Raw genomic sequence first — 60672 nt, 5'->3', positions numbered from 1 at the left:
CACCGGCAGGTAGAAGGTATCAGCCCAAACCAGGATGCTGAGAGGCGGAACGGGGAAGCAAAGCAGCAAGGAAGAGGCACGGACGGTGTTGCCACATACCCCGTCTGCCCCTGGCTCATGGCAGAGGCACAATTCCTGCCTCCGGTCAGGGGGAAAGGGTGGTAACACCCTGCACAGACCATGTAGGCAGGCTGAAGAGGGATCGATTTGGCACGGGTTGCGGGTGGTCACCCAGACAGAGGGTTTATAGATGGCTTGTTTTTGCCACTGCTCATACCAGATGGCCAGTCCAGGCTTTTAGGTCCTACCAACACCTGAGTTGCGTTTTGCAGAACCCCAACGCTTTCTGCTTTGGGACTTCTGCATGGGGGTTATTTCCTTATCAGCAGTTCACTCCAGAATTGCATCCTTTCTCCACCCAGTTTTTATGGAGAATCCAGACAGTGTGGTTGCCAAACCATGATATTCCAGTGTTTTCTGCATCATCTTTTTCAGACCTGATTTCTGGCAATTTCTCTCATAAAGAACGCAATTTCAGTGCCAGACTATGCTATTGAGGTTTCTTAGAGCTACCAACTGACTTTAACGAGACGTTTCCTTCTAGACACTTTCTTTTAAAGTGGCTAATTAGTTTCTTCCTGTTCAGTTGAGGCTGCCCATAATTCGTCAATTCTTGCACGGATAGGAGGTGGAGGAAGGCTTTAATTACTGCTTTCCTCTTTGCAGCCGGAGCAATTGTTCTCTTTTTCAGTTTATTTTTTCTTTAGTGCAATTTTGCAACTGCAATCCTTTAAAAAAAAAAGGGGGGGGCAATTTAAAGTAGTGTTGCTGGGAGAACGAGAACCTTTGCTGAATGGGTGTTACTTCTGAGTAGTGACCACAGAAATGGGCATTGCCAGATTTTAATGTGAAAACAGTGATGTATTAAGTGTTCCTTGTTTCTAGGTTCTGCAGAAAAACAGAGCTCTGGAGTGCTTAACTGGCCCTAGTTGCAAAGCCATCTAGCAGTGCAGAATGTGCACCAGCACCACAAGGGACTCTTGAAATGGGATCCGCCCATGCACAAGCTATGCACCTTGAGGGAGTGGAGGTGCACAGGCCTTTCAGCATGGGAAATGAAATTTGTGCTTTTCTAGAACCTTGCTTCAATGGAACCCTTGGCCCCAAGGTATTTCTGGCTTAGTTATGCAATGTAGAAAACCATCATGCAAAAAGCTCTGTGCTTGCATTAAAATGAAGCTCAAATGTGCCAGAGATGACCGCCACCCCCCACCCCACCCCCCAATCTCCAGGATGGAAAAGCCTTCTTTCTTGATGCAGCTGCCCCCAGCTCCAAACTCTTCTCTAAAGCCAGCGGGCAAATCCTGTATTGCATTCTGATCAATAAAAGCCAGGCCCCTTCACTAGAGAGCCTCAAAGTGGATCTCATCACAAATGTGCAAGAATAAGAGGGTGAGTGAGTGTGTATGTGTGTGAGAGATGACTTTTTAAATGCCTGGCCTGAAATGATTCATGGCAATAGAACTGAGTTGAGCGACATTTCTTTCTCTTCATGAATGGTAGTGACAGTTCATCACCCATCAACACACACACACACACAAACACACGTATTATTTGTGAGTTCTTCCTTACTCTCTGTTGTCTGGTTTGGTTCTAGACGAGAAACACTTGACACCCAATGGTTAGAGAGTGCTGGGCTAGATGGACCCTTGGTTTGATCCAGCAGGGCTCTTTTTCTGTTTTCTATTCTCCACTACTTCTGTTTGCTGCCACCACCACGTTACTCTTCAGGTCACGGAGTGGGAAGGGTGGCAGGAAGCGTGGCCACTTAGGGCACCAAACTGTGCTGGTATGCTGATGTAGGGAGAAAAACGCACCAATAAGCCTGGATGCTAAAAAGAGAAATCAACTCTGGTGCTTGATAAATGTATTAAAAACTATTTTATTCTTAAAATCCAAAAATGCTCTGCTCAACGTTTCGGACGTATCGTCCTTCGTCAGGAGCTATAATAAAATATACAGTTCTTTTAGAAAATAACAAAACAGGAACAACACCCATGCATTACTGAAACATTTCATGTAGAAACCTCAGCTACTCCTATCTACAGAAATTGTAGTTGCCACAAGTCATGGAGACTAAAGGTTTTTCTAGGGACACTTTTGTCCTTATCCCTCCCCAGGATTACATAATATAGTTTGCTGACCCTAGTCCACAAATTTTTCACTTTGAAAATCTAAGCTTTTCTGACTTAACTCATCACCTCCCTGTTAATGGCTTATTTCTGATTATATGCAATCACTATCTTCCCCTACTGATACCTTGCCATAGATATTTGACTTTCCCCTGGCAATGCCTCACGTAGAATATAAACTATTACAGTGATTGCATCACTGTACACCCCAGTAACATGTACATAAAAATACAAATAGACAAATACAAATACGAAACCAAAACATGTTCTCTCTAATCTGGAAATAGTTGCTGTGCTAGCAGAAGCTACTGTGGCCATAGCTAGACCTAAGGTTTATCCCAGGATTGTCCTGGGGTCAAACCTGTTCATCTAAGCGCCACACAGGGCATCCAGCACTCAGGCAGGGACGAACCCGGGATGATCCTGGGATAAACCTTAGGTCTAGCTACAGCCTGTGTCTCACTGGTTTTCTCACCTGCAGTTACGGAGTTGTAATTTTTGGCGTTCCATTATTCTCATATTTTTTTTTATTTTATATTTTGTTATTTCTCTATATTTTATTATAGCTCCTGATGAAGGATGATACGTCCGAAATGTTGAGCAGAGCATTTTTGGATTTTAAGAATAAAATAGATTTTGATACGTTTATCAAGCACCAGAGTTGATTTTTCTTTTTAGCATCCACACCAATCTGTGCTACCAATGCTTGAGAAAAGCCTCGTGCCCCCGGCACCACCACGCTGGGCTATGAAAAAAAATACCCTTACTATACCTGCACTTCACCCTCTTTCCCCCCACCCCCATGCTGATGACGTAGGACTGGTGGGTTTGTGGGTGGATTTGTGGGAGAAAGGGCAGAAAACGCGCTACGCTATGGGAGTTAGAAAACCGGGTCTGGCTTTGCAGGGTGTGCCCCGCTCAAGTCTCCAACTCCTTGCTTGGGTGTCAGGTCTGGAGCGGAAATGCTGGCTCCTCCCGTGGCCAGGTGTCTTGAAGTCCCCAGGAGAGAGACCGAAGCCCCTCGGAAAACACATCCTTCCACAGAGCCATGCTCTGGAGAGAGCTAGTGGAGAGAGCAAGCCTCGGTTTTGCACCCTAGCTAGCGCCATGCACAGCTTGCCACGTTTCCCAGCCGGTAAGAACAAGTTCATATCCAAGGAATGCAAAGGGCCAGCCTCAGGGGGTGGGGAGAGGAAGCAGCGCCCCGATGTCAGGCAGAACGTGGCCGCCAAGGACGGCTCGGCCAGGTTTCCAAATCCTGCTGAAGTCTCAGGGTGTGGCTTGGTGGACGTCTTCTGAGCGAAGCACTTTGTAGACCACCCAGTAGAAGATGTTGAACACCAGGAAGGTGAAGGGGAAGACTGCCCGAGAGATGGTGTCGATCCGCTTGGCCCTGTCCAGGTAGCGCCTCCGGAGGATCTCTCCTTCTCTTAGGAGCGAGGCCGGAGGGGGCGGGCTGTAGATTCGGGGGCTCTCTATGGCTCCCCCGTCCTTCATGTGCTGCAAACAGTGGCCCAAGCCGTAGCCTCGGAAGTAGAAGCGGCTCTCGCGGATAACCTCCTCTTCCTGGAGCAAGAGCAAACAGAGCGCAGGCACATGGGCCAGAGATTAAAGACGCCAAAACCTGCATGATGGACAGCACTGGCATCTCTGCTGTGGGGAGAGGGACAGTTTGCTGCTTGACCTACCCTCCCAGGTGCATTGTCTCCCCCATGCAAAGGCCCGGGGTGTGAGTGTGTGCTGGATGTAGGCATGACATCCTCCTTTCTGCACACAGCCCTATGTGGAAACCTGGGGCAGCAGGCAAAGAAAGGCAGGAAGACCAATGTGTCAGGAGGAGAAGGTAAGGGGAAGGGGTGTGGCTCATGGTCACAGGTAGCCTTGCAGGGGTCCACTCCAACTGGAAGCCCACAAGGCTGTGAAGGGGTGGTGTGGGACTCATCCAGAGTCAGACCCTGAAAGAAAAGAGTGTTGAGGAGGCCAAGGCAGTGCTGGGCTCAGAATCTCACACCTGTGCTGCTTTCCAGTTTCCCTGACGAAGAGCTCCGTCCCTGACCTTTGAAACACCTGCACATCCCTACACCAACCAGTGCGTGGGCCCATGCAAGCTGCTGTTTTGCCTCCTGGAGGGAATCCGCACGTCGTACCGAGATCGCTTCTAAGTGACCCCAGTGTGGCGATCGTGTAACTTGCCTTTGGAAGAGCCGACGAAGAGATGTCTTTACCGCCGCCGCCGCCGCCACCCACAGACCTCCTCGCCAACCGGCGAGGAGAGCTCGGCTGAAGAAGGCGGGGTGGAGAGCGGAAGAAGCTCTCCACCCCGCCTTCTTCCCCTGAGCTCTCCATCCCAGCCGGCGAGGAGGGAGTTGGGTGGCGGCAGCAGCGGGAAGGACATCTCTTCGTCGGCTCTTCCAAAGGCAAGTTGCATGATCGTTTTCACGCCGCACTGGGGTCGCTTAGAAGCGATCTCAGTACGACGTGCAGATTCCCCCCTGCTTATTAGCTCTATTTCAATAAAACCAAGTTTCCCCTCCCCTCTCTCTCCCCCTCGTTTGGCTTTTGAGGGTGATGAGGCCATCACCATCAAGACCCTGCCCAGCCACAGGGGCCTGTGTGTCCGTGGACTACCCTGCGTGGTGGCTCTCTCGCAGGCAACAGGGGAAGGAGGTGTGCAGGACGGGGGAGTGTGAGGTTTGGGTCAGGGGGGGTTCACATGATGAGTGGAGGGGCAGGGTGGGAATGGACGGATCCACAGGGAAGGGGAGTGAGGAAGAGGTGGGTTTTCTTTTTACCCTGGAGTCGGTGCTGCCGAATTGAGAGAGGGTCTCGTACGTGGACTCGGACTCGCTGCTGGGCAGGTCCTCCAGCTGCTGCAGGGACTCCAGGCTGGGCGTCCGGCTGGTCAGACCCTTTTAAATCCAGCAGTGAGTGCAAATCAAACAGAAACAGGACAGTGGGTGACCCTCGAGGCTTGGCCGTACTCTTCGCACATGCACAGAACACCCTGGGGGGTTCTATCACTCAACAAGAGGCCTGCCCAGGCAGTGCTGAGCCACTGGGGGCCCAAAGAGGCCCCCCCCCAGGCCTGGGGGGAACAAATAGAGGTGTATGTGTAGCCCCCCCCGGTGGGGGGCTCGGCAGCTCAATGACCCACCCCACAACCCGCCTCAAGGAAGGGATCCTGGTGATGTCAGGTAAGTGGCGTGTTGACTGCGGTGGCTGCTTCACACATCCCGCTGTGCCCCTGATGCTCCTGTATCATGTGTGAATCAGCTGTTCAGCAACAGGGTACAGATGCTGGCACAGCAGGGAGGATGAGGGAGAAGGTGAAAGGGCAAGGCTGTGGGGTTTCTGCTGGGATTTCACCATCGTCAGGGCATGCACGGATGTCTTGGCACCAGTGGAGGCTGGTGGCTCCGATGTCGGCAGGGTTCTGAATCCGCTCCAGAGTTCAGCCACCTTGGAGAGCCCCTTTAGAGATCTGACTGGTTCTGGCTGAAACACTGACACTGGAGCCAACGGCCTCCGTTCCTTGGCACCAGGCATAGAGCTCAACGGCCTGACAATCTTGGCCTTCCAAGCTGCTAGCCCTTAAGGCTGCATATGTAGAACTGGAAGTGTTTACTTTCCTCAATGCTTGGTGACATCATAAAAGGCCAAGGAGTGGGGTAGGAGGAGGAGAATGGGGCCAAGTGAGATAGTTCGGTGCCCTGAGCAATGCCCGGCCCTTCCTCACAACCCCAAGAAACAAATGGCACAAAGCGAAATAAATAAACGTGCAAAACTTAAAGCGATTGCACAGTTTGCTTTCTGGCCATGGAATTTGGTTCTGAAAACATAGACTCTGCAGAGGTGGTGTTTACAGTGGGAGGGCATGGGGCAGGGGGAGGAGAGGAAGGAGCAGCTGTGTGGGGCCCAGGGGAAAGGGGGCAGGAGGGTTCCCACAGTTATGAGAAGTAGATGCAGGGGTGGGGGTGGGGGCGGAGGAAGGAAATACCACAATCTCCCTGACACCCTGCAGAGCCATGACCACAGCTCCATAATCATGCCCAGGAAAACCCCACCCCATTCCAGATACCGGTGGGGGCGCTGTCCTTGCTGTTGTAAGAGAAGGCCATTCCACAAATACTGAGAGCTATTCTTTTTCATGACCACCCATTTGCTGGGCTGAGCCTCAGTTACTCCTCTGGCTATCCCCAGAGCAGCAGCGCCTCCTTATCAGTGCCTGGAACATTGTTTTGCTGAAGAGCTCAAGATCAACTCCCTGGACTGGACAGAGGATGGACAGAAACTGCCAGTTGTAGAAAGGGGGTGAGGGAAGCTGCCTGTCTATGAGACTTTCTAGAACAGGATCTTTTCCCTCTCTGCCCAGTGACCTTCACCTGCATCCCTCTCACCTCACCTCATCTCTCCTGCCCTCTCCCTGGTGTGTGTGCAAAACCAGCAGACTTTGTGCCAATAGTTTGGAATGCCCCAGGATCTGATAAAACACAAGAAGAGCCCTGAAACTGGTTCAGACCAAGGTCTGTCTAGTCTAGCATTCTTTTCATACTGTGGCCAACCAGCTGCCTGTAGGAAGCCCATGAGTAGGACATGAGTGTCATACACTCCCCCTATCCCATGCTACCCAGCAACTGATGTTCATAGAGCCATCAGGACTCATAGCCACTGATAGCCTTCTTGTCCTCCATGAATTTATCTAATTCTCCTTTAAAGCTATCCAGATTGGTCCTTACATTTTGTGGAAGTGAATTCCATAGTTTAACTCTGTGCCTTTTATGCTTTTAGCTCCAGTTCCTGCATTGCTCACTAGAGGGCAGCCCAGCAATCCTGGTGGACCACTAGAGACAGTGACGCGGAGAATAGCATCTAAGTGAAATTACACCCTGGAGCCAGAGGGCAGCCAAAATCTCTCCCTAGATGTGGCTCACCAATCATCCCCTCCTGACACCCCTCATGTGGAAGAGCTGGCTGGTCAGCACCTCTTCACCGCTCAAGAGGGCTTAGCCACACCTGCCATTGGGAAGGATGTCCACCTTCTCAGTCTTTCACACTGGGTCTCTCTCTTTGCTGGGGGCAGGACAGCAGATGCAGTGCACATGAAGTCTGGCACTGAGGCTCTTCCCAGCTTGGGGAGCTTCAAGACAGAGGAGAGCTGAACATAGCCCTTCCATCTTGACCCTCCAGCTGAGCCCCCTCAAGGGCTGTGTGACCCTCTGCTCCTGGCTGACTGAGCTGCCTAGATGGGTTTGGGATTGCTGGTGCATCCCCACAAGTCCTCACAACCGAGGGCCAAGCTGGGAAACTCATCTGACGGACTCGGAAAGAGAGATTGATTCAGATATACGAGTTTACCTTTGCTACAGAGACTGGTGACAGATTTTAACCTTTAGGGAAACAGAATGGCGTCACAAAAGACGGAAGGCATTTTTCAAACCTTTGTAGGGGCCCCATTATTTTTGAAATATGCAATTAGAGTTGATCTTCCTTGTCTGAACTCCAGCCTGCAAAGAGGTCACTGTTCCCCACGTCCTGGGCAATGGGCAAGACAGAGTGCTAGGCAAGCAAACCCAATGTGGGCAAGTTCTTTGCATTAGAAAGAGGTTGTATCAACCAGCCCTGAATCCTTGCATGGAGGTAATTCAAGGCAAGGGGGAGGGTCAACTACTGCCATAGGAGGGACACCTTTAAACTGCCCCACAGACCCATTTCAAGCCAGTTATGGTAGGGTGACTGTATGAAAAGGAGGACAGGGCTCCTGTATCTTAACAGTTGCATCGAAAAGGGAATTTCAGCAGGTGTCATTTGTATATATGGAGAACTTGGTGAAATTCCCTCTTTATTACAGCAGTTAAAGCTGCAGGAGCTATACTAGAGTGACCATTTTAAAAGAGGGCAGGGTACCTGTAGCTTTAACTGTTGCAATGAAGAGGAAATTTCACCAGGTTCCCCATATATACAAGTGACACCTGCTGAAATTCCCTTTTCAATACAACTGTTAAAGATACAGGAGCCCTGTCCTCCTTTTCATAGGGTCACCCTAAGTTATGGCCATTCCGTCTATGCAGAGGAGAACAGCTGGGATCATGGCCAGGGCATCATCCCCTTCCCATCAGAAGCCCAGAGGAAGAGGAGGAGGAGGAGGAGGAGGTGGAGGTGGGAATTCATCTATGCACTCACCATCCGTTGCCGCCGCTGCCTTCGGCGCAAGCGCATGAACTCCTTGTGCTGGCGCGATACGAAGTTGACGGCGGCGTACTCCAGCAAGGCAGCAAAGACGAAGAGCAGGCAGACGGCCATCCAAATGTCAATGGCCTTGACGTAGGAGACCTGAGGGGTGTGGGGGAGAAGGAAGGAAGGAAGGTGCCATTCAAAAGCCATGGATGTCAGCCCGGGGGGGGGGACTTCCCCTCCCCAGCTTCACCATTGCTTCTTGCCGTGCCTTCCTCAGGTCAAGGCCCCATCCACCCCTCTCAGCAATTCCCAAGCCCAAACATTTCCCTCTTAGGGCAGATTCCTACAAGCCAACTCAAAGTTGTTGTTGTTTTGCATTATTCCCTAAGTGCTTAAGGGAGTGGCAGTGAGCCAATCAATACACTCCCCAGAACTTGATTGACATGGCACCCGCGCTGATGTTTCACTGGCACCATCCTGGATTTCTTTCCCCATGTGTGTGGACGCTGCTGCACGCAGGGTGAGTGGGGCACAAACGCCCTTCTTTTGGCTTAAAGGGAAAGGGGGCGCATTGGCTCCGGGCGCTATGTCCCTTCTATGAAAAGCAGAGCAGGGTCTCCCAGCTAGGGCCATTTTGAGAGAGATAGTAGGACAGGCCTGTGCAATCAGGGAGCAGGGGGTGCGGGATAGGGTGACCATATGAAAAAGAGGACAGGGCTCCTGTATCTTTAACAGTTGCGTAGAAAAGGGAATTACAGCAGGTGTCATTTGTATATATGGAGAACTTGGTGAAATTCCCTCTTTATTACAGCAGTTAAAGCTGCAGGAGCTATACTAGAGTGACCATTTTAAAAGAGGGCAGGGTACCTGTAGCTTTAACTGTTGCAATGAAGAGGAAATTTCACCAGGTTCCCCATATATACAAATGACACCTGCAGAAATTCCCTTTTCAATACAACTGTTAGATACAGGAGCCCTGTCCTCCTTTTCATATGGTCACCCTAGTGTAGGATCTAGTAGGCCATGTGGCATAGGGTGACCATATGAAAAGGAGGACAGGGCTCCTGTATCTTTAACAGTTGCATAGAAAAGGGAATTTCAGCAGGTGTCATTTGTATATATGGGAACCTGGGGAAATTTCCTCTTCATCACCACAGTTAAAGTGCAGGAGCTATACTAGAGTGACCACATTTAAAAGAGGGCAGGACTCCTGCAGCTTCAACTGTTGCAATGAAGAGGGCATTTCACCAGGTTCCCCATATATACAAATGACACCTGCTGAAATTCCCTTTTCAATACAACTGTTAAAGATACAGGAGCCCTGTCCTCCTTTTCATAGGGTCGCCCTAGTGTAGGATCTAGTAGGAAACAGCTCCAGCAAGAGAGTTCTGGCCATAGGACATGAAGCACCAGTCTCCATGCTCTGGCTGCCTCCTCATCTGTGGTGGCTGAGGCCAGCTGTGGCGATCCAAGTTCCATAAGGCAAGGCAGCCTTCAGGGGTGCATCGTGAGGGCCTGCCTTTAGGCCCCCTGCCCCACTTCTGCTGCATTTGGTTCCTGCTCAATCAACCCACAACACCATCTGCAGAAGGTGTATTTAAAGCAGCAGCGTTTTTCTTTGACTCTATAAATAGCCCCTCTGAGCAGATGGCTGCCAGTGCTGCTGGCAAGAACGGGGCAGGACAGGTGAAGAAGGATCTTCCCTAGCGCTGGGAGGCAAATGATGGAACTCCCCTTTGGAAGTTCAGCATCTGCAGATGCTCACTTCAGAGCCCATGTAGCTGTAATGCTGGGAAATCCATGTGCGGGGAGGGGGTGGTGTTACTGGCAAATGCAGCCTCAGGAATAGGGGTAGGGTTGTGGCAGAGTCCATCAGGGCCTGCAGTGCTAGGGATTTGAACACTTTCCCCCAACCTGTTTACTAGTCAAAAACACACACACACTGCTGCTGCTATCTGCCCAGCAGGGCAAAAGACAGAGGTATCATATGGGTTAAGAGCATAAGAACATAAGAAGAGCCCTGCTGGATCAGACCAAGGGTCCATCTAGTCCAGCACTCTGTTCACACAGTGGCCAACCAGTCATTGGCCAGGGATGAACAAGCAGGACATGGTGCAACAGCACCCTCCCATCCATGTTCCCCAGCAACTGGGGCACACAGGCTTACTGCCTCAAATACTGGAGATAGCACACAACCATCAGGGCTAGTAGCCTTTGATAGCCTTTGCCTCCAGGAATTTATCCAACCCCCTTTTAAAGCCATCCAGACTGGTAGCCATCACTACATCCTGTGGTAGTGAGTTCCATAATTTAACTATGTGCTGTGTGAAGAAGGACCTCCTTTTATTTGTCCTGAATCTCCCACTAACCAGTTTCATGGGATGACCCTGGGTTCTAGTATTTTGAGAGAGGGAGAAAAATGTCTTCCTATCTATATTCTCCACACCATGCATCATTTTGTACACCTCTGTCATGTCTCCCCCCAGCCGCCTCTTCTCCAAGCTAAACAATCCCAGCTGATGTAACCTTCCCTCCTAAGGGAGATGCTCCACCCCCTTGATCATTTTAGTTGCTCTTTTCTGCACTTTTTCCAGCTCTGTAATATCCTTTGCCACATGGGGGCAAATAGCAGCTTGGGTATGGGCGTATGGCACAGGGAAAAGGTTTGTGTGGCAGTCCCAGTCAGCATCCCACACCACCACCACCACAGCTACAGTCATGCTTTTTAAAGAATGCCAGAGAATCCAGCCCTGTCATAGAACCATAGAATAGCAGAGTTGGAAGCGGCCTCCAAGGCCATCAAGTCCAACCCCCTGCTCAATGCAGGAATCCACCCTAAAGCATCCCTGACAGATGGTTGTCCAGCTGCCTCTTGAATGCCTCTAGTGTGGGAGAGCCCACAACCTCCCTAGGGAACTGATTCCAACGTCGCACTGCTCTAACAGTCAGGAAGTTTTTCCTGATGTCCAGCCAGAATCTGGCTTCCTGTAACTTGAGCCTGTTATTCCATGTCCTGCACTCTGGGAGGATCGAGAAGAGATCCTGGCCCTCCTCTATGTGACAATCTTTTAAGTATTTGAAAGACAGCAAAAGACAGAGGTATCATATGGGTTAAGAGCATAAGAACATAAGAAGAGCCCTGCTGGATCAGACCAAGGGTCCATCTAGTCCAGCACTCTGTTCACACAGTGGCCAACCAGTCATTGGCCAGGGATGAACAAGCAGGACATGGTGCAACAGCACCCTCCCATCCATGTTCCCCAGCAACTGGGGCACACAGGCTTACTGCCTCAAATACTGGAGATAGCACACAACCATCAGGGCTAGTAGCCTTTGATAGCCTTTGCCTCCAGGAATTTATCCAACCCCCTTTTAAAGCCATCCAGACTGGTAGCCATCACTACATCCTGTGGTAGTGAGTTCCATAATTTAACTATGTGCTGTGTGAAGAAGGACCTCCTTTTATTTGTCCTGAATCTCCCACTAACCAGTTTCATGGGATGACCCTGGGTTCTAGTATTTTGAGAGAGGGAGAAAAATGTCTTCCTATCTATATTCTCCACACCATGCATCATTTTGTACACCTCTGTCATGTCTCCCCCCAGCCGCCTCTTCTCCAAGCTAAACAATCCCAGCTGATGTAACCTTCCCTCCTAAGGGAGATGCTCCACCCCCTTGATCATTTTAGTTGCTCTTTTCTGCACTTTTTCCAGCTCTGTAATATCCTTTGCCACATGGGGGCAAATAGCAGCTTGGGTATGGGCGTATGGCACAGGGAAAAGGTTTGTGTGGCAGTCCCAGTCAGCATCCCACACCACCACCACCACAGCTACAGTCATGCTTTTTAAAGAATGCCAGAGAATCCAGCCCTGTCATAGAACCATAGAATAGCAGAGTTGGAAGCGGCCTCCAAGGCCATCAAGTCCAACCCCCTGCTCAATGCAGGAATCCACCCTAAAGCATCCCTGACAGATGGTTGTCCAGCTGCCTCTTGAATGCCTCTAGTGTGGGAGAGCCCACAACCTCCCTAGGGAACTGATTCCAACGTCGCACTGCTCTAACAGTCAGGAAGTTTTTCCTGATGTCCAGCCAGAATCTGGCTTCCTGTAACTTGAGCCTGTTATTCCATGTCCTGCACTCTGGGAGGATCGAGAAGAGATCCTGGCCCTCCTCTATGTGACAATCTTTTAAGTATTTGAAGAGTGCTATTATGTCTCCTCTCAATCTTCTCTTCTCCAGGCTAAACATGCCCAGTTCTTTCAGTCTCTCTTGATAGGACTTGGTTTCCAGACCCCTGATCATCCTGGTTGCCCTCTTCTGAACATGCTCCAGCTTGTCTGCGTCCTTCTTGAATTGTGGAGCCCAGAACTGGACGCAATACTCTAGATGAGGCCTAACCAGGGCCGAATAGAGAGGAACCAGTACCTGATGTGATTTGGAAGCTATATTTCTATTAATGCTGCCCAAAATAGCATTTGCCTTTCTTGCAGCCATATCGCACTGTTGGCTGATATTCAGCTTGTGATCTACAACAGTTCCAAGATCCTTCTCGTTTGTACTATTGCTGAGCCAAGTATTCCTCATCTTGTAACTGTGCATTTGGTTTCTATTTCCTGTCATCTTGCCTAGTTGTGCTTTTCAGATGTACGTTTTAAGTTCAAGTACTGGAGTCCATTATTTGAATCAATATCTAAAGTCTGCCATATATAGTTGAATGTTTGAACTAGGGGGAATTAGAACTCCTCTTGCATCCCTTCACTTTGTTAATTCTTATAGGGTTAGTTGATTTCAATCAACTGTATTGTGATCAGCTTTCTGAAATTAAATTGTTATGACTCGGATATTTTAAAAAACTAATTGTTAAAACGTATAATAAATAAGTTATAATATATGTGTATTATGGTACATGTGAGAATGTTGGCAAACATTTATATTTACTGGTGGGCAGCAGTTGAGTCGCATGGAATGGTGATATTGACCAGAAAATGTCAACTACCAAGTAAGTGCATTTGGCTGATGATCACATTTCTTTATCGTTTCCTTCATTGCTGATAACTGACCACTGTCACCACGTCCAGAACTATTCTGGCAGTGCAATCACTCTTCATATCTACTAGAAAATTTCAAGAATTTCCAATGATGGAAAGGTTGTCACACAGAGGAGGGCCAGGATTTCTTCTCGATCCTCCCAGAGTGCAGGACACAGAATAATGGGCTCAAGTTAAAGGAAGCCAGATTCTGGCAGGACATCAGGAAAAACTTCCTGACTGTTAGAGCAGTATGACAATGGAATCAGTGACCTAGGGAGGTTGTGGGCTCTCCCACACTAGAGGCATTCAAGAGGCAGCTGGACAACCATCTGTCAGGGATGCTTTAGGGTGGATTCCTGCATTGAGCAGGGGGTTGATCTCAATGGCCTTGTAGGCCCCTTCCAACTCTGCTATTCTATGATTCTATAAATTACTTGGAAATTAGGCATGTGGGCATTTTTGAGCTTTACCAATAGGGGTCAGGTTTTTCTGACATTTCACACCAGGCTTCTGAAATATTAAGAATGACCAATAAATGGCAAAATAGGTTTGGCTGAGACACTAGTTCTTGCTTGCTTGATTCCTCCATCACAACTGTCTGGGGAACGCTGAGAGTTGTAGGACTCCCCACCCACCCCTGTCTATACATGCATAGGATTGCACCCTTAGCTTGATCATTCCAAACTGTGTCTAATTTGAATGAAGTTGGAGGTTACCTGTTCCAAAAGTTCTCTATGAATATGCTTTTCAGCAGTACCCAAACTATATTTGAACACAGAAACAATAAGAGCTGAAAGTCACCTGGGTGCCATGTGGCCTTCCTCTGACTTGCAACTTTGCTTCTAAACCTTTCAGCACTTCCTGTCACGCTAATGAACCTTCTCTATACTATCACAAGGATCCCAGATGTATGCTGAAAATGCAAGCACTGGACTCATAAGAACTTAAGAGCATCAGAGGAGCGCTGAAGCTGGATCAGAACAAAGGCCTCTCTAGCTTAAGCTTCTGTTCCCAGTGGTCAGCCAAATGCCCCCATGGGAAGTCCACAAGCAGAACAGGAATGCCACAGCACCATCCTGCAAATGGTATTGATGGGGGCAGAGCCTCTGAAACTGGAGGTAATCCTGCTCAGGGTTCTAATGTGAGCTGAAGGGTCACCACTGACCATGTGAAGAACGGCAGAGGAGTCTCCATTAAGGCAGGGTACCCTCTCACCTAGGGATGTCAGAGAAATCCTTAGTGGAACAACATGAATATGGATGTCCAGCTGGACATCAGGAAAAACCTCTTGACTGTTAGAGCAGTACGACAATGGAACCTAGGGAGGTGATGGGCTCTCCCACACTAGAGGCAGGCAGCTGGACAACCATCTGTCAGGGATGCTTTAGGGTGGATTCCTGCATTGAGCGGGGGGTTGGACTCAATGGCCTTACAGGCCCCTTCCAACTCTGCTATTCTATGATTCTATGATTCTATGACTTTTATGAATTTCACAGCAGACCAGCTTTCCTCCTGTTGGACAGAGTTTGTAGACTTGCAGACCATTTTCCTAATCTTTGGGAATTTTGTGTAAATTTCATCATAGAAAAATACACTATATATATCCAAAAATGCACATTTCTCCCATAGGCTAAAGTGTGGAAACGTACATTTTGGGGGATTTGCACACTTCGGGGGGATTTGCACACTTCGGGGGGATTTGTGCAAATTTGGAAAGTGAAGAAAACAATCCAGTTCCATAAATGGGCAGATGACAGAACGAAAGGCACCTGACTGACAATCTGCAAAATAGATGGAATGGATTTTGCACAATCTGTACATCCCTACTCCCACCTTTGGAGCCAAACACGTGGAACGAGGCACAAATGAGCCCAGAAGTTGCTCCTCCTGCCTGCCTCCCAATGTTCCTCTTCCCCCTGCCCCATGGCACTGACCTTGGGCAGGGAGGCCCGAGAGCCTGCACTCTGGGTGGTCATGGTTAGCACCGTGGTAATACCAAGCCCCACCCGGGCGGGCGCAGCGTCCATGTTAATCCAAAAGGAAACCCAGGAGAGGATAACGATCAACAGACTAGGGATGTACATCTGGATTAAGTAGTAGCCCATCTGCCTTTCCAGGTGGAACTTGACCTCGATGCAGGTGAACTTCCCTGGAAGGCAAGAGAGAGAGAGAGAGAATGAGGCACAGCAGAGGCAGCGATGGGCCTGAGGTTCCCGTCCGGTGATGCTTGCAGGGCAGCATCCTTGGATTGGGACTAGGGGGCTTTTGTCTCTGCTTCTAGACCCCAACTGAAAGGCAAAGGCAGGAGGCAGGAGGTCACCTCCAACCCAACTCTTGGTCATGCCATGTCCCTAGGCAGGCAGCCTTGCCGGTGAGTCCTCCTCTGTGCTGAGACCATGGAGCGGCCACATCCCATGGATGGGGGCTGCTTACCTGTATTGTAAGACTTGGTGCAGTAGCCCAGGTCCTTCTCGTCCCGCAGGATAAACTGAGGAAGTGTCAAGCCATCGGCCACTTGCACGGCTTCCTGGCCCTTTACCCACTCAAAGATCAGATCATTCATGGTGTAGCCAACTGTAAGGAGAAGAGAGCAGCGTGTAATGGAGGGAGCGGCCAGGCACAGACCCACAGCTCACTAGGCCTTGTTCACTCTCCCCTCCTCTGCCACACAGACACCACCTTCTATCCCAGGCTCTCTTCCTCAACTGATCCCTTGTGGTGTTGGGGAGGGGTTGCAGCTCAGCGGTGGAGACCCTGTTTTGCCTGCAGAAGGTCCCAGGTTCAATCTCCGACATCATCTCTATGTAGGGATAGGGAAGTCCCCTGCCTCAAATCCTGGAGAGCCATGGCTGCCAGTCAGTGTTGACAATATTGGGGTAGATGGGCCAGTGGTCTGACTCATTCTAAGGCAGCATCCTCTGCTCCTTCCTATCCCATCAACCCTTATCCTCCTCCTCCTCCTCCTCTTCCAGTCCTCCTCCCACTGCCAAAGATATTCAGAACTGAGCCAGAATCACATTCCCATCTGCCCTGCCACTCAACTCCATCTCTTTCTCTCTGCTAGGACTTCCAGCCCTTCTCCATGGTTTAACTGCCCTGGACTCCCACTGCCCACTTGCTCCCACTGCCCACTTGCTGTCTCCACCCAATCCCCACTTCCAGCCCTCCTCCGGGCTTCGCCTGTCAAAAGTAGACTGAAAACACAGAAGCTGCACATTTTCTGTACAGCACCTGGCGCTCTGTTGGTGTTACCTGAGGAATCATCTCCTCCAATATATACTTGCCTGGACCTTAAGATCATCTTCATAGGCCCTTTTCTCAGTGCCCGTTGCCAAGTGAAGTGAGGCACATGGCTACTGAAGAGAGGGACTTTTCAGTGGTGGGCCCTAGATGTGGAATGCCCTCGCCAGAGAGACTTGCTTGGTACCTACAGGGTGGTCTTTTCTGCATCCAGGTGAAGATGTCCTTATTTTTTTCAGGCATTTTAGTCTTTCAGTTTCTGTTGGTTTTAAATCTGTGCTTGTATTTTTTTTAACCTTGACACTGCTGCTGTTTTGGTTTTATACTGTAGTATTAAAGCTTTATATTATGTTTGATCATACTGTATTTTATGGTTTCCACTGCTGTGAACTGCCCAGAGATCTTCAGCTATTGGGTGGTATAGAAGTGTAATAAAGAAATAAATAAGGACGTTTAGCAGTAGCACTCACAGCTCTCAAGTTGCATTGTGCACGTCTGGATGTCCATAGGGAAGTTCTTGAGATCCATGGGGCAGGAGAGGATGAGTGTCAGCCTGTTGAGAAGAGAAAGAAGAGGGGTCAAGGTTGTAGGGCGCCCGTGTGATTCCCCACTGTGTTTCCAAGTGGCAGCACTAATGATGGAGATGTTGGACAAGATGTGTTTCAAGTCCAAGCCACATTCTGGGCCCTACCGGATGCTGTAGAGGACATTCCCATTCTTGAAGATGCGCAGAAGTTTGTTGTCGGTGGTGACCTCGTGGAAGTTGGCTCCCTTCTCATTGGCAAAGAACAAATCTGGCTTCCAGATGGAGTCCAGCATGGAGGGGTCAAGGTCCAGAGAGTCATCAGGGTACTCCCGATAACTCAGGCGTGGGTCGTTCCACTGCTGGCGCAAGAAGACGTTGACACGGTAATCCTACAGAACAAAGGGCAGAGGTCACATGTGCAGGCAACAGACCCGCCTGGGCACAGCTGTCTCAGTGACTTGGGTAGCCTGGCCAACGTGGGAGCGGTGGGAAAATGGCCCAGGAAGGGGAAAGGCTGGGTTGTGTGAAGCTGGGAAGTGGTTTGTGGACAGTGAAAAGGAGTGGAACTGGATGGCCTCTTAGACTGGTCACAAGGCCAGTTCCCAGCCAACCACATCTCTATCGTCCTCCCCATTCATCATCACCTTTTTAGCTCTCTCACTTCACACCACACATTTTTCTTCCCCACCAGCCTGCAAGGCATGGGCAGCCAGGGATGGGGGTGAGCCCTTGGGATTCATCCACTTTGCCAAGGCCAGCCGACCCTTCTAGACTGGCACACCAAGGAGCTGAGGATCACAGCTAGATGGGCCAGTGGCACATTTTATTAGGGTGTGCACCCAGGGCTTTTTTTAAAAAAAAGATGAACATTGATTGAATACTCATAAAGGACATTATTCCCCGCCCCCATTTATTTAGTAAACACTGTAGACACTGATGCCCTATTCTGTGTTCGGCTTGTCTGACTGTGGGAGGCTGTTGTAGCTGAGGGAGGGGAATGAGGAGACGCTGCTGAAGCACCAGCACTGGTGGGGCTTTGTGGTGACACCGGCCTTTTCATTCCTGCTGTCGGGAGCAATGATGCTCTCTTGGAGGCAGCGGTCCTTTGGTGTGGTGGTGGTGCAGCTGGAAGGCAGCCAGAGGGCCATTCCCACTGCGCCTGGATCCCTACTCAGTGGCCCCCTCAATTCGGCCCCTTATTGTTTGAGACATTAGGGTGTGCCTGGGCACACCCAGCACACCTCTTGCGCACACCTATGTGTTGGATCCTGGAATGGATCCTGGTTATGTTTTCCATTGATTTGTTCATTGCTGAGGATCTGGAGGAACAGAAGACTCAGCAGAAACTTAAAGGTCAACTCTACACCTGGACATTGAGTGTCATAATTGAATAATTGTCTAACTGATTGTCTTCAATTAAGGGTTGCAAGGAGTTGCATCATTGTACAGGTTGCCTATAAAAGTAAATGTATTTTCATGTGCAAGTATAACTTCCATAACTTCCATAACTTCCATGTCCCTCATGTGAGCTGTATTGACTGACCGTTTGTAAGTATTTGTATCTGTACTGCCATAACTAAATTATATATTTATTTGCCAGTAAAAAGGTTTATTTTAACCTATACAAATCTCTGTCTTAATTCACGTCTTTGCTGACTTGGCTGAGAACTGCTGTAATCTCTGCTAGTCTCTGTAAGGGCCCAGACAGAGACTTAAACACAAAAGGTTATGTGCCAGAAGCCCAGTCTGTGCAATAACTAAACAGCTTATAAAGCCATAACTCAACACTATGCTGGGGATGCAACAGTGCAGGAGTGGGGAGGAAATAGCCAGGCCTCACCATGGTTGTTTCTGTGACTGAACCAAAACTGTTGATGAAGATGTTGCATGTCACGTTGATGGGCGGGCCTGTAAGCCAACGAAAAAGCACATGTGAGTGGGCAAGCCTTGGGGACAAGACGGAGCTGCCTTCGACCCAGTCAGATCTTTGATCCATCTGGTCTGCAACAGAGCCAGACCACTGGCCCATTGTGCAACGCTCTCCCAACCAGCAGAGGCATCCAAGGTCCCAGGTGAAGAAGGACATTTAGGAACCTAGGAAGAATTTAGGTTGTGAACTGCCCAGAGAGTTTCAGCTATTGGGTGTTATTAAAAAATGGAATAAATGAATAATAAAAAAGGTAAATAAAAAAGAATCAGGGAGGTGGACTTAACTGGAGTCAGACCCCCCTTGGTCCATCTGGCTCAGTATTGTCAATCCTGACTGGCAGCAATGGATCTGGGGTTTCGGGCTGGAGTTTTTCCAGCCCTACCTGGAGATGCTGCCAGGGGTGGAACATGGGGCCTTTTGCATGCCAAAAGCAAGTGTTCTACTCCTGAGTTACAGCTACTGGCACTTCCCAGCTGGCTACCAATTACGATCCTTCTCCAATGGCAGATGACCAGAACTGAACTCTGCTCCTTCTGCATGCAAAGCATATGCTCTACCTCCATGCTGTGAGCTCTGCAATAGTTTTCTCGGGTCTTTGGCAACACCCAGCTGTTTCTTGAGCCATCCAGTCCTTCCCCCACCAGCTCCACACCCAGAACAACTCTCCTGTCCTCCAACATCTCTTGGGGGAACTGGAGGAGAGACCAATGGCCCAGTAGCCTCCTTGCTAGCATCAGAATGTCCTCTTTTGAGTGACCTTTAGCAGTCCTGCTCGGAGAGCGGGGAGGGGAGATGGAAAGGAGCACAAAAGCTGCAAGAAAGCCCTTTGTTTACCTTTGAAATTGGGTCTGATGCGGGCATCGTAACCTGATGTCCGTCCCATAAGCTTGTCCAGGAAATCTGAGGGTGACATTGATGGGGCGCCACTGCGTGGGGCTGATTTGCCTTCTCCTTTTCCTGACACCAGTCTGGGGAAGGGGTGGGGAAAGACAGCACAGGTCAACAGGAGGAAATTCCCCAGGTACACGCTCTCAAGGTTCCTTTCATGCCCTGGACCCCTTTAGCAACACTTTAAAGATCTCACCTTCCTTCTTTTACCTTCCCTTTCCCAATAATGTGGGGTTAAGGCTGTAGACATGGGATGAGTGACACTCCAGACACTTGAGGAGGAAAAGAACAGGTCCCCAGAAACATTAAATGACAGGGCATTTTTTAATAGTGATCAGTCCTCTGCCCTCTGCCCAGGGCTCAGGCTCTTTAGCTGTAAGCCACTCCTCACAGTCATGCTCCAGTCTCAGGTAAAAGGGATCCTGCAATTGTCTGTCCCCCCTCAATCTCCCTCCAACTGAAGGAGAGACATTTCCAGACTGAAATGTCCCCCTCTTCCTCTCCAGCATGAGGCCTCATTTCTTCTCTCTCTGCAACACAGAGTCTCCATGCTCAAGCAGGAGGGGTGCTGTGCAGGCATCTCTGGCAGAAGAACAGCAGCAGCCTTAGGGACGGGGCGCTCTTGAGGTGGGGGAGCCAGAAAGGCTGCCGGATTGCGGCCATTTGGAGTGGGGTGGATGTACGTGCGTGCGGAATGCAAGTGGGAAAGGGCGTAGGACTGGAGGTGGGAGCTCCCTGCAGGGGCGGCCAGAGGTGCTGTGAGGTTCTGCTCCTCATTTGGGCCCAGCTTGTCTCTCACCTGGAAGGGCTTTCTCCAACCACCCAGAGCCAAGAGATGGGCGGCCCCCAGGTGATGCTTCCCCAGAGCCCTGCCTGGACTTTGGGCTGTCAGCTTGTCCAGTTAAAACTGTTTCAACCAAAGAACCAATCAATAGGCGGATTAAATAACACAACGCCACAGAAAGTTGGTGTAAGCTGCAGCAGCTTTCTTCCACCCTGGCCATAGAGCTGCAGGGAGCTGTCCTCCTCCTTCTCCTCCCTCCCTCTCTCCCTCCCTCCGTCCCTTTCTCCTCCTCCAGTCCAGTTCCTCAAGGCCTTGAAAGGCTAACATGGCAGGAGCAGACCTTTCTGTGCCCCAAGGGAGTTTGTACTTGCTACACAACTCCAGGGAACGTGCTTCGCTCTGCCCTCCTCCTATACCCAGGCAAGAGGACACTGCAGGATTCTGTTTGTGGTCTCATCAGTGCCCAGGGTCTCTTATGCTGGCCCCTGACGAGGTCTCAGGTGTGGCCTGCATGCTAATGCTTCTTTCTAGCAACACTTGAAAGGGACAGGGGTGCGCGCGTCCCCTCCCCATCTCCCTGAGACAAAAGAGCATAAATGAATTCTCTTCCCCCGCCACACACACACACACTCAAGTTGTTCTTTTGGATCTTTCCTCAACCCTGTGAGGTACGTTAGGTTGAGTCAATGACTGGCCCAAACTCACCCAGTGAACTTCATGGCTGAGTGGGGACTAGAACCTGGATCTCCTGGATCCCAGTCCGACACTCTAACCATTACATCACCCTGGCTCTTAAGGCCAACCTCCCCCCACTTTTATCATGCAATCCCCATAATTCTGTTGCGAATGACTCTTTCTCAACAGTTGCAAAAAGACTTAGCGTGGCTCTCCCCAATGAAAATCGTATCTGTTATAATAAAGTACCCTTGCTAGAGAAAAAATCACATTGCCAGGCTATCACTCTCTAACCTTGTTAAGAGATGCAAAATACATTTTGCAAATCCTGAGAGCCCAAATAATGTTTTCGAGCAGAGCAGCTCCTTTGCAAGTTGAGCAAAGCGAGCTCTGCAAGAGGTGAGCTGCACTTATATGACGTTCAGACCCTAATTTCTCCAATGCTCCTCTTGCCTTGGGGGAGCAGAGAGGAACAACTGCCCCCCCTCCCACCTCAGAGGGTATGATCTGTAGCAAGGAGTGGAAGGTTCCCCCCACCTTTGTGGGATTGAAAGATCTGGTTGAATTTACAGGCCAATTTAGTCTTCATCCTTGAAAAGCAGCAACATGTGCAATGCATCCTTATGTGTTTGCATTAAACAGAGATTTATAAATAGCATCTGAATATAGAAATGCAAAGTGCAAAATATCAGAATGAGATGCACCAGGGCTTCGCTTCTAGCATGACACAAAAGGTGGAAACAGCATACAGAAACCTCAAGTTAGAACCCTCTACCGGGCAGGTGCCACCTGAAAAGGTTTATGGTCACCTGAAAGGAGGGAGGGGGCAGGCCTTTCTAGGCTGCCCAGCTCAGCCCTTTAGTTAGGGGTTTAATAAATGCAATTCCCTAATATTCAAGCGCTGCATCAGCCTCCCTCAACCTGGTGCCTTCCAGATGTTTTGGACTTCAGCTCCCATCAGCCCCAGCTTGTACAGCCAATGTTCAGGAATCCTGGGAGTTGCAGTCCAAAACATCTGGAAGGCACTATGTTGGGAGGGAGGGAAGGCTCTCCTATATGATCCTCCTGCTGCATGAGCAGCCTCAGAGAGAGTCTGACACAGTTCTACATCCCGGGAGATGGCAAGCAGCAGGGTGTGTGTGTGGGTGTGGGTGTGTGGGTGTGCGCGGGCACCATTCAGCTTGGCCCAACTCAATGCAAAGAATGGTTGGGTAAAGCTCACTGAAGACTTAATTTTAACTTAATTTAAATTTTACTGTTCTAACTCTGTATTTTAATCTTATATCAATTTTGCTGCATGGTTTTATCCTGGTTGTGCTTTTTATACTGTATTTTGTACTTGTGCTTTTAACATGTTGGTTGTTTTATTATGGTTTTGATTTTTGTGAACCACCCAGAGAGCTTCGGCTATTGGGCGGTATAAAAATGTAATAAATAAATAAATAAATAAATAAATAAATAAAGAGCTCAAGCAAATGAGCCAAGCTATATGGGAGATGGCAAAACACTTCCAGGCAGAAAAATTCCTTCCCAGACTTCAGTGGAAATCAAAATCCATTGGCTGAGTGAGTGCCAATTTTCTCTCTTCCTCGTTGCTGGGACCTGATATCCTATCCTCCCAACTCTCATGCCAAAGGAAAGACACTCCCTCCCCCCAACACGGATCTGCTCCCCGTCATCCCCTCACTACATCTTGCTCTGCCTCAGCACATCAGCGGTTCCCTCCATGTCTCCACAGTGCATCGCCTGTCTTTCATTGTAAACAGCCCTGGGGGAGGGGGGGAGGGGAGTTTTCTTAACATGCTCTGCATGCCAGCACTGAACTCTCCCCCAGCTCCTTCCCATCTCAGGGTGGCAGGGGGGAACAGTGGGATCCAACCATGTTGCTGGAAATAAAAGGGGCTCACCTTGGGGAACACCATTATGCTGGGTGGGCCCCACGCAGGAGAAACCAAGGCTAGAGCTTAGAGTCCTGGGCAATGTAAGCAGTACTTCCTGCAAGCCTATTTGGAATGAGACAGAAGATCATTCTGTTGGAACCCAGCTGGGATGGCATGGGCAGGGATAACGGGGTGTCCACCCATCTGCTCATCCACCAGCATTCCTCAAACTAATCTGGACCACCGGAGTGTGTGCCGCAGGCAAAAAGCAACTGCACCAAAGAAACGGTGATGCTTGCAGCGCAAAGAGTTTGAGAGAGGATGCCTACCTTTTGCAAGCCAAGCTGTTCCTATGACAACAAGGGTAGGTGACTCACCTGTTCCCTGGCCTCATCCCAGAGTCTGTTTTTCTGACCTGGGAGAAACTTCCTCCCTAATTCCCAAGACTCATTCAAGCAAAACCTGCCCTCCAATTCACTGGATGTCATTATGGCTTTGTACATCCGCTTGCTCTACTGTTAAAACCGGTCCTTCAAGCAATTCATCCAAAGACATTGAATGTCGTTGGACACATGTTCATTTCCTAGCCATTGCTTTGCCCCTTGTTGGAGAAGTTCTTGACGCTTCAGAAGAAGGTGGGACCTAACCATGAATGTAGGTAAGTGGCGGTGGTGGTGGTGAGAATAGGAAATCCTCTGGTACCCCAAATGGGCCCAAACTGAGGATGCCTCCAGAAATACACCAGCCCCATCTGTAGCTACACATGATCAGCCATGGTTCCTGTTTCTGTGGCACATTCAGATGTCGTATGCTATGGAATTCACTTCAAGTTCTGAGACAGCTGGACGTGGCTGTTTGGAAGCTATCCAGAGGCATCAAAAGTCATGTGGGAAAGGATAACAGAGCTTTGTCTATTGGGCGGCATAAAAAATGCAATCAATCAATAAATAATGGGGGTCCCCATCTTGGACAAGGCCCAAAGAAGCAGGTAATTCAAACTGCTGCAGTCACGCTCTTCTGAGACCAGTAGCCGAGGGAGCTTTGCTTCTCTCAGAGTTGAGGGGATACTTACTTCCAGTAATTCAAGCACTGTTTCACAGCTTGGGGTTCTTGGGAATGGCTTTGATCATCTCTTGGGCATTTCACCAAGAGGACTGCTGCCTGAGCGGCTTCTGCACTCTCACCAACCCCTCACACAGGAAGCAGCAGACCCTGGGTCTATCTAGCCCAGCATTACTTTCACTGACTGGCAGCAGCAGCTCTGCAGGCTTTCTGGCAAATTTCCCTTCTAGCAAATTCCATGTGCCGCTCACCCCTGTGCCAGAGACGGCTGGAGAGCTCATCATGCACCAGGGCAAATGCAAGCTCACAAGGGCTCCCCGAACTGCACCATCGGAATGTGCTCCCCAGTGCCTGCCTGGACACCTCGAAATGTGAGGCTGACATGAGGGTACCTGAAATATTTATTGGGCCTCTGCAGCTCTGGTGGCACTCAAGACATTTGGGAGCATGTGATGCTTTAGAAATCCATGCCTCCAGTCCCATTCTCCCCACAGCCAGCGTCCATTCTGGGGCAAGGCCTGGTGCCTGCAGCTGGCAAAAGAGACGGGAAGCTATGCTTGTCCTGCAACCCCCAAGCGCCCTGCTGTGGGCAAAATGCCCCTCATTCCAGCTCTGGCGATGGCCGCCCACCAATCTGCATGCCCTCCATTCAATCCCAGACACCCACAATAATGCTAAACCAACTTTGACAAGGAGCTTCAGGGTTGGAACGACAAAGTTGCCCCTGCCTGGGGATCGGTGCCCTTTGCCTCCAGGGACCCACCTCTGATCTTGCTGCTTGCTCTGGATAGTGGCTTGCTTGCCACTGAGGGAGATGCCCGCTGGGGCTCACAGGAGAACTAGAACGGGTTTAGCCAAGGCGAAGAGGTGGTTTCTTTCCCTTTGCCAGGGGCTGAGGCAGAGCTGCCTGCTGAGTCTAGCAGAAGGCGGCTGGAGAGCAAAGTGCAAAGCATAGGCATCGCCTCCTCCACCTCCAGGCAAGAATCCACCCCCACCCCCCATGCCCTTTTAGCTCCTCGGCAACCCAGAGGTTTGCCTTGAAGACTTTCTCTCTCTTCCCCCCCCCCCCGCTCCCGCCGCTGGAAGGGAAAAGCTGCAGCTGCTGAAATTCCCTCTCTGGAAGGAACAGGAGGCCTCCCTGGGCAGCCCCCCATTGTACCACAAGCAGAACGAAGGCTGGAGGTGCCTGCCGGATTCAAGGAGCAGGTCCAGGCAAACCAAGGCGGCGGTGGGCGGGGTGGTGCGAGAGCAAGGCGGCGGCGGAGGAGCCGCTAGCTGGGCTGAGGAGGGGGTCGCTGGGCTGGATTTCCTTCGGGGTCTTAAGACCTCCAGGCCGGTTCGGCGGATGGAACTGGGGAGGCGCGGAGGGCGGGCAGTTGCGGAAAGAAGGCTGGGGGCGCAGGTGAAACGGCGGCGGCGCGGGGGGACCTCGCTTCGAGCCGAGGAACCTTTTTTTCCCCACCCCCCTCCGCGCTCAGCTTTGGCCCCGGGGACGCGCCAGCTCACGGGAAACGTCCGCGTGCCTCTGAGCACGTGCAGAGCGCCCCTTCCCTCCGAGGAACCGCGAAGAGCGCGGTTTCCCAGCGGGAGGCGCGGGCTGGGCTGCCCCGGAGGTCGCCTGCTCGCCCGCCCGCGGCGCCCCGCGCTCACTCACCTGAGCAAGGCGCCGAGCAGCAGCCGGAGCAGGAGCCGCTGCGCTCGCATCCCTCGGCCGCGCGGCGTCCCCCGCCGGCGGGGGAGGGGGAGGCGGAGGCGGCGGAGGCGGGCGGGCGGACGGCGAGAGTCGCGGCGGTGGCGGCGCCCCAGCCCGAGGAGGCGCGCAGGCATGTCCCGCTGCTGCTCCGCGGCGCCGTCGCGCAGGGCTCGCGCCGCATGGAGGCGCCTCGACGGCCGAGCCACGGCCGCCCAGCCGGTCCTGTCCGCCAGCCCGCCCGCCCGCTGCCCTCGACAGAGCCGCCCGCGCTCGCTCGCTCGCTCGCTTCAGCCCGCCCTCCAGCGGGGAGCGCGCTGCCCAGCCCACGTCAAGGGCGCCCCCGACGGCGCGAAGCTCCGCTGCCAAACGCCCGCCCCGCCGCCCCTTCGGCCTCCTCGGCGCCTCCAGCGCTCCCCTCCGACTCAGCCTCGGGATGCCGAAGGCGAAGAGTCCACGGGGCATGTGCAGAGTGCATTCCTCCCAGTAGGAAGCGCAGCCCCTCCCCCGGAATTAGGGAGGGGAGGACAAGGTTAGCCGCCCCGTCTAAGCACGTCGCTCATCAGAAGAGCGGCAGTGGGGCTCCCTGCACTCGAAACTCTGGGGCCAGCCTCTGGCTCTGGCTGGACGTCCCATTGCTGCAAGCCGTGGGGTCCCCGGAGCTCTCATCCTTTCCCACAGGCTCGGACTGTGATGCGGGGCTCCCCCCAGCCCAGCCTAGCCCAGCCCGTCCAACCACCTCTCTCCCCTGCTGCTCCCCATTCCCATTGAAGGACTGTCAGGCGACTTCTTTGTTCACCCCACATCCTTAGTGAGATGTCCCAAATCCCCTGGATCCCAAAGGGGCAACCTGCCAATCAAAGAGCCATGTGCTGAGTGGAGGGCTGGCTGGCTGGCAAGCCGCCTGAGGGATTCCTGGGCACTGGACAGAGGCCATCCTCTCGGAGCTGCACTCCATGTCAGGCTGGGCGGATTCCATGTTTTGCAGCTGGACCGCCAGTGCAGCCCTCACCCCACCCGGCCCTCTGCCCAAGGAACTCCTGGCGTTTCTTAAAGGACAACACTCCCTGGTCATCTGAGAGCATTTGGCCTGCAGCAGCCAGCCCTTGACAAGGTGGGGCAGACTGGCTTGCTGTGATTTGGGCCAAGGAGTGGATTGTGCCGGAGCCAAGCCTTTGCTCAGCCACTGTGCATCAAGGGCCTTTGTTAGGAACAAGCAGGGAATGGGAGCGGCCTTCTCCGTATCCATGCCACGCCAGCTACGGAGACCCACACCTTTTTTCTTGGCTGGAGTGTGGACTGGACCCATGACACTATAGCAGTTCCTCTGGACTGGAGCCGGGCACAATTCCTGACACCCACCGCAATCATTGAGGCCAAATGGGTGCAAACCGCACAGCCTTCCTCTGATGGCCAAAAGAGGGATCAGATCAGCCCTCCAGAGTGTCCTGAAAAACAGAGAACAGGGAATGTATGTTTTCAATGCAAGTCCTCTTGTCTTCTTCCCTGTTGGCTCTCACAAGTGAGAGGCTTTCATGTTTAACTGGACCAAGTCCTGGTGATGACAGGCTGCAAGGTTGCTTGGACTGTCGGAGGTTTTCTCCCAGCAGAATGGAAGAAGGAAGCTCACCTTGCTGGTCTGCAAATGGCTCCAAGGAATTGGAGGCCAGCCCACAGTCATCTGGTCCGATGCCCCTGGCAATGGTAGGAGGATTGGTCCACCAGCCCTCACTCAGATCAGCCAGCATGCAAGCTTGTGTGTCATAGGCAAAGAGTAGGCTCATTGTAAGGCTTGTTGAGAAAACAATAGCTGTGATGGAATCTGGAAACTTCTGAACTACACAAGACTCTTCGTCAAGCAGGATAGAAAGATGTGATTCTCAGCTGCAGAAAAAAGAAAGCATCTTATGGGTGCATATTCTTTCCCCACGTAGATCAACATCTTACATATTATCATGAAGAACCTCAGTGGTGGGCTTTTTTTGTGGTGGCACCCACCCTCTGGAGGACCATCCCTCATGTGGTTCGAGAGGCACCTCCTAAAGACATACCTTTTTACACAGGCTTTCCCTGGTCTTTAATGTAGCTGGTTTAATATTGCCTTTTAAACTTTTTAATGTTTTTAAATTTATACTTGTTGTATTTTATGGTTTTTAATTGTGCACTGCCCAGAGAGCTTTGGCTGATGGGCAGTATGAAAATGTAATCAATCAATCAATCAATCAATCAAGTGTCCTAATAGCAATCTCCAAATGTGAAACTTTATGTAGTGAAAATGGCACCATCCACATTCAAGAGGCAGGTACCATCAAAACCCAATGTTTGCAGAAGCACCACAAATATTTAGGCAGAAAACCCTCTATCCCATCCTCTAAAAATATGCCCAATGAGGACTGGCCATGCCCAGTAGGTATAGAACACTGTGTGTCTATTGGGAAGTGAGAGGAGATGGGAAATCATGGGATGAGGAATGAAATGGAGTCACCTGAAAGAAGGCATGGCTGGTTGGAAGCCTGAAAAGGAGCACATTTTATTGCGGGTCCCACTTGGTAATGGCTTAAAATCCCTAAAATCCCTTGTTCTGCCTACTCAACACTTTTAATTCTTCAACTACATGTTTGAATTTTATTGGGGGTGGTGGTAAGGAGAGAAAAATGAGAAGCAAAACTAGAACAAGGAGGTTGCAGAGAGAGAGAGAGATCCCAGGTAACGTACATCAGCATTGCACCTTAACTCGCAGGAAAGATTGCAATAGCTGCTTGTTCCCACTGCAAAGCTAAAATTAGCGGATGGCAGCAGAAAAGTGATCTGTCACTTGTGCGGTGGACACGGATGCCTCTCCGCTGGCAACTCCAGCTCAAGGTGAGCATGCTGATGTGTGAGCCCAGCTCTACCCCGCCCCCCACTACCTGGATGGTGACACTTCCTGCATTAGCTCAGCCCTTGCTATTCAGGCAGGAAAGGGGAAATCCTAGTCAAGGAATATTTCCCAATGTGCACAAACTCAGGGGGCAGAAGGTCTCCATCCTCTTGCAGAGCCAGGCTTGTGCATTCTCCTCCTCACCTGCTCTGTGCTGTCCAACTGCTGAATTGCAGTTCTTGTCGTGAGGAAAGCAATCACAGCAGCACGTCCTCACCCATTACTGTTAGGCAACCAAACGCTGCCTGCGTTGGCTTCCAGGTCTGGTGAGGTGTCCAAGTGCTCCTAACTCCTTCTGTCGGGTCAACCCAGACCCCACATTTTGAGCACTTGCAGTGGTGTTAGCAGCTGGCCCTGCATGCGGCAACCTCTGACGCTCACATCGGCAACATGCCTGCAGGGTTTGTGAGTCATGCACTCTGTGGTCCTGTGAATGGGCCTTTCGAGAAAGAGGCAATGGACTTCTCCTTGAGAAGAGTCAAAAGAGCAGCTTTGCATGACAGAACATACACAGTGAACAGGTCCATGGAAGCCCCAAGACGTTGCAAATGCAGAAACCATGCATTTCTGAGACCTCCTCAGCACCGCCGGCTGTGCAAACGGCATCTGTCATGTTAAATAGATGTTCTTGGCCTGTGGAAGCACCATTCCCATAGCCATCCCCAATGTGGGGTGAGTGATGATAAGAAGTAAACGTCCACCAAATGATTTGCAGACATGGTTGGGAAAGAAACAAAGACGTAACACCAACGAGGTCAAACATGTTGCGGAAGTCTCTTACTTTTAAGCACCTCCCAAGCTTTCCATCAGAACACTCGTCTTTTCAGGAGTTTAATTGTTCATTTCCTTTAAACTGTGTTTGATGCAAAATTTATCAACTTGGTTTAAAAATAGTCATGTAGTACATTTGCTACCAAGGCTCATAGCAATTCAAAATCACTGTGTGGTTCCACGTCATTTCGCTTAGGTAAATGGCACTTCTGAGAGCCTGTTGACATGAGTGGTTATTCTGGAATATCACACACACACACACACACACACACACACACACACACACACACACAGAGGACTCTTCTCAATCTTCCAATGACTCACCTGATCAAGGTAAAGCACAGATGGAATCAGTTCAAAGACACTCCTGGCCAAAGCAGGGAGAAGCTTTTGAGTCACCTATCTCTCTTTTCACCTTGGGCTTCTGACTTTTTTTTATCCCACTAGAAAAGAAAACTCCAAAGCAATTGACTAAAGCCATAAAAGAGAAGAAAAAGAGTTTAAAATAGCATCCCCCAACCTGGTCTCCCAGCTGATGTTTGAACTACAGTCCCCAGACCACTGGCCATGCTGGCTAGGACTCCAGGAAGTCCAAAATACTGGAGGTTGGGGGAGCCTGGGTTAAAACAAAGATTGCATTTCTATGAGGGGGTTTGCTGGAATATCTATTTATTTACAATATTTATATACCACTCCACATCCAGAAGATTTTGCAGCAGTGAACAACAGATAGAATAAAAGAATAGAAACACAATATTAAATTTGCTATTTGAAAGAACAGAGTTCTGGTATAACTGCAGCAAATCACTCAAGGAAAGCATCCTGAAACATCAGTGTTTTCAGGAGGCACTGAAGTAATACAACATTGGTGCTTGCCTGACCTCCAATGGCGGGGAATTCCATAGGAAGGGGGCCACCACACTGAAGGCTCTTCTCTTGGTGGACTTCAAATCGGACCGTAGGTCCACGTGGTACCACCACGAACATGGTTCCAAGGTCTGTCTCTAGAATAGACCTTGGAGGTGGGGTAGGGTCACAAATCCTTGTGACTGCTGGACTCCTTTGGTCTTAGGTCTGACCAAAGAGTTTTCCTTAGTTGTTTCCTTGGGGCAGCTCCTGTCCTTCTACAAACATTTTATGTGCATCTTGGCCTCCTCCGCTTCCACTCCAATGGCCATACCATGGCTTCCTGGACCGTTTTGTGCTTGTATGAATAGTGGTGTTCCTCTGGAGAGTTTGGGAGCATGCTACCCTCCCTGATTGCTGTACCCCAATGTAACTTGGCATGCGAATTGGTGGTGCAACTTAATTTGGAGCATGGAAGAGACCTGAGCTGCTCTCCCAGGCTGTGATCTGCTGCTGACACCACCCTCCATGCAGCCATTACTGCTGGGAAAAGATGGTGAATAATTTAATACAGAAGAAAAAGTAAGGAAAAAGTGATGAGTATCAAGGATCCTTTCACTAAAGGCTGCTATTGATACGGTGATCTGCTTACAGCTCCAGGGCAGGATTCTGCTCAGCCCCAGAGGAAAAGCCAAATACTCAGAAGTCAGGTTTTCTTCCCTGTTTCTTCAGCACTAGCCTAGAGGTGCAATGTAGGCATTAGCTAGTCTTTGTATGGGTTGGGTGGTGGCAGCAGTTTTAAGTTAATCAACCTGGATTCAAAGCAACTGTCCATTGGTCTGGGACCCAGTCCGTCCCATACCAGCCATGTGGCTCCAGGAGGCTGAAGAGTGGTGATGTCACACCCATCAGGATGGCTGGCTACACCAGGTTTGGCTAGGCTAGCACCCACCCTTTTGCAGTCCATGCTTGCAGGCATTCACACTGACAGGCAATCTTTTGGGTGACTTGCAGTGCTGCAGAGGGCTCTGGGGAATCCCTAGGTGCACACCCACAGTGCCCAGGACCTCTTTTTGCAGCTCCCCTCACCCCCAGGGGGAAGAATTTGTGATAGAGGGGAAGGGAGAATTTCTGATACCATTTTATGGACAGGGACAGAAATTGCCCAGTGCCTGCTATTTAGAGAGAAACTGCTTCCAAACATGTTTTTTGTTTATTTCGTGCCATCGGAGTCCCTGGTGCTTTACAGAGTGCAAGTGGATGGTTCTCTGCCCCAAGGAGCTTGCAATCTAAAACTCAACACAGGGGAAACAGTAGAGAGGTTCTGTTAAGCTCTCAGGACAGACCTAACTATCTCCCATGGATTTGCCTAATTCCCTTTTCAGGCCACCTAAATCGGTGGCTAGCATCACTTGTTGGGAATTCCAGAAATAAACTCTTGTGTTGTGTGATGGAGGACTTTCTTTTGTCTGTTCCAAACATACTGTGCCAAGTAATCAATTTCAAAGGTTATGGAAAAGGGATAAAATCCTCTCTCTGTCGCCTTTCTCCACACTGCGCATAATCTTATAAACCTCTTAGCTGCCTTTTTTTTTTCTAGACCAGCCTGGTACACACTAGATGTGTTGGACTGCAACTCCCATGATGACTGGGAATGATGGAAGTTGCAGTCCAACACATCTGGATGGCACCAGCTGTTCTAAGCTAAACAACTGTGACCCTGCGGGTCTTTGTGTATGGGGAAGGTGCTTCAATCCCTGGCTTCTGATCATTGGTTTTATGGCAAGGTTGGAGAATGGCAGCTTTTTGCATTGTGCTTAGGATGGTACATATCTTCTCCCCAAGTTTTCTGTGTAGGATATAGTGGCCGTTGCATTGGTGTAGGGCAGCGTGTTTCCAACTCCTAGCATCACTGGAGGATAGGATTTCTCAGCCAGTTAGAAAATATTGTGAGAATGAAAAGCCAGAATGGTCTTTGCACCTGATTTTAAGGGCATGCAAGCGACCCTCTTCATGCCTTTCTGCTTTTTCTCTGGAGTAAACAAATACAGCCAAGGGGGCAGGTGGGGCTGGGGCTGCCAGTGCCCCCATAGCTGCTTGAATAATCTCAGTTCTTCTTGGATTTCCTTTTCTCACTGCCTGCAAGTAAATCCCTGAATGGAGGGAGAGAGGAGGCCTTCCTGGTACAAAGATATTGTCAGCAAGTCTGTTGGGTGTGAAATTAATGTTGTAGAAAAAGTAACATTTTAAGCTGTTTCTTCCCCCTCCCCATCTCCTCCTGCTTCTTCCCATGGCTCTTTTCTTGTGCTGAGATGCTCAGTTTGTTGATCCACTTGCACATTTGTCCAGCTACCGGGAGCCAAACTGGCCTCTTGCTCCTCCGGCATGACACAAGGCGGCGTGTGCAATGCTGCGCTAATGATAATCCCGACGGTCGTAAATAATCCACGTCTATGACACCAACAAATAAGTCAGCACTTAGCCGGATGGTATCCCTGCATTGCATTTCTCCGGCACTGAGAAGCTGCCGCCCGACAATGCATGAAAAAAGATGGCAAAGCAGGTGGTGCTCCCACCCCGCTGCCCTTCTGCCTTCCGCCTCTCGCCCCACACAGCCACCAACTGCTGCTTCAGGTGAACCATCTATCCATCTAGAGCTTTTGATTCTGGTTCTGCTCTCACAGCGAGGGGAGTTAAAATGAGATTCCACTTTTACTGGTGTTCCTGCTTGTGGCCTGCTTCGCCTTCCATTTTTCACCAGGGCTGTGCTGAACTGGATGCTCCTCCCGGTTTCCACACAGCTCCCTAGGTAGGATGCCAAGAGAAGAGCGCAAGGTGAGAGGAGGTAGTGATGACCCCTCTCAGGCAGCATCACATCTCTCTCTCTCTCTCTCTCCCCCCCCCCCATTCAGTAGCTCTTCTCCAGGGCTAAAAATACCCAGGCGGCTTAGGTGGGAGCTGCCTGCAGGCTCCAGTGAGCCAGAAGCAATGCAGGCTGGGCTGGAGCCAAGCGAGGGGTCACCGCACTCTCAGGCCTTGGACTCCATCCACCTGCTGATGCTTCAGCTTGGGATCTGCCAGGCTGCATCTCCTCTGAGGGCCCCCCTCCCAGCTCCCATAGGCTACCCTGTGATGAACTCTGGCTCCGTGTGGACAGAGCAGCCCCCAGGACTGTGCTCAGGAGGGCTCTTTCCATTCAAGTGAAGAAGCTGAGGAGCCTTGACTGACAGCAGCATTTTCACCCCTGCCTGCCTGCCTGCCACCTTTTCCTCCAGAGGAGCTACAAACAAAGCTCTGTGTCCTGCATTTTGCTGCAAAAGGAAAGCAGCACGGAGTAAAGGCAGGCAGGGCAGGGAGCGTGTGTGTGTGTGTGTGTGTGTGTGTGTGTGTGTGTGTGTGTGCTAACCTCAACTCTGCCGCCCTCTTCTCTCCAACCTGACACGGCACCATTTGCTCCACCTTGCACCCTCCCTTCCCTTCTGGCTTGGGATTTTCCCACCCTGAGTTTTAATGAGAGCAGTTTGTTAAACTTCGGCAGCCAGGATGAATAATTCAGGGAAATGGGAAGCCCGTGTAAGAGAGAAGCCCACAAATGGCGGGACTAAGCCAAGAGAAGCAGCTGCATCTCATCGGGGTGGCAAGGGGGGGGGGATGCTGAGAGAGATGGGAAAGCCAGGACAAGTTGAGGTAGAGGAAGAAGCTGCCCTTGGCAAGCCCTTTCCTTGTCCTCCAGACTCCCAGCACCCTTCTGTTGCAACAAATCCCCGGTAATCTTTCAGCGATTGCTTTGTCCAGCGGAGATCTTCTATAATTGAAGCCTTTTATTTGGGATAACTTTCTTTTAATTCTCTGATTGCTGCAGTATGGTTTGGGGATTTTGCGCTGGGAAGGGAGGTCTATGGGCTTTTAAAAGATTAAGAGCCCCGGGAGCAGAGGGGACGGTGGAGCAGGTGGGGAGCCGTGGCGCTCAGTGGCACTCAGCCATATTTGCAATGCACTAAACTCCAGGAAACTAAAAATACAAGACTGGGGGGAGCACTGTTATGTTTAGTATAAATATGTTTAATAGGCAAAATTTGAATATTTGATATTAAGGTAATTTTATGTTTATGTAACAAGTGTTTTTTTATTTGATGTTTTGTTGTTGTTATATGTTGTTTAATAATAAAAAAAAAAATAGAAGGGAAAAAAAAAAAAGACTGTGGCTGGAGCAAATTTCCGGCTGGAGTGGGGAACAGGCAGCTGTCCAGCTGGGCTCCATCCAGAGCCCGTCCATGCCTGAAGAACTGCTGATTCCTTGATTGCAAACATGGTTTGGGTAGACACCACTCTGTTCCCAACAGAGTGCAGGTACAGGCGTGAAGGCCGCTTGGGCCCTGCCATGCCTTGGCATACCACAAGCTCACGAGTGTGCAAGGCCGGGGTCTCGGTTGCATCCTGGCTCTGGAGCTGTGCTAGCAAGATCTCTTGGCTTAAGGGTGCAGAGACCCGTTGCCCTCTGCTGTCTAGGAGAGGCAGTCTCAGGAGAGCTGAAAGGGCCTAGAGCAGCCTTCCTCAACCTGGGGCGCTCCAGATGTGTTGGACTGCATCTCCCAGAATGCCCCAGCCAGCTGGCTGGGGCATTCTGGGAGTTGTAGTCCAACACATCTGGAGCACCCCAGGTTGAGGAAGGCTGGCCTAGAGGGAGGGACTTGCAGATGCCCTGGGGCACTTCCCTTGAACTTTGCAGGTCCTGTATAAATCCAAACCTCCCCCTCCATCCCCGGTCATCGCCCCTCCATCCCTCTCCTGTTCATTTCCATCTTCCCAGGTCTGCAAATACACTCCAGGCAAGAGCAGCCGTTAAGTTGCTGCTAGGAGAACTGCTTGGCTCTGGGAGCCCAAAGGCCTGCTGGTTGCCATGGTGATTAGTAGGCCCTGAGGATGGAGGAGCTGGGAGGACAGGCGGCTTTGGGCGTTTGGTCTGGATGACGAGCAGCGTTTTTCGTTTCCCCCTGCACCAGCAACACTAAAGGAAGTTTCCAGCAGCGCAAGGCAGCTTATGGAGAATGGGGGCTCTTGGGAAGGGCGAGGTTGCAACCTGAGGTGGTACATGACACATTTGTGGCATCTGGAGACAGGAGGAGGAGACGCTCCTCCTCCTCCTCCTCCTCCTCCTCCTCCTCCTCCTCCTCCTCCTGACCCTGACTGCCGCCTCCTCCTGCCTCCACCCCACGGCTCACCTCCCTTGGCTTTCTTTATTAAAATGGTGGCTATGATTGATTCATTTAATTAAATGGCAAACATGCTCCTCTCCCCTGCACAGTGATGCACAGAAGGATTGAGCAGGAAACTGACAGTACCCAAGGGGAAACTCCCAACCACCTTGGAGCCACAGAGCGGCTCTATGTGATGCGTCTCCCAATTATTGCTGGGCATTCCCGTAATGGTCTCCCTCGCTCCACCTCTGGACAAGCTGGCCTCCATCCTCTGTAGCCTAGGAAAGGAAGAACAGGGGGCTCTTGGTCCGTCTGGCTCAGGATGGCCTCAGCTGACTGGCAGCCAGGATTTCCGGCAGGGATCTTTCCAGCTCTACCTGGGGATGCTAGGGATTGAACATGGGATCTTTTACATGCAGCCCTTCCCATATAGCAGCGGTGGGCAGGCCCGGCGCTTCCATAGAGGCCAGTTAGGCAGCCGCCTAGAGCGCCAAGGTAAGGGGGCGCCAAACGGCGCACCCAGAAGTCACCCTCCCACTCCCAGAGCCGCTCTGGCAGAGTGAGGGCAGCTTCTGGGTGCACCGTTCTGAAGCCTTCTGCCCCCCCCCCAGCATCCCTGGCTTGGCTTCAGCTGGGCACCCACCCAGCAGCCAAAGCCAACCCGGGACACCTGGGGGGCGGGCGGGGGCGGCTCCACGTTCTGACATCCTGCGCACACCGAACGTCAGAACGTGGAGCCGTCTGACCGCTCTCCCCCAGCTTTCCCAGCTTGGTTTTGGCTGGGGGTTCCCAGCCAAACCCAAGCCGGGACGCTGGGGGGGGGGGGGGAGGAACGGCTCTATGTTCTGACTTCCGGTGCACGCCAGACGTCAGAACTTAGAGCCGTCTGACTGCCCTCCCCCAGCTTCCTGGCTTGGCTTCGGCTGGGCCCTCCCAGCCAAAGCCAAGCCGGGACGCTGCGGGGGGGAGGCGGTGGCGAACGGACAGAATTGGAGCTGCCCGCCCAACCCACCACAGCATCCCGCCAAGCCAGGAGGACTTCGGACAAGGGTCAGGTAACCTGTCTCCGCCTACCTGGGGTGGGAGTGGGGATACGGTGGGGGTGGGGGTGGGGTGAAAGCAGCTCACCTTGCCTAGGGCGCAAAAAAGCCTGGCACCGGCCCTGGCGGTGGGGGTCCCCTTTTGGCCTGAAGGCCACATTCAATTTTGGAGAAGCTCCCGGGGTGTTGGGCAGGCCCAAAGGCAAAAGGATAGGCACAAAAATACCAGCATGTTGTAGTTTAAAGCTCTTGCTTAGCAAGGCAGGAAGATGTGGGGATGTGGGGAGGGGAGCAGATGCTGCAGAAGCCCTTTCCTCTCCTCTGCCAAACAGCCTTTCATTAAGGCTGCAAATCCCTCGCCAGCTCTTCAGCCTCCTGGTTCTGCTTCCATCTCACACACCTTTCAGCATCGCTCCAGCTCAAGGGAGATGCCTTGTTACGGGCAATGGGGAAGGAAGAAAACAGAGCAGAGCTGGGGCCTGGAATCCTAAATGCAGATGGCAGCCCTGAAAGTTTGGATGAGAGGGAAGGTATCCCTTTGGCTTCTCAAAGGAATTCTTTCGAGCTGGAATTGCTGAGGGAGAACAGCAACACAGCCCCCCTCCCCACACACCATGTTATGTTCCATGAGTCTCTGTTTTTTAAGCTCACAGGTGTGATCAGCCTAGAAAGGTGTTTCTGGGTCATACGAAGCTACCTTCACCCTTGTGTTGCATGTCTTCCTGACCAACCCGTGTCCTCCCTGCTCCCCATCCATTCACTTGACTCAACTATCACAGGACTGGTGTTTTTTGGGGGGAGGGGGAGGGAATATACATAGGGTGACCATATTTGGGAAACCAAAAAAGAGGACACCTAGTGTGTGTGTGGGGAAGCAGCTTTCTGAGTCCTGCAGAAAGTACGTTATTCCCCCGCCACCTTAAAGAACCCGATTGGAGTGGAGGAGGGGAAAGGATTTCATTCTGCACCACCACCATCCACTCCAATTGGGGCCTTTTCTATAATGTCCACGAATGACCCACTTTCCCCTTTAAGACCTCAATTGGAGCTCGGGGTGGGGGAATGATGTGCCTCAAGAAAGCATGTCACTCCCTCTTGCCATGCTAATTGCAGCCTTAAAGGGGAAGGTGTGTCATTCCAGGACATTATTGAAAATTATAGAAAATCCCCCCTGACACTATGGAAAGAACAAAAACCAGGACAAATCCGGGGAAATCCTGACAGTTGGTCACCCTAATATACAGAGCTTTGAATTCCTTGTAGGAAAGATGGAGCGAGACATGGCATATAACATCACATCAATTACTGTTTGATCCAGTCTCTCATGCAAAAATGGACTATATGGGGAAACCCAGGCCACAGCTAGACCTAAGGTTTATCCTGGGATCATCCAGGGTTCGCCCCTGCCTGAGCACTGGATCCCCTGTGTGTCACCTAGGTGAACAGGTTTAACCCCTGGATGATCCAGGGATAAACCTTAGGTCTAGCTATGGCCCCAGATTTAAGAATCAGAAGGAAAGCATTTCTGTGGAGGACATGGATGGAGAAGATGATTTTTACTCTGAATCAATTAATAGGCTCAGACGATGAGTTTTTGCCTTTTTCAGATTATATGTTAAATATAATTTACCTGCTACGGCCCAATGGCAATACTTGCAACTGCAACACCTGTTTGGGTCTAGGTTTGGCCCAGCTGCTTCCACAGCTTCGGAGCCTCCAACATGTTAGAAACACTATTATTATTATTATTATTATTATTATTATTATTATTATTATTATTATTTATGTAGCACCAACAATGTACTTGGTGCTGTACAAAATATACAAATAAAAGAGCAATACCCTGCCTAGAGGCTTACAATCTAAAATCACATTAAAACATATGAAGGGGGGAAGGGGTTCACAAAACAGAAATAAGAGAATAATCGTAGTAATAAGAACAGTAAATCAAGCTAAAATAACAGTTGAACTGACACGTCGATCCACGACCCATATATATAAGTATTTAGTAGCCGTAAGTAAATATGATACCCATAGTTTATGACTGGACTGGAATAGAGAATTGGAGTGCCCTATCTTGCCTAACCAATGAACAGTTGCCCTAACATCTATATCTGAAGCTTCTATGGATCTCAGGTTACGTCTTATACAGCAAAAATGAATAAAAATGTTTCGGGTTTATTGGGCTCCACAACACCTTTTTAATAAGGGTTTGTCTAACTTGCACAATTGTTGGAGATGTAATTCATTGAATGCTTCTTTAACTCATATGTTTTGGCAATGCCCCATAGTTGCCCGTTTTTGGGAGGAGGTTATAATAAAGATGAACTTTGTACTGAAACAATCTATAATATGGAACAATGTCCATGTGGTCCTAAATTACCTACCGGCTTCCTGGAAGTTTATTTATTTACAATATTTATATGCCGCTCCCCATTGAAAATTTCGGAGCGGTGTACAAGATGAAATAAAATAAAAGCAGAATAAAACACATTCAAATAGATTTTAAAAGAAGCAAAATGTATAGTGAACCATGGCTGGTCATTAAGGAAATAATGGAATAATGACGTTTTCAGGAGGCGCCGGAAGGAATGCAAAGTTGGTGCCTGTCTGACCAGATGCAGGGAAGTTAACACACGGTCAGCCCAGATGGCTCTTCAGAGCCCTTATGACAGCCAAAAGACTTATACTATCACATTGGAAGGACAAATCCCCCCTCCCATAATGCAATGGATCGAGGACCTTATAACATTATCAACTTTTGAGTGGGTGTTATATAGGCACAAATTGCATGTGGATAAATACACGGATATCTGGTCTGCTTTTCTTGAAATCTTTGTATTATTTATTTATTTATTTATTTATTATTGCATTTTAATACCGCCCAATAGCGGAAGCTCTCTCCCCTCACTTTTTTAATGAATGGTACACATGATGGAAATAGACGATAATTTTAGATATGTAATGTATGTTTTTTTTTCTGTTTTCACAATGTATTTTCTATTCTATTTTGTTAATATTCACAATAATAATAATAATAATAATAATAATAATAATAATAATAATAATGAATAGATCAATTGTGGCTCTCCCACCCTTTTGGCAAACATGCCAGTCTGATGCTGCATAGATATCTGCCATCATATCTTGACACATCACCATAAACAGCCCCACCTTTATGATAACTACTGCCACAACCAGGCATCAAAACTGAAACACCTTTTGAAATTGGAATCTGTTGTCTTGAAATGTGCAGTTTTTGATTTAAAGTGTTGTTTTGAACGGCGTTACAAAACCAACTCTTATGTTTTGCTGATAATTTCTTAAAGGAATAATGTTAAGTATTGATTTGGCAAGGTGATTGAAAATTCTTGGGAAGGGTTATCGCTCAAACTCCCTGCTTTGCACACAGGTACAATTTTTGGCATCTCCAGGTAATGCTGGGAGAGGCCATTGCCTAAAACCCTGGAGAGCCGCTGCTGCCAGTCAGGGTAAGAACATAAGAACATAAGGAGAGCTATGTTGGATCAGATTAAGAGTCCATCTAGTCCAGCCTTCTGTTCACACAGTGGCCAACTAGCTGTTGACCAGGAACCCACAAGCAGAACATGGGTGCACCAGCACCCTCCCACCCATGTTCCCTAGCAACTGCCTCTGATACTGGAGGTAGCACATAACCATCAGGTCTACTAGCCATGGATAGCCTTCTCCTCCAGGCTAGACAACATTGGATTGTATGGAGCTGTGATCTGGTATCAGAAGGTGAAGCATGCAGAAGGTCCCTGTTTCAATCACCATCAGCATCTCCAGGTATGGCTTCCTGCCTGAAGCTCTGGAGAGCCATTGTTGCCAGTTAGCATAGACAATTTTGGGCTAGATCGACAAAGTTCATGACCAGGTAAAAAGCAGCTGCCAATGTTGATGCCCTAACGTTCACCCAACTATTCTACAGATTCAAGAACCTTGGTACTTCTTAAAAGTAAGAGAATATAGATGTGCATTTTTACAAGCCAAATTGAATGAGCAAAAACTTGATTTGAGAGTACCATTTCCCCCAAAGATGTTCCAAGGGACCCAAATGTGCAGGTGGGCATTCATTGCAACACCTGAACACTGCCACTGAGAGCGCCCATGCGTCTCCCTTAAATGCCAGCCCTTTGCCCTCCCACTAAGGTTTTTCCTCCTTCTTGTCTTTTCCTTGCCCATCTCCAGGAATTGTGACTTCGTGATTTGCCTTGATTCAGTGTCATTATAATTCGAGATCAATTCCGAGCAAACGGAGGCAGCATATTCTTTGCAAGCTGAAGTTGATTCTGGACAAGAAGGTCACAGCAAAGAATTGTGTCAATCAGAGATGAGGCTTCTGACCAGACATCTGTGTCCTGTTGAGCCATTCCTGCCCCCACTCAGAAGGAATTGTGCCGGGTGGACAAAGCATGCCTAGCCAGGTGGGAGCCCCTTTGAATTATTTGATATTTCCAGAAGAGTAGTTCTGTTCATCAACTGCAGCAAAATTAGCAAAGAATCACAGGATCTTGGAGTCAGAAGGAGACTTTGAGGCCATTGAGTCCACCCCCTTTCTCAGTGCAGGAATCCAGGTAAAGCATCCTTGAAAGGTGGCCTCCCGTGACAGAGAACGCACCATCTCCCCAGGTAGTTGTCTGACTGCTCTGACCATTAGGAAGGTTTCCCCCCCCCCAATGTTCAACTGAAATCAGCCTTCCTGTAATTTCAGCCTGCTATTTTGTGTCCTACAGTCCTACACCTTAAAGATGAACCCATTTGTTATGGAATAAAAATCCATGGACTATGGTCCATTTCATCACATGCATGCAATTTCATCTTGGGGGCGGGGATTGCAAACAGTGAGGTCTGAATTTCATTTCCCTCCTCCATCACTCTTCACAATCCCTCACCCCCAACCTCATGTATAGATATATCTTATATAAGAATACGGTAGTGCTTATTACTAGACATCTGCCGGACCAATTTTGCTCATTCTTGTTTTAACCTGAAGCTTGAGCAGTGTAGATGTGCAGATTTATTTATTTTTGAAGAAGTTCAAATCTTGAGCTTTAAAGGCAATTAATTTCCGCTGTGCCAAACAGGCAGGGCAGCCCTCTACCAGCCAGATGACGGACAGGCCTGTTTGGCCAGTCAGCATGACGTGAAGGCGGTCCCTGGCCCAACTGTGCAGTTAGGCTGTCACTGCCAGCGAGGAGGAAGAAGGTGGCAGAGTCAGCCTATTGGGGCATGTGAGGGAGGGAGCATTTATTAGAATGTAAGCCTATGCGGCAGGGTCTTGCTATTTACTGTTTTACTCTGTACAGCACCATGTACATTGATGGTGCTATATAAATAAATAATAATAATAATAATGAGCTGCGTTTGCATTATTCTTGAGCCCCTCGGTGGTGAGGGGACTGAGCGGCAAAAAAGCAGGAAAGGAGCAGAATTACTAGAACCCATGGCAACATGGGCTTTACGCTAGTGTAACACAGGATAACACTTCATGCGTCTGCTGAAGTGTTTCTGAGCCCAATTCAAGATGCTGGTTTTGACCTATAAAGCCTTACATGGCTTGGGACCACAATACCTGACGGAACGCCTCTCCCGACATGAACCTACCCGTACACTGCGCTCTACATCTGAGGTCCTCCTCCGCGTCCCTACTCTGAGGGAAGCTCGGAGGATGGCAACAAGGAAGAGGGCCTTTTCAGTGGTGCCCCCCCCCCCAATTCTGGAATGATCTCCCCGATGAGGCTCGCCTGGCGCCAACATTGTTATCTTTTCGGTGCCAGGTCAAGACTTTTCTCTTCTCTCAGACATTTAACAGCATTTATTTATTTATTACATTTTTATACCGCCCAATAGCCGAAGCTCTCTGGGCGGTTCACAAATATATTTAACAACATACGCTAAGTTTGTTTGTTTTTTAATGGACCCCAGAACTGTTGTTGTTAAAATGGATACTGTTTTTTTGTACTGTTGGTTTTATATTTTTGATGGTTTAAAATTTTGGATACTTTTAAATGTTCACTGTTTTTAACTTTTGTAAACCGCCCGGAGAGCTTCGGCTATGGGACGGTACGACTGCACCGACCTTATACAAATGGCCTTGCCTAGCACGCCCTTCTCAAGCCAAGCGCTGCCTCTTGAAATGCCCGAGGAAAGGGTAAAATCAACACAACCTCTCCCCTATATGTTAGGGAACAAGGTAAAAGGTTTCGGCAAATAGGTTCTATCACTGAGGTACGGAACAGCAGGTGTATTTTTAGATGTTTTTACACTGTGTAATATATCAGGTAATCACTCCGAGCTGACACGTGGTTTGCGGTAACAGAACACAAAGTAAAGTTTATTGAAATTTAACAAATCTTTAGTATTTCAATTTAAATCAAACCTGCATATTTTTATATTCAAAATAACAATCCCAAGTCCCTTAATCTTCTCACTCCTCACACCAAACACTCTCACGAAGCACAAGCTACACTAAAACTCCCAGACTAAACTCCCACTCAAACCAAACAAACTAAATACTAACACCAATCTCTTTCCTGCTTTTTTGACCCTCAGTCCCCTCACCACAGAGGGGCTCAAGAATAATGCAAAATAAATAAGTAGACTGCAGTCCACAAAATCATACAATTAATTTGTTAGTCTTTAAGGGGACCCTACACTCCCAGTGGCAAGGAAAGACCACACCACAGAAACAACTCTCTCTCTCTCTCTCTCTCTCCCAGCCATCCTCCATCCTTGCTCGTCTTTCTCCCCAATGGAACAGAGTTGAGCAAACATTTGTGGCTTAGAACAAGGCATCTCCTGGGTCCCTGTAACATACTCTGCTCTTGCAGTATTAAACTTTTAGGAGCAGAGATTGCACCAGTGTGCCCGAGGCAGGGTTCCCTCGGCCAGAGATCTTTGAGGATAACGGCTTGTGGCAACTGCTTTATCTTGCCTGTCTCTTTGATATTGTGGCCTAGTTCTCATGTTACAGCCCCCATATGAATCCACCCTAAATTTCAGAGTAGCAAGATATGAAAGGGCAGCCCTCCGGGGAAGACAGGAGTTGACAACGGGCTGCGGAGCGAGTTTTGAGCTGAGTTGGTTGTGTGTAGTGGACCGGACCTAAGAGGAGCTGATGCTGGTCAAGTCGTGTGTGACTGAGTGCTGATTCTGTGAAGATCTTCTGCAGGGCCCAAGCTATATAAAGGCAAGGTCTCTCTTTGCATCCTCAGGCAGGGCACCTCAAGCCCAGGGAAGCAGAGGTACAGCTAAGAACTGATGAGAGCCATGCAAGTAGTCCAAAAGGGCTTTTCTCATGATTAGGGGATCAGGGCCTCCTAAACCACTGTGACTGAAAACTAGGTTCTTGGTTAACACTGAGATTTTGAACAGGAGCCTATGCAAAAGACTTAAGGGAAATTGGGGGATCTGATAGGGCAGATCTGTCCTGGCCTCCTCCAGGCGACATTTATGGGGATTCCCCTGGGGGGATCCAGCAGGGTGGGGAACAGTTGCCAAGGATGGCAAGCAAGGCCAGTTGACCAACACCCATGCAGGGGACAAGCCATCCCAGGACAGGGGAGACCAGGATGTCTCAGTGTGTGTGTGTGGGGGGGGGCAGAATCAGCCCAGAGCCTGGGGGATGGAGACATTGCACCCCTGGAGACCTTCTGCTTAGCATCAAGAAGCAGCAGAACTAGCATCCAGAGGCCCCCAGTTCCATCCCTGGTGGCTCCCGAGAGCCTGGATTCAGGTTTGCATCCAAGATAGATTCCTTGCATTCATAATATAGGCAGGCCACCTGTATAGACATCGATCCTTGGATCGGAGCAAAAAGAAAGAAATCCTCCTTCTATCACGTCTGCCTTACGCATATCCCAGTGGGAGGCCCATGCCTACTCTTGAGACAAGTGCTTCAGCTTGCTAGGCAGGCCGGCAGGCCGTGCGCGCGCGGGAGGTTTGTGTCCCATGCGATCAAGGAAAAGCCTGACAGGAACGTGTGTGACAGACTGCCTGGCCCAATTAGCAGGGAGCTGGTTCTGCGGCTGGAGATGAGGAGTGTGTGGCTTGCTCTTCTTTGCCCCCAAGGATTCTGCCTGCAACTAATTGGAGTGCAGGATGCAGCCTGGCCCCTGGACCCGCCGTCTTCTTTTTCTTGCTGATGATTTGATCTTTATTAATGGAAGGCAGGCAGGCAGGCAGGCAGGCAGGCAGGCAGGCAGGCAGGCAGGCAGGCAGGCAGGCAGGCTTTGTCCAAACCAAACACTCTCAGATTCCCTCAAGACCAGCTGCTGGCTGGAGCTGAAACGGGGAGTTTTCCCCTGCTTAAAAGGTGCCCTAGATCTGTCTCCACCCCTGCTCTGAGCAGCAACAGGGAAGAGGTTAGCTTGCCCCCCACTTGCCAGATGCTGAGAAGCAAGGGATGGTTTTGCTCTCTGGCAAGAGTAACAATACCTGTCCAGGTTGGTGAGAGTAAGGTAGGGTGACCATATTTGGGAAACCAAAAAAGAGGACACCTAGTGTGTGTGGGGGGGAAGCAGCTTTCTGAGTCCTGCAGAAAGTACGTTATTCCCCCACCACCTTAAAGAACCCGATTGGAGTGGAGGAGGGGAAAGGATTTCATTCTGCACCACCACCATCCACTCCAATTGGGGCCTTTTCTATAATGTCCACGAATGATCCACTTTCCCCTTTAAGACCTCAATTGGAGCTCGGGGTGGGGGAATGACGTGCCTCAAGAAAGCATGTCACTCCCTCCTGCCATGCTAATGGCAGCCTTAAAGGGGAAAGTGTGTCATTCCAGGACATTATAGAAAATTATAGAAAATCCCCCCTGACACCATGGAAAGAACAAAAACCAGGACAAATCCGGGGAAATCCTGACAGTTGGTCACCCTAGAGTAAGGGGAAGGAACTTCTTGGCTGCAGCAGCCAGATTGTGGAAATCTGCCCCCCACCCTGCCGCCAGCCCTGAGGGATCCAACGTGCCCCTTTGCTATTAGTCTTCTCATGCTAGCTGAAAACATATTGTTTTGTTTTGGCAAGACTATGGCCTGATTCTGTCTTCTTCCGGATGATGTAGTTTTGTGACCTACCTGATGGTTATTGTACTTTGTGTTGTTTCAAAGTTGTTATCTAGTTGAACTTATTTTTGTTCTCCACGGTGCACCATCTTGAAACCTTTATTTGAGGCGGAAAGGCTGGGCGGAAATTCTTAAATGTAATGAATTACTAGTTTGATTAATACCTTCTAAGAAGAAGTGACCTTCTTCGGAGGTAACGTAATACTAAACTTTCTGCCCCCACGGGTAGCATTTTCTGTAGCAGAGTTTCAGCTGTGCTACTTTTCTGCTTATTCTTTTATGTGCTTAATGTTATATCCTACCCTGTTTCCCCGAAAGTAAGACATCCCCCGAAAATAAGACCTACTTCCAGTTTTGCCTCTTGCTGGAATATAAGGCATCCCCCCCGAAAATAAGACCTTTTTTTTTGTTCAACAATAAATGTGTACCGTATTCTTCTTCATGGAAAAATAAGACATCCCCTGAAAATAAGACCTAGTGCATCTTTGGGAGCAAAAATTAATATAAGACACTGTCTTATTTTCGGGGAAACACGGTAATTTATTTTCTGTATATAAGAGTAGCCTCTTGCCTTGGGTCACTGTTCTTTGGGTCTTTTGCTTGCCACTGCATGTGGGCTTTACCTGCTTGTTGCAAGATGACAGAGAGATATTGCATTCCACCGGAGTTTGGGGAGCCCCTTGAACTTCCACAAAGAGGAGGGGTGCAGGGCTGTTAGGTCAAATTCCCCAACCAGATTCTTCTCCTTCCTTGGGCATCAAGTAGGCAGCTCTGTCTCCATGGTTATAAGTATTTGGCTGAGAAATGGCTGCCTGATATGGCCCTGAGTGACATCAATTTGCATGATCTTTAAATCCCAGAATGTAAATGGAGCACAAATGCCCCAAAGGGAATTGATTAAAGCAATTTATAAACTAGGCAGCATTAGCAAACATATTCTAAGAAATTCACAGGGAAATTTGCCTTCCAGGTGAGCTGGCTTTTTGTACCCATTACACAGTGTGTGTGTGTGTGTGTGTGTGTGTGTTCCAAGGGCCTCCCTTTGCATGGCATTCATTCCACCCTGGTAATGAACATGTTTTGCACACATCCTCTTGAAAAGAAGATCTTATTGACTGGCAGGCTGCCTGGGGGCTCTGAGCTGCAGGGGCAAGCAAATGGGGGAAGGAATGATCAGAAGCACCATAGCAAAGTGTGTGTGTGTGTGTGTGTGTGTGTGTGTGTGTGAGTGGAGGTGGCAAACCAGGGAGGGGCATTTAGCAAAACCTGCCAACATCTAAATCCGTTGAGCCTAACAGTGAATGTAAAAAATATTGAAATGCATTACGACATTTCTTAAAGGGCCTCGTGCTTGTCAATCATTCCAATGCCCTTAACTTCATTGGGCAGAACCCTGGAAGCAGGTGGGACTCCTTAGTGAGCAAGAGGGACCTCCTGTGCCTGAACATTTCTCTTCACACTCCTGTAATTGAGAAGACCCACCCACCTCCACCAAATCCTAGAAATTTGCCATTTGCTTAACTGCCAAGGCAGGTATCCCTGTGCTGTACCCTGGAGCAGAAGGAGGCCCCAAGTTAACTCTTTAGTGCCCTGCAGGCTGCAAAGCCTCCTGCCTGGCCTGAGTCTGGAAAAAATATTTTAAACCATCCCATCCTCTCTTTCCCCAGCACAACTCTCTCTCTGTCTCTGTCTCTGTCTCTCCCTCTCTCTCTCTCTCTCTCTCTCTCACACACACACACACACACACACACACACACACGTGTGCGCACACACACACCTTTCCTGTTGCCTTTACTGCCTGTCACTCTCTCCTTTATTTCTCCTTCCTTCCTTCCTTCCTTCCTTCCTTCCTTCCTTCCAGCTTTATCTTCCTTGCTCTTTCTTGTCTCCAGACTCATCCTTCCTCCCTTCCTCCTTTCTTTCTGTGAGCCACCCCCTCCGCCACTACATTTTAGTAGAAAAAGCAATTTTCTCTCTCTCTCTCTTAACATCCATGCTGCTCTAGTTGCAGCCAACCTCAGAGCTGGTGGGTCCATTTGGGCTCCATGTCACGGCTGTGATTAACGTGACTGAAAGGACAAAGAGGACAGCAGCAGGAGAACTGGTGTGTGTGTGTGTGTCTGTGTGTGTGTGTGTGCATGGTGGGGACACCATAAAGGGGAACTCCACATCTTCACAAGGCAGCTTCCCTTGAATGAACCTCTGTGTGTGTGTGTGTGTGTGTGTGTGTGTGTGTGTGTGTTCCCATCAAGAGAATGTCCTGACCAGATACAAAAGAGGGCAGGGCTCCTGCAGCTTTAACTGTTGTGATGAACAGAAATTTCACCAGGTGCTGCATGCATACAAATGACACCGGCTGAAATTCCCTTTTCTATACAAGTGTTAAAGATACAGGAGCCCTGTCCTCCTTTCCATATGGTCACCCTAGAAAGGCTTTCACATTCAAAGAACACCCCCACCCACCCAGTGGCAAATATCAAATCTCACCAAATGTGGTGATGGGGGGGGGGAGAGAGAAATGCCTGGATGAGTCCCCTTGCTCCATTTTACCAGGTCAATAATTAATGCGGTGAATGACTGTCTATCTTTGTCACCATTTTCCTTTATCATCAAAGAACCTTAATGAATATGCAAATTGTGGGATAAAAGATTAAAATAAATAAATAAATCCTGAAACTCTGCATGCAGCATAGAAAATAAATATATATGACGATGATGTGGTATAAAACCACATATCTCTACACTGATGACAACAGAAGGATCTAAACCTTGCACCAAAGTCTCCAGATGTTATGGGATTGACTTGAATTGTAGCTCTAGAGAATTAGTAATATCTCAGCATGTGATAAAAATAAAACCCTAGATAATATTCTCACTGAGGCACAGCACAAACTATTTATCAATTTACAATGTCAAAAAAACCGCATCCTATAATAACAAACCTATACCAGCAGGTTAGAAGACGAAGGAGCAATTATATCCTTGGTCAACAATGCATAGATCTGGGATGTGGCAGTGACTGAAAAGGAGAAGGAAAACAAGATGAAATGAGAAGAGACACAAGAAGCAAAACACACACACACACACACACACAAAGGTGATGAGTAAGGGAAGAAAAGGAAGACAGGAAAAGGGAGGAATTAGAGAGAGCAGTTACTCATTCACTCACCACTTGGAATAAAAGATGCTGGTATGTGGGTAAGGTCTATCTAAACAGAAGGGCCTTAGAAGAGCCCTGCAGCTGGATCAGACCAAGGTGGTTCTAGTAACATCTGGATGTGATTTCCCCGGAGTGGCACCCAGGTGACTCCATGAATCAGGACATGAAGGCCACTTCACACAGTGCACAGTTAAACTATGGAATTTGCTACCACAAGATGTTGTGATGGCCACCAATTTGGACGACTTTAAAAGAGGGTTGGAGAAAATTCCTGGAGAAGAAGACGATCAATGGCTACTAGTCCTGATGGCTAGGTGCTACATCCAGTATCAGATACAGTAAGTCTATATACACCAGTTGCTGGGGAACATGGGCAGGAGGGTGCTGCTGCACTTGTGCCCTGCTTGTGTTCCTTGTGTGAACAGAGTGTTGGACTAGATGGAGACTTGGTCTGATCCAAACAAAGCCCTATGAAGAGAGACTGAAAGAACTGGGCATGTTTAGCCTGGAGAAGAGAAGATGGAGGGGAGACATGAGAGCACTCTTCAAATACTTGAATGGTTGTCACACAGAGGAGGGCCAGGATCTCTTCTCGATCCTCCCAGAGTGCAGGACACGGAATAACGGGCTCAAGTTAAAGGAAGCCAGATTCCAGCTGGACATCAGGAAAAACTTCCTGACTGTTAGAGCAGTGCGACGGTGGAATACGTTACCTAGGGAGGTTGTGGGCTCTCCCACACTAGAGGCCTTCAAGAGGCAGCTGGACAACCATCTGTCAGGGATGCTTTATGGTGGATTCCTGCATTGAGCAGGGGGTTGGACTCGATGGCCTTGTAGGCCCCTTCCAACTCTGCTATTCTATGATTCTATGATTCTTCTTAGGTTCTTGCTGTATGTCCCCCACCCCTGGCATTCAGAGGGATGCTGCATTGGGGGTTTGTCATCAGTTATTTTATTTCATGCATTTTGTAGCCACTTTTCAAGACTACAGTCTTCCCAAGGTGGCTTACAATACAAAACATGCAATTCTATATCAATGTAACAAGTCCATAAAAACCATAAATCAATTTTAAACAAAGAATAAACCAGTAAGAGAGACATCATTTATAATTAAAAAAAAACATTCCCGTTAAAAGCCCAAGCGTCTAAAACCCACTAGAAACAGCAACAGGTGGAGCCAGTCATATAATATTAGGGTGACCCTATGAAAAGGAGGACAGGGCTCCTGTATCTTTAACAGTTGTACTGAAAAGGGAATTTCAGCAGGTGTCATTGGTATATATGGGGAACCTGGTGAAATTCCCTCTTCATCACAACAGTTAAAGCTGCAGGTGTCCTGCCCTCTTTTAAATCTGGTCTCTCTAGTATAGCTCCTGCAGCTTTAACTGTTGTTATGAAGAGGGAATTTCACCAGGTTTCCGATATATACAAATGACACCTTCTGAAATTCCCTTTTTTATGCATCTGTTAAAGACACAGGAGCCCTGTCCTCCTTTTCATAGGGTCACCCTAGTCATATATCTCTTGGCCGGGGAAGGGGGACTTCCACAGGGCAGAGGCCACCACTGAGAAGGCCTTCGTTCTAGTACCCTTCAAATTTGTAGATCGTAGCGCTGGGCCAGTGAGTGGTTCTCTGATGTTGATCTTAACACACAGGCAGGAACAGATGGCTGCAGCCAGCTGGTGAAATAACCTAGAATAACATCATGGTGAACAGCCAGTGGTTAGTTCAAATGCTACCTGGCCAGTCAGTGGAGCCCAGAGAGGATCGTGGCCAGGTCCAGGAGTCTAGATCCCTGCAGTTTGGGCCTGGTCCAAAGAGAGAACCCAAGACAAAAGCTAAAAAAAAGTGGCCTTGCTTTGACATCCGTTGGTCTGAAAGCAAAACAACCGAAGCCTGGCGCTATTGTCCCTGCTGCTCACTCCTCCCCTGCTGGCTGTCATCTCTAGCTTTAGGGTAACTTCTCCTGACATTGCAAGCCCTACCCCTTTTTGCACATCCTCTTTGTGCACTTCTGATGTAATATTTGAAGTGGCAACCCTGAATCCCTTCCATGGCAGGCTGCGCTCACACATCTCAACATGATGTGTGTGTGAGAGAGTGTTTGTGTGTGTGTGTGCATGTGCGTGCGTGTGTTCAGCCATGTCGTGCGTGCATGTAGGAGTCACACTTTAGGCTGGAAGTGCTGCCACCTAGGGGGATGTGGGGGTATCTCGTGCATCATCCCTTCCTGCTCCCTGGTTCATCGAAAGCCAAACCTAGTAATGAGAAGAGAAGCAAGGAGGAAGCACAGAATCTTGCTAGGAAGGGGGATAGAATAGGAGGGAGCTGCCTTGAGGGGGTCCCTCGGGACACCTGGCTGGCTGGCTGGCCATAGTGGGAAATAGGGTGCTACAGCAGCTACAGCTGTACCATATAGATCAGGGGTAGGCGTGTTTATTGCAATCTGCAAACTGGGTTTACCCTAAATCCTCTGATCCCTCTCTCTTGTGCATGGGTGGTGTGCTTTCGGCTACATAAACATGATAACAGGAAGATGTGAATCAGTATTAGTCTATATTAGAGGTGAGCCATTTGTGGCTCTCCAGATGTTTTGGCCTACAGCTCCCTGTTGGAAAAGAGGTTATCATTCAGCGGGAAGCCTGCATGCTCCCGCTCATCCGGGAGCCAAGAACCCACTGGACCGAGGCACTTTTTTAAAAAAATTGTGTTTATTTAAACACCATGTATTCTTTTATTCTATTTGTTCACCACTCTGAAATCTTTGGATGGGGAGCAGTATATAAATATTGTAAATAAATAAACATAGAAACGCCCATCATCTCTAACTGCTGGCTATGCTGGCTGATGGGAATTGTAGCCCAAAACATCTGGAGAGCCACAAATGGCTCACCTCCAATACAGACTAATACTGATTCACATCTTCCTGTTATCATGTTTATGTAGCCAAAAGCACACCACCCATGCACAAGAGAGAGGGCTCAGCGGATTTGGGGGTAAACCCTGTTTGCAGATTACAAAAATAAAAATAAAAATCTGCAGAAACAAATCTTGAGGGAGCAAAAAAAAACCCACCTTCCACCCCCGCAAAAGCAGACCCATAATAACTCAGTGGTATGGAATGTCAGGCAGGTGGGAAGAAATAATGCTGACAATTTGATAGGATGGAGAAGTCTTAGAATGGAGTGACTGGAAAAGGACACACACACACACACAAACACACACACACACACACAGAGGGAAAGAACCATCGTCTAGATAGGTCACTTCTTGGTTCCCACTGAGATGTTGTGGGCTCATCTACACCAAGCAGATATTCCACTATGAAAGCGGTATGAAAGTGGTATATAAAAGGCAGGAGCTACACTACTGCTTTATAGTGGTATTGAAGTGTACAGAAAACTGTTAGGGCCCATTGACATATACCATATATTGCTTTTATACCACTTTCATAGTGTTATATCCTGCTTGGTGCAGATGTGTCAACGGGCCCCAACAGTTGTCAGTGCACTTCATTACCACTATAAGGCAGTAGTGTAGATCCTGCAGAGCACTTCAATATCACTATAAAGCAGTAGTGTGGCTCCTGCCTTTTATATACCGCTTCCATAGTGGAATATCCTGCTTGGTGTAGATGAGCCCTATGTGTAAACTTTCCCAGGAATGGAAGAAAGAGCTGCTCATAGAAACCAATGGAGAAATCCAAGTTTTTAATGTAGCTGAGACTGAGCATCAGTGAGCATCATCACATGGGGGGGGGAAATCACATTTGCTTACCGTCGCTTCTCTGCCCCCGCCTTTGTCCCTCATTACTTCCTCTCTTGAAAGAGGAAGTAAACAACGTGCACGTGGCCCATTCAGTGGGCCGATTTGATCCCACTGCTTCTCCTGCACACAGCAGGAGAGAGCAGCAACTTCCGTCTTTAAAAATAAGTCAGACTTACTGGGGTGTTTTTTGTCGCGTGAAGAAGGCTAGAAGGGGCGGGAGGCGCGTGGGAGGCAGACGTCGACATGAGAGAGACCCGCAAAATCCGTGAGTGCTCAGTAATGAGCGTGCAATAAAACACTTGTCTGATGGAGCTCAGTATGTCCACCCTCCCATGCACCTACAGGGCAGAGTTTCTGCTTTTCCTAACCCTCTGTTCTGCCCCATTGCAGGTTGGGGAGCTGGGGATGTAAGATACTTTCTTACAACGGTGCAGTCCACCGTTGTGTTTCAGGCCAGAGGTGGGGCTGTCTCAATTCCCTCCTCAGGCTGTCTCCCAGGCCAAACCAAGCCATGAATGGCATACAAACTGGCATTCATGTCTTGCATGCAGACCAGTTGCACTTTCCAAGGTCTGAAAACTAACAAAACATCATTGGATTGTTTTTTGCACATGAAGTCAGACCCATGTTAGAACAGGGCCTCCTGTTTTTGATGTGAACGTCTCTTTTTCGGTGCCCTCTGCCATGAGCCCAGGTGAGGCGCCCACAGCAGGGACGCCTTGGGCCATTCTGTAGAGGAGGGTCCCCTCGTCCCAGATAAAGGATGCTCAGTCTAAAGCAGTGAGTCCCTTCACCTCCCTGCTCTCTGTTTCTGGGCTGACTCCTTTTTGCAACATTCTTCCGGAGCCTTTTCATCACTGCTGGAAAAGAGGTTAGCATTCAGCAGGGAGTCACGCATGCTCCAGCTCACCCGGGAGCCAAGAACCCACTGGATCTAGGTCAGAAAGATCCTTCCTAATTGCTTCCTTCTAGCGTCTGCCAGCATCCTTCCAAGGCAGCTTATTAAGAAGACGGATGGCTCCAACAAGCTGCCAGGGAGCCATTCCCAAGATAAGCCCAGGAAATCCCAGCCCTTCTCCTCATTTGCAGAGTCTCGCACACTCTCATCATGTACCCAGGACGGCAAACATTGGCACCTCCAAGAATTAGGTTCCTTAGTGAGCACTGGCTGAAGTTCTCCCTTAAGATCTCCGGGTGTCAAGGCGAGAGGCCTGAATCCAGTCAACACAGCAGCAATAAGCTCTGGTCAAAGCAGGGAACTTCTAGGAGGCCATCTTCGAAGTCCTTCTTGAACAGTGATGGGGACAGAGCAGCATGCGATATTAAGGCAAAAGCTTTCGGACCTGAACAGCATGTCTTATCCTGTGGCCTGAATAACAGGTGGGCATGCACACACTCCAGTTTAATTCATTTTCTTGTTGTGCAGCTTAGCCCGGGGGGATCTACACTACTGGTTTAAAGCGCTTTAAAGCGCTTTATAACAGTTTTGACAACTGTTGGGGCCCAGGACACACTGCATATACAGTTTTCAAAACGTTTTCAAAGCGCTTTAAAGCGCTTTAAAAGCAGTAGTGTAGATCCCCCAGGTTTCTCTGTCTCGGAAGACTGTCTTTCTGCGATGGGACTCCAAGAAGGAGGAGCTGGCTGTCCTCATGCCAGGAATCTTGAATAAAGTCTGCCTCCTGCTGGCTGAGCCAGTCACATCACTGGAAAAATGCAGGATTCATACAGGCCCCGTGGAGCAGGATTTCAACCCCGGGGCTTAAACAACAGGAATGACATTAAGGCTGCAATCCTACACAGGGGTGTTCTATCGCTGTGCTTCACGCCATCCCCTCTAACGGCTTCTGATTCAAAGGCATGCTGGGAAGCCTGTGAGGTGAGTGTGTTGCAGCACACACTCACCTGATGGCCGGTGGAACCTTGAAGCCTAACAAATTTATTGTGGCAGAAGCTTTCATGGGCAATGGACAGGACATTTCACCCGATGAAAAACCAACCTTGCCATGGACTCACTGGGCAAGGGGACTCATTCCCAGCAGGGAATAGTGTACAGCATTGCAGCCTTATGGTTGTTCTTGTGGTTTAAGCCTCATTTAGAAATCAAGCCCCATGGAGCTGGGGGACATCACTGGAAAGATGCAGGCTGTGTGGGCTCTGATTCCACTTCCTTCTGAAGAAACATGGCCTGCAGGGGTGGGTAAGTGGTGGCCCTCCAGATGTTTTTGCCTACAATTCCCCTCACCACTTGTAGGCCAAAACACCTAGAAGGCCACAAGCTGCCCACCTGAATGCTTGCCTCTGAAAAAGCCATATGTCCACCTAGGCTATTGGTCCTTGTTCCGTGGGCTTTCAACAAAGCTTTTGTTCTCTTCCAAATGCCAAACATGCACCCTCCCTGCAGCTTACTTCCTGCCAGGGTGGTTTTCCAGCCCAGGGTGTGACTGTGAGCCTCACCTGAATGCCACCGAGACTGAGCAGATGGGCAGATCTATTAGCAATTCCCCCTGACGATCTGGGAGGCCACTCTGCACCCCAGGAAGTGGAGGGAGCCCTCTGCCCAGCAAGCACACCCAGTGAGTAAAGAATACTTGTGCATCCATCCGTTGGACAGTGGGAAGAACAGCCCACACCTGAATGGCACCTGAGGCATCTCTTCTCTGCTGATGTCCTGCCCGGCCCCGGAGGTTCGACTGTGTTTATTATGTGAAGGCGGTTTATTATCTCAGTTCAAGGACTTGCTCAAGCAATCAGCACAAAGGATGATCAGGGAGAGAGGGAGAGAGACTCCGCTACAACCTTCTCCTTGCTCACTCCCTGGGTAGAACTGAGGTCAGGCTAATGAAGGAAACTCAGCGAGGGGCTTTGGCGGGTAAAGCAAACCCAAGACAGATGCTCTGTCTGTCTCTAGGGTCTCCAAAATGCATCAGGGAGCATCTCTCTTGGTGCTCATAAGGCTTCCCTACCCTGCTGTGTTGCTGCTGCTGCTGTTGTTTTAAGAAACCAACCTGTGCAGTTTCACATTTCAAAACCACTTAAGTTGTACCACCATCATGACAACAGAAATAAAATGTGGTTTGCTTCTGCTGCCCAGGTGTTAAACACACTGGGGCCACAGCTAAACCTAAGGTTTATCCTGGGATCATCCAGGGTTCGCCCCTGCCTGAGGACTGGATCCCCCGTGTGTCACCTAGATGAACAGGTTTGACCCCTGGACGATCCAGGGATAAACCTTAGGTCTAGCTATGGCCTGAGAGAGGTATTATTAAGCACCATATTTATACAGAATGTAATATATTTATCAAAATTCAAACGATCACCTGTAACCACGCTCATGCTAGTCTGCTTGCCCCTGATTATAAACTGTTGCTAGAAATCAGAAGAAAGGATAATGTGCGGAGCAGCCTCAACACCCGGGCTGACACAGGGGCTGATGCCAGGCCTGTTTGCCACTCCCCTGCCCCCTGCTGCTCCCTCTGCCCCCACCCCCCAGGACTTTGGCTGTGAGGCCCAGTGCCAGCTGCACCCCCACTTCTCCACACCGGCTCCTCCACTCCTGCACCTTATTTTGCTCTGCAGCACTGGGCAGCTCCTGCCCTTCACTGGGCCCTGGTGTTCATGCAGGAAGGCTGCCATCTACTGGCCTAGTCCTTGGTCAGCAGGCCTTGGGGTGGGGTGGGTGGGTCACAGCTGTTGCAGAGCCATCCTTGCCATGGAGCCAGAGGAAGTGGCCACTTATCCAGGCAACAGATCTGGAGGCCCGTTTCTTACTTCAAACGACCAGCTCGGCATAGGGAGAATGGGTTCCAGCCCAGTTCCAACTATTCTGACGTTTGGTGACCGGTGCAAAAATGCCCAAGGCTGGCTCTGCCTCTCTGTCCCTCTTCTCCTTTCCTTTCCCTCCCTGGGAAATGCAGCCTCGGCCACTGCAAAAATAGGTGGCAGCAGCAAAAGCAACTAAAACGATTAAGGGGTTGGAGCATCTCCCCTATGAGGGAAGGTTACAACACCTGGGATCGTTTAGTTTGGAAAAAAGGAGGCTAAGGGGAGACATGATAGAGGTGTACAAAATCATGCATGGTGTGGAGCTGATTGGTGGGAGATTCAGGACAAATAAGAGGACGGACTTCTTCACACAGTGCAGAGTGAAATTATGGAATTCACCACCACAAGATGTAGCGATGGCCACCCATTTGGATGGCTTTAAAAGGGGGGTTGGATAAATTCTGGGAGGAGAAGGCAATCAAGGGCTTTCTAGTCCTGGTGGTTATGTGTTACTTCCAGTATCCGAGGCAGTATGATGGGGAACATGGGTGGGAGGGTGCTGTTGCACTGTGTCCTGCTTTGTTGGTCCCTGGCCGACAGCTGGTTGGCCCCTGTGTGAACAGAGTGCTGGACTAGAAGGACCCTCAGTCTGAGCCAGCATCAGGGCTCTTCTGATGTTCTTATGTTCTTAACCGCAGCAGCAGGGCCTTCGCACAGGCAAGAATCAAGGGCTGTGGGTGTGCAGGGAAGCCAGCTGGCCGCTGAGGAGCAGGTGGCTAACTGAGACAGTGTTCTCCAAAAGAGGGACTTGGGTTGGGAGGGCTCCCTCCCCCTCCCTCTGTTTGCGCTTGGCTGCTCCTCACCCCCTCGCCAATGGCGTTCCTAGCAAACCAGTCCTCTGAGTGAGCAGAAGCCACTACTTTGCACCTTTGCAAGACATGTGGTGACCAGCTACCTTGGCAGCTTGTCCTCCTGGTAAAGGAAAAAAAAAGCAGGGGAGAGCACACCCCTAAGATCAGGCACTCTCCCTCCGACCCCCCCCCCCTCTCTTGTCTGGTGCAGGTTGTGGAGGAGAGAACCTCTGAGTTCCCCTCCAACTCTGTCTCATCCCACTTGAACTGCTGGTTCAGATTCTGTGAAGCGCTGTGCCTCTACCTCAGCAGTTTGGGTTGGGCATGGTGGGGAGGGCAGGCAGGCATTGGGGGGGGGAGAGCACTTCCCTTTGAATTCCTTCCAAGAAAGACAAGGTTCAGCTGTTGGAAATAATTGCTGCACTTTAGAAATCTTGAAGGATTTCAAGGATAATCCAAGGAGCATGGAAACCCTTTTTGGAGGACTCCCAAGGGGACTTTTTCCTGTTTGCCTTCTCTTCTGCTTTTGAACTAATTGTGCAGTAAAAAGAAAAAAGTTCCTCCTACGATGCAATGACCTTGGAATACCCAGGAGCGATGGGGTGGGTGAGGGATGCATAGGGGACATGCATGCAGGCCCCCATCCACTCCCTTCCCTTCCCAAGTGGATCTTGGAGGCTTCCTTCTCAGGTATGAGTGTGCAAGGAATTTGCTGCAGATGGGGCAGGATCAGAAATGAGCCACTTTGGGCTTCTTCTCCTGCTGGAGAAGGAAGGGCAGGTATCCAGAGGGCCAGAGTTGGCTGAGAAGGCCTGGACGGGGGTGGGGGAGAGGGGCTCAGCATCACCTCCTGATTTGGCCGTGCTGTCCCTTCTGGGTCCCCGGTTGCACGGTTCCATCCACCTTGGCTGATCTGCTGAGGAGGCCACTGCAAAGACACCGTTCCCAAGTCTCCCAGGACCCCCAGCCTGGCCCTGGCCTGGCCAAGTCTCCAAGGAGGACAGCCCTGGACAGTCCTTTTGCACATCCATGTGGCACTTCCGCGGTTGCTCCCAGGAATGCCCACTCTTTCCCTGGGGCTGTTCTGCCTTCCCAAGGAACGCTCCTGTTGGAGAAGTGACTCCAGATGCAGGCACGGCTTGGCATCTCTGGGAAGGGGCATGGGAGTGGTGAGGAGAGGGCAACCAGAGGGTGGGAGTGGGTGGCAGCTAGAGGCCCATTGCTTGAGGAGGCCTCCCACTTAAACTGGAAGGACGAGAGAGGAGAGGTGGGGCAGCTCTCGGACCTTTGCCGACAGGGTGGGGCTTCCCCCCCCCCCCCCGCGGCTTCGCTTCCCTGCAGCCTCCGTTTGGTCTATTGTTCCTCTTGTGGTTCATTTCTCACAGATCCTCGGCCTCTGTGGGGGCCATTGTTGTGCGCATAAAGGGGCTGTGTTTGCCATGCAGCCCCTGCTCTACCAGCCTGCTCATTGCAGTGCAATGCCTGCTGGGAAACTTTGGAAGCATAAAGGAAGCATAGAAAGCCCAGCGCCACTCTGAAATCAGCGTTGCTGCACCTGGCGCTGAGAGGGGGCCACAGATCTGCCTCGGCCCGGCCCCCACCCTTGGCCCAGTCTCTGCCGCATACCTTTCCCAGAGGGGCTGTTTCCTTTGGCATTTGTGGCCTTTCAGGAGCACATGGTGCATGTGTGTGTGTGCGCGCGTCTACAGGACTACCCAGCCTCACCCTCCGGACCCTGCCTCTGTCAAGCTCTGGACATGGAGCTGGTCTGGGAGGGCACTCAATGCTGCCTCCCACCCTGGCCTCTTCCAATGAGCAGTGGAATGGTAGAGGTGCGCAGGAGAGATAAGGCGACTCTTCTGGCACCAGGGCTGAGTTTTGTAAAGCATGCTAGAGAAATGGCTCACAGATCCTGCATGTGCAGGACGCAAACAGCTGTTGAGGAGCCCGCCGGGAAAACAAACAAACGCAAAGCAAGATGAAACAGACGGAGGATGCCGGTCCTTCCGGGAGATGGTGCTACTGCTGACTGTGGCTTTGGAAAGCGGAGGCCACAGAACTGGCTCCTTTCTCAGGACGTGTACAAAGGGAGAACAGCTGGCAGTGCCTGGGCCCTTGCATTGCAGAAGTGGAAAACCCAGGGCACCAGTGAGACAGGAACACCTGGCCTAGGAATGAAGAAAAACTAAGCGTTTTGTGACACCTTCAAGGTTAACAAATGGATGGTGGCAAATGCTGCCGTGGAGCAGAGCCTTGCTCATCTCTGGCGCATCAAGCATATTGTTGCTAATGCAATGCAAAATGCAAGAGAGAACCATTGCAGATGTGGGGAATGCAAAAAGTCAGCCACTTGCAAAGAAGGCCTCTGCTGGATGGAGAGGCCCCACCATGCCCCAAGGCTGAAGAAAGGACCCCATGGACTCGGCGGCTCTGGGCTGTGTGCGGAACCCCTCAGGGCAGACATAGCTGTGCTCTAGAACCCAATGGCTGCAACACCCCAATTCCTGGAGCCTGTCTACAGATGGGATGCCACAGAGGAAACACTGTCTGCTCCATACAGAGCACACTTCAGGCCGTACTAAAGGCTTAAATCATCTCTTGCCTAAAACAGTCAGGAATGTGAATGGAGCAGGTACATTGGCCAGAATAGAATACACACTCGCTTTAAGTAGCTTTCTCTTCCGCTTTGCATTATACATCAAGAACACTGACACATAACACACCGCAAGGGATGCTCAAGGGCACCTTTCACAACCACGATGTGTGAACATCCCATTGTCTTTACACCTGGGATAGAGATTCTGCATAGCTCCCCCTCTTCCCCCCAGGTAACCTAGATCTCCCCTCCTCCTCCTCCTCCTCCTCCTCCTCCTCCTCCTCCTCCTCCTCTTCCAATACCCTCTTCTCTCTTCATCAGAGTCCTAAGATGACCCTTAAATGTGGCCTAAAAATCACTTCAAATAAAACAAATGCAAATCAGTCCAGTTTTAGTACTAGGAGCATTCACTCAGGAAATTTGGCTCTTACTGCTATCCGCAGGAAGGGCCATGCTCAGTGGCAGGACCCCTGCTCTGCATGCAGAAGGTCACAGGTTCAATCCTTGGCAGCATCTCCAGATGGGGCAGGAAAAAACCTGCATGAAACCTGAGAGAGCTGCTGCTGCAAGACAAATTGAGACTCAATCCAGACAAG

At 49.7% G+C, this 60672-nt stretch overlaps 1 protein-coding gene across 1 annotated transcript; it reads right to left on the bottom strand.

The window, feature by feature from the left end:
• Nucleotides 1-3064: 3064 nt before the first annotated feature.
• On the bottom strand, nucleotides 3065-26102 carry LOC134409299 (glycine receptor subunit alpha-4-like). The gene is made up of 10 exons (XM_063141985.1): nucleotides 26036-26102; nucleotides 19927-20060; nucleotides 19003-19070; nucleotides 17328-17551; nucleotides 17107-17189; nucleotides 15830-15970; nucleotides 15331-15545; nucleotides 8373-8522; nucleotides 4985-5101; nucleotides 3065-3758 (listed from the first exon to the last, which is right to left on the bottom strand). The coding sequence occupies exons 1-10, from the start codon at nucleotides 26083-26085 to the stop codon at nucleotides 3462-3464; spliced, it is 1479 nt and encodes a 492-aa protein (XP_062998055.1). The 5' UTR covers nucleotides 26086-26102; the 3' UTR covers nucleotides 3065-3461.
• Nucleotides 26103-60672: the final 34570 nt, after the last annotated feature.

This window comes from Elgaria multicarinata, chromosome 15 (genome assembly GCF_023053635.1).
Source record: "Elgaria multicarinata webbii isolate HBS135686 ecotype San Diego chromosome 15, rElgMul1.1.pri, whole genome shotgun sequence".
Classification (NCBI taxonomy): Eukaryota; Metazoa; Chordata; class Lepidosauria; order Squamata; family Anguidae; genus Elgaria; species Elgaria multicarinata.
Note: the sequence above shows the minus strand (reverse complement) of the source record. Positions and strands in the feature narration are given on the sequence as shown.

What these genes read in the sequence shown, in the direction of transcription:
- LOC134409299 (XM_063141985.1), bottom strand. Translation starts at nt 26,085, where the DNA reads ATGCGAGCGCAGCGGCTCCTGCTCCGGCTGCTGCTCGGCGCCTTGCTC. An exon ending in CACCAAGTCTTACAATACAG is followed by an intron (nt 15,546 to 15,829) that starts GTAAGCAGCCCC and finishes CTTGCCTTCCAG; the next exon opens with GGAAGTTCACCTGCATCGAG. An exon ending in GGCAGCGGCGGCAACGGATG is followed by an intron (nt 5,102 to 8,372) that starts GTGAGTGCATAG and finishes TGGATTTAAAAG; the next exon opens with GGTCTGACCAGCCGGACGCC.